The 60,948-nt window shown below is 40.9% G+C and overlaps 1 long non-coding RNA gene across 1 annotated transcript; it reads right to left on the bottom strand.

Moving 5' to 3' along the window:
• Positions 1–478: 478 nt before the first annotated feature.
• On the bottom strand, positions 479–14,550 carry LOC126282189 (uncharacterized). Its single transcript, XR_007551346.1, has 2 exons — positions 14,328–14,550; positions 479–2,628 (listed from the first exon to the last, which is right to left on the bottom strand). It is a non-coding gene; the product is annotated as an uncharacterized LOC126282189 (long non-coding RNA).
• Positions 14,551–60,948: the final 46,398 nt, after the last annotated feature.

Below are 60,948 nucleotides of genomic sequence, written 5' to 3'. Positions count from 1 at the left end.
ATGAGCAAGGGAAACAGTTTTTACAACCTCCACTTGATGCCCACATGAACTTAGGATAACCTCAGAACTCAAGTGACAGACAAAATTGGTGTCAATGTGCATCACAACTTACAGACAGTGTATGGTGCCTAATGGTTACTGCCAGTGTAGTTGCATTTCCTAAACAGCATCCTATATGAGCAAACCAGTAGCATGTCTACCTACCGTTACTCATACTTTAGGTACATGGGCTACAAATGGCTCTGTTTAAAGAGAATAGGTCGATGCTGTCAGGTTTGAGTTGCACATTTGTGCTTTCATGCCCTGCAACTAATTCACTGCAAATAATAACCCGTAGCTGTGATGCTGCAGTCAGTCTATTCTCTGGCTTGAATTGCGAATTACTAAAACACACAGAAATATAAAATGAAAGGTGGATGATTAATTTAATAACAAGGATTCTATTCTAATGGCTGTAATTGATTTAGATGACAGAGAATTATGTTGAATAACATTTATTCAAGAAAGTACATCTCAAATAAATGGAAAGTGGTCCCATGATACTCAGTTAAAATACAGACAGGAAATATCCTTATCAAATGCAGTAAAGTTACATTGATAGTGTTACAACGGTAGCAAATCCTCAAACTAAATCATAATCAATACATGCAGAAACTAAGTCCATTTCATAATCACCATACATGACATATTCATCAGCTCAAAACAGTTCAGAGTTCAATATGAGGATTCACAAACTGAAACACACAATACAAAGAATAGTAGCTTATACTCTGTTTATTCTCAGTCCTGTAATAAAATCACATAAAGTTAGAATCCTGCCATGGAGCACACTCAGATCTCTTGAGACTTAGAGTAGCCTCAAAAGTTAGAGTATTGTAGCAGCCGTTCACCACTCAGAATCAGTCACCTATATGACTGAATCATAAACATTACCACAGGTGGGTCTATGTTCTTCCAGCACAAATGTAGAAGTGTCCCAAATCGTTGTCTTGAGCTCTTCACTTGAAAAGTCTCAATCTCTACTTGACTCACACAATGTTCAACTACTGTCTGCTTTTCCATTGGCTGAAGGTCATCCCCAGCAAAAATACATCATTCTAGACATGATCTGACTCATCTTGACCACTTCCCAGACTAAGCTAATATATTATGACAGTATTTAAATAAAGAAATGTTTTAAACATTCAGTCACACTCAGACCATTCACAATAAACATAAATAAAGTTTGTCGATAAATAAATGACACAATATTCTCGCACAAGTGAGCTCATAATAAATGATAACAGATTGTAATTAAACATTATTCAAACAAATATTTATGTCTTATCAACAGAAGCATCTTTTGGTTCTCTTTTCAATTGTGCTGTCAGCTAACACATGTGATTAACCACTTTTAAATTAGCACAGTTTTTTAACAGCACTTGCGTTCAACATTTAAATAAAGTTACTGGCAAAATAGTAAACTGTTCATTAAATAACTACAAAAGTATGACAATATGTGAGGTATTCATGCTGTATTCATTAGCTGCACAAATGTGAAGAATACAATGTTCTGATAAACATTTGCTTAATAAAAAAGATACAAAAGACGTAATGGATCAGGAAATAAAGTTGATACAGATACATAGCTTTCAGTAATGATAGCTGCAGTGCATTGCTATCATCTGAGGTATTGTATTTTGAAAACAATTGAAGCACTTAAAATTGTTAATTCAGAGGTTCACTGTGAAAATATTTCACATTGTAAATTATTAATCTTTGTTGTTTTAAAGATATTGAAATTACTGTTGTGTCACTGGATGTGCCTCATTTATCTGAGATTGACTGTGTATTCAGATTTGCTTTGATATGTGATTATTATTATTGTAGTGTCTCAAATAGCTGTAACTTAGCCATCCTTAAGATACTCTGACACTCTGCCATTTCTTGGAGCATCTTCTGCACAAAGGTCATGCAAGTAACAGCTGTCCAAATTCCCAGCTTTGAGATTTTCCCCATTTCTGGCAACATAGCTAGTCTTTGTATGGGACTGCTAGTGTTCAGCAGTACAACAAATTCATCTTACCTCCTACTGATACTGGGTGGCCAATTAGCTCACCTAAATATGCATCATGTTACAAGAGTTGGACTCTGGATGCTCAATAGCTGCAGCCAGAGCGTCGTCCACATCTCACTGTCATATGAGGCCCTATCAGCAGACATATCGAGCACACATGGATTTTTTTCCAGTCCTGTATGTTGTTTTCCTAACAGGTTCCGCCATGCACCTACACTAGACCTCACAATAACTAACACATGCTTCCCCCAACGTGCCTGCTTAGACCCTGCTGAAGGAATGGACCCCTGTCCACTCACAGGGCAAATGGGTGAGGCCACCCCATTGGCCTCCGCCCTCCAGTGATATGGACAGACTGCCACTCACAATCACCCTGTGGTGATGGCACATTCCCCACATAGGGTACAATGCAAAGTGCAAGATGCCTCGGAATACACAAACTAATAAATAAGATGACAGTTATGCAATTGAAAGCATCTCTTGTTGTGTTGCCCTAAAGACAGATGTACTGTGCTATTTGGCTTGTTTCCACTCCTTGTTGTCTTATGGAAATATCTTCTACAGCACTGCAACTGAAGTAAATAAAGTGTTTATTCAGCAGAAGTGAACAGTGAGAATATTGTATTAAGTAGATAACAGCGCATCTCATGGAAACCTTTTTAAGGCCCACTTTGCAATACATTTACTCCTTAATGGTTTTTGTTTCTAATAATAAAGATCAGTTCCAGTTGAACTTTAATTTACACAAAGACACACAAATAATTTTCATGTGGACTTCGCCTTCTTGTTCAAAATGGAGTTATGTTCATTGGTTAGAAGATGTTCAGCAAGGTCCCATTTGACATAATGCAAGACATTAGCCATCCTACCAATTCAAAAGAAAATTTAACACACACACGCGCGCACACGTGCGCACTCTCTCTCTCTCTCACACACACACACACACACACACACACACACACACACACACACACACACACACACTCTTCTTTAGGCACTCTTTCTACAAATGATATGAGTACCCAAATTCAGGGATTGAAAAGTCCTGTTAACTACATGATGAACTGTGTGTTCCTCGTAGTTCGATTCCTCTCCCTCTTAATGTTGCTTGCAGCATTAATTTCAGTTCCCACCATCACCATGCACCATCTTTTGTTTACTAGTGATTCCAAGGGGGCGCTGTGTGCTCTGTGTGGGGTGGTTCTGCATGGCACGTGCAGAATGGGGAGCGGAGGACTGCCAGTGTGGCGAGTGGTCGTGAGTAGTGCGACAGTTGTCAATGCTTGATGCCCAGTGTGGAGGTGGCCTCGATAAGGTTACTGGCTTCGGGTCGTAATAGAGGTGTCTGATTCAAGACATTATGAAAATTCTATCAGTTCTGTTTCCTCTATGTTCTCGGTGTGGAAGTAAGACTGTGTCAAGGTACCAGTAGCTACTCGTTGGAGCGTGCATCCATTGAAGTAAGACCTATCAAGCAAGACTGTGTCCTGGTACCAGTAACTATACATCAGAGTGTGCATCAGTCAAAGTAAGACCTATTATACACCTTTGTTCAGAGGTGGTTGACATTCACATTCTGCTAAAACGGTGATTCAGTAACCTGGCCATATTGCCGAAGTTATTCGTCGTGACTACTGTTGACTGTTCCTATCAGATGCTTTAGTATGCTAATCCATTTCTTCCACTTTGTGCTGTTGGGTTCATTTCAGTTTTAATATTCAGCCCAATGTATTAGAAATGAATTCTTGTTGTCTTGTGGTTGAGTACTGGCTTTGTTTGAACCGATAACCAGGACGTCCCATACCACTCATGACGCACGTCAAGCAACCAAGATAAATGTGACTTAAATTTGTATTTGTGTAACTTGTTTATCCAGTTTTCTATGAGATTTTAGGTAAGTAGCTAAATAACTATTTTATACTTTAAATGATGTAAAACTTGTCCCGCCCGTGAAATGGGGTTCTGACATGTGATGTTCTCTTTTTTTGAGTCCTGGTCAAGTCCACGTTATGTCATCTTAATGCTCTGTTAAGTGCCTCAGCACTTGCAACACTCATATGGGGTATATCTAATTCATTACATCTTGGTTTATTGCCAAGTTGTTCCCTGAGTTCGGTTAACTAATAGTAATTTTATTTGTTTGATTCCAGTCCTCTGATTTCTTGAGTGTCATCTTGTATTTTCTACCCTTATTCTAGAAGTGTGAATGCCCGTAATCTGCAAAGATTTATTGACGGGTAGCTTTCTATATGTCGTTACAGTTGCCCGGATCCTGGTGGCTCTTACGATTTCTATCATGGCCTGGTTGTTATTCAGCCAGTCGCTTCAATTAATGAGTTTAGCACCTTGTGGAGGTCAATCTTACCCTTCCTTTACCTGCCTCAGCCTTAGGCAGGGGTTTAATTCCTCAAGCTAGCTTTAGGTTAATGTTGGTCTGTTAGGATTCCTTTGACCTTATATACAGTTTTATGTAGATCTAGAGAGTAACTTATTATAGTCAAGTTTATTAAGTTGGATTTACACGGCCAATGTGAACCCAAATTGATGGTTTTAGGAGTAATTTGTAACCCCTTTTATATGCTGAATTGTTCAGGGTGAAACAGAGTGGTGTTAGAGGCCTGTTTCTTGAGTGTCATCTTGTATTTTCTACCCTTATTCTAGCAGTGTGAATGCCCGTAATCTGCAAAGATTTATTGGCAGGTATCTTTCTACATGTTGTTACAGTTGCCCGGATCCTGGTGGCTGTTACGATTTCTATCATGGCTTGCTTGTTCTTCAGCCAATCGCTTCAATTAATGAGTTTAGCACCTTGTGGAGGTCAACCTTACTCTTCCTTTACCTGCCTCAGCTTTAGGCAGGGGTTTAATTCCTCAAGCTAGCTTTAGGCCAATGTTGGTCTGTTAGGATTCCTTTGATCTTATATACAGTTTTAGGTAGATCTAGAGAGTAACTTACTGTAGTCAAGTTTATTAAGTTGGATTTACACGGCCAATGTGAACCCAAATTGATGGTTTTAGGACAATTTTGTAACCCCTTTTATATGCTGAATTGTTCAGGGTGAAACAGAGTGGTGTTAGAGGCCTGTTTATATATATATTTATGATATCTTTAAATTTATTGTGCTATTTCCATGATTTAATGTATATCCCCTTTTAATGAGTGCCAGTTTTATCCTGTCTTATTTAGTGTTTAAGTAAGCCAACTGAAATATCAGTCTCAAATTAAACTAACTGGTCCAGCTTTCTGTAGCACATGAATTTGCTTAGTTCTCAGTGTTTACGATTTACGTCATTGAAAAGTGTTTTAGTGCTATAATATATATCAGTCAAATCTGAACCAAGTTGTTCTCCAGTTTAACTGTTTATTCCCTAATTTTTGTGGAATTTAAAATTTCTAAATTTGCAAGCCTTAATCTGTTTTCTGTAAATTGTTGTCAGTATAGCTGTGACCTACCTAATCAAGTGCAACATTTAATTGTTGGTGTTTTAACTGGTTGTGTTGCAATAAATGCAAACTTAAAGTGAAGCTTGTGGGTGATTCATATTGCCCGGTTCTTCATCCTCAGTAATGCTAGAATTAAATTTTTTCTATTAATGCTTGTGTTAAGATTTTTTGGTGAGTTACTGGGACGAAACAAAAGCAGGTGCTACACATGACAAGAAGCAACATTTGTATTAAAGTTGGATAACAAGCAGCAATGTTCTGTAAATAGAACATATTATTTATAGATGTAGGTAAATATATTATATGAAAAATACCTGTGGCCTAGTAACAATATAAAAAATATATAGACTGCTTCTCATCATAAAATGACTTGTAAAGTTGCAGATAAGCACAATGAAATGTCAGTTACACAGATTTTGGTTAAAGCCTTCTTTGGAAAAGGACTCTCTCTCTCTCTCTCTCTCTCTCTCTCTCTCTCTCTCTCTCACTCACTCACTCACACACACACACACATTCATTCACACAAACAAGCACACCTCATGCACACATGATCTTATCTCCTGCAGTTCGGACCAGAATGCAACAATCACATAGAATGGGAGCAACAATCTGGAGGGGGTAGCAAAGGAGAAGTGATAGGAGGGTATGGTTGGAGAGAGAGAGAAGAACACTGTCTGGCAAAATGTGCAGGGACTAGACTGAGAACAGGCACAGTGCAGGAAGGTTGTGAGGCACGGAGGTGGGGAGTGGGATGGGGAACAGGGTGTGAGAAAGGAAAGGAGCAGGGAAAGAGAAAGATGGGCAGATGCATTGGCAGAGGATGGCACACAAAGAGGATGAGAATGGAGATGAGGTGATAGAACAGAGGGAGCAAAAACAGTTGAGTGGAGGGTTCGGGGACAGTAGGTTACTATTCATTGAGGCTGGATAATTTTGGGAGTGAAGAATGTGTTGTAAGGATAATGCTCATCTGTGCCATGCAGAAAAGCTGGTGGTGGAGGGGAGGACCCATAAGGTCTTGGTTGTGAAGGAGCCACTGAAATCAAGCATGTTATGTTCATCTGCATGTTGTGCCACAGGGTGTTCTACTTTGCTCTTGACCGCAGTTTGGTGGTGACCATTCATCCTGGTGGACAGCTGGTTGGTAGTCATATCAGAATGATTTCAGCAAAGTTGATATATGGAATGGCTGCATTCACAGGTGGCCCAGCCTCTTATGGGGTAGGTCAAGCCTGTGATACAACTGGAATAGGTAGTGCTGGGTGGGTAGATTGGGCAATTCTTGCACCCACATCTTCCATATAAATATGATCCCTGTGGCAAGGGATTCGGATTGGAAGAGGCACAGTGATGGACTAGGATGCTGGGGAGGCTGGGTGGGTGACGAAACATCACTTTAGGAAGAGTAGGAGGGTTTCTGGGTAGGATGTCCCTCATTTCAGGGCATGATGCTAGATAATCAAAGTCCTGACAAAGGATGTGGTTCACTTGTTCCACTCTGGGGTAGTATTGGATGATGGCCGGCCACGGTGGCCATGCGGTTCTAGGCGCTGCAGTCTGGAACCGCGGTACTGATACGGTCGCAGGTTCGAATCCTGCCTCGGGCATGAATGTGTGTGATGTCTTTAGGTTAGTTAGGTTTAAGTAGTTCTAAGTTCTAGGGGACTGATGACCTAAGATGTTAAGTCACATAGTGCTCAGAGCCATTTGAACCATTGGATGATGAAGGGGGGTCTCCTTTGTTGGAGGGGGTAGGTGGGAGAATTGTGGGTGTGTGTGAAGGCCTTGGTGAGATCCTCAGCATACTGGGTGAGGCAGATATGCTGTCCCTGGGTGGTCAGGCTGTATTGGAAGGGATTTTTTGGTGTGAAAGGAGTGACAGCTGCTAATATGCTGGTACTGTTGGTGGATAGTGGATTTAATATGGGCAGAGTTGTGGATAGAGCCATCAGAGAGGAGGAGGTCAACGTCCAGGTAGGTGGCACATTGGATTGAGGGGAACCAGGTAAAATGGATGGGGAGAAAGTTTTGAGGTTGTGATGGAATGAGGACAGGGTATCTTGGCTCCTGATTCCAGATTAAGAAGATATCATCAATGAACCTGAACCAGACTAGGGATCTGGCATTTTGGGAGGCTAGAAAGGTCTCCTCTAGACGGCCCACAAACAGGTTGGCATAGGAGGGTACCATGCTAGTGCCCATGGCTGTGACACAGATTTGTTTGTATACCTTCCTTTCAAAAGAGAAGTAGTTATGAGTTAAGATAAAATTAATTAGGTAATCAGTTTAGAATCTGGAGGACATTGGGAAAGGTAGTATTCAATAGTAATAAGACCATGGACATGAGGAGTGTTAGTGCATAGGGAAGTGGCATCAATGGTGACAAGCAGGGATCCATGAGGTAAAGAGATGGGGGTGGTGGAGAGTCAGTGAAGGAAGTGTTTGGTATCCTTGATGTGGGAGGCTAAATTATGGGCAATTGGTTGGAGGTGTTGGTTAGTGAGGGACAAATTCTTTCAGAGGGGCACGATAATGAGTTACAATGGAGTGTCAAGGATTGTTTAGTTTGTGTATCTTGGGGAGCATGTAGAAGGAGAATGTGTGGGGTGTCATATGGGTGAGAATGGAAATGGATTCAGGGGAGATATTCTGGGAGGGGGCTAAGGATTTAAGTAGGGATTGGAGATTATGTTGGAGTTTTGGGGTGGGATCACTCTGGCAGAGTTTATAGGTGGAGGAGTTAGATAATTCACAGAAGCCAGTAAGAGCGATTCTTAATGACAGTGGGGGAGCCTTTGTCTGCAAGTAGAATGATTAGGTTACGGCTGTCCTTTCCTCTGCTGAAAGGTTGGTGTTATGAGGAAAGGACCTCAAGAATGGTGAGGTCAAGTTGGAGGTAAGGAATTCCTGGATGGTGACTAGGGGGTGGTTAGGTGGGAGTGGGGAGGGGGATTGGGGATGGAGAATCGTGGTTGGATGGTGGTATGAACTGTGAGAGGCAGGGTTCAATGTTGGGATTAGATTGGCTATGCTTGGAGAGACTGGTGGCAAAGAAGTGTTTCCATTGCAGGGATCGGGAGCAGGAGAGTAGGTCTTTGACAAGTCCAACATGGTAAAATTTGGGTGTAGGGCTAAAGGTGAGGACTTTGGATAGGTCTGAAACTTCTGTGGGGCTGGAGGTTTTGGTGGAAGGTTATTTCAGTTCTGGATTTGGTGGAGTGCTGGTAGAGAGTTTTGGGGAATGTGGAAAGTTGAAAAGGTCAACTAGGCAGAGACTGGGTGCTATGAGGGTTTGATGAGCAAGAACACTGTGGGTAGGATAGGGGTTGGACAGTAGTACCCTGAGGTGGCAGTAGGATATCAGAAAGTTGGTGGTGGTGTCTGGAATGCTCCTCCAGGTGCCGGAGAACATGAGATTCAATTTCAGAGATGTGATGTATGTGGCAGGAATTGCCCAGTAGCAGTATCTTGTAGAGGGGGTAGAGATGGTTGTGGAATACTTGTGCCACAGAGATGTTTGTGAGAATCAGGGACTGAGGGAATCTGAAAAGGTGAAGGACATTGTGGAATGAGGGGTTGGATCAAGAAAAAACAATTTTTTGTGGTCAGACCATTGGGGGTGGGGGTGGGGTGATTCCATGGTTTAGGCAGCATTTAAGAAGCAGGATGTGACATCTGGTTTTAGCCAAGATAAGAAATGCTTCTCTGAACTGATGCAGAAAGATGAAGCAGGGATCCATTGTGGCAGGGATGGTGTTGGGGAAATGGGAAAAGATGTGGAACTGGGCAAATGAAGGTGTTAGATGGTTTTGAGGCAAGCTGGATAACAGAAAAGATGTGTAAAAAATATACAAAGACATGCAAAAACACTCACAGTTAAGTAAAAATATGTACAAATATACAAAAATGCATGAAACTATGTAAAGATATGTACAAATATGTTAAACATATACAGAAACTTGGAAGAAACGGAATGGATGAGGCATGGGCCCTGCCACCCTCATCCACAGCTTCCTGACGCTGGGCCTGTAGACAGCCTAGTCCCTGCACACTCTGTCAGACAGTGCTCTTTTCTCCCCCACCCGTACTCTGCTATCCATGGGGGAAAATGTTTCTGTAACTTCGAAGTTCACAAGAATTGTTCACTGAGTCACTGAATGATTACTAAAAAATGGAAACTTCAGGTGGAAATATAGATTGCAGGCAGGCACAATGAAAAGACACTTACACATAAGCTTTTGGTCACAGCCTTCATTGGAAAAAGAGAAACACACGCCCCGTTCATTCACACACACAAGCGCACCTCATGCACACATGACTGCCAACTCTGGCAGCTCAGGCCAGATGCGCCTATCATGTGGGATAGTAGCATCAGTCTGGAGGGGGTTGGAAGGGAAGGGGAAGGGGAAGGGGGAGAGGAAGGGATAGCAGTGTGTGGGTGGAGGAAGAGAAGGGCACTGTTGATGGAGTGTGCAGGGACTAGGATGCCATCAGGGACAGCAACAAGAGGTTGTGGGGCAGGAAAATGGCAATAACAGAGTTAAAACGGAGAGGAGTGGGGAAAGATGGGTAGGTTACCATTACAGTAGTATATTCTCCCCACACCCTCCACTCAACAGTTTCCATCCCCTCTGTCCTATCATCTCCTCCCCATTCCCATTTCCATGAGGTTGTGGGGCAGGGAGATGGGAAAAATGGAGCAAAAATAGAGAGGAGTGGGGAAAGATGAGTGGGTTACCATTACGGTAGCATACTGTCGCCACATCCTCCAATCAACAGTTTCCATCCTCTCTGTCCTATCATCTCCTCCTCATTCCCATTTCCTACACTCTTTGTTTGCCACCCTCTTCTAATGCAACCTCACATGTTATCTTTACGGTACGTAGCAATATATCTTTTCCTACAGTTTCAAATGATTACCAAGATAGTTCAAAGTTTTTTTAAATAAAAGAAAGACAGGACAAGACCTTAATGCACTACTATAAAATCACTGTAACCTGACATTTTACTGATTTCCGGCAGTCTAACAATTTTTGTGATGTCTTTAATAGGAGTTTGTTATACACAGTGTCAGTAAACGTATGAGATCATTACTAACCAACCTATGCCATCAGGCCCAAGAGATCGAGTGTTGCTGACTGACAGCTAAGTCATCTTCTGCCTAACTATCATCAGATATCAGTAAAGAGGGCATGAGGTAGGCATTATGTCTACATTTTGACAGAAGCTGTAATTTCATTATTAACATTTATGTTATTGATTATTATTAATTCATACACTTGCTGTCACTTTTATGAAGTTAACTTTGTTGGCCAATGATTTCATTATAACAATTCAGAGTCTTGTGGTGGTGACATTGAATAAAAAGTCCTCAGGTTTCCAGCCACCTAAGTGATTAAAATTACACGAGTTCTTAGCCAAGCACTCCTTGGCCATTGTCAAGTGGTTTGACTGCCACTGGGCTGCTGGGACACCCTTACATGTGCTAGCTGCTGGCTGTGACATCGCTGGTACTCACAGAATTGTCATACTGACTTGCTGTTTCATGTGCCCGGCGATGTGAAGCAGTCACTCTGTTTATTGGCTAAAATATGTGTACCTGACTACCAATTCATTCTATGAAAACAGCACATCAAAAGCACTTTCCATTTCCACAATATTTATGGTGCAGGTTTTAGGTGACTCACCCTGTATAAGGGCATACCACCAGCTACTGGCAGGCATACCACTTGAGGATGGCCAAGGAGTGCTTTGCCAAAAGCTTGTGTAATTCCATTCACCTGACATGATAAGAAATGCAAGAACTTTTTATTCAATGGCACTGCTGCAAGACTCTGCATTCTTATTTTACATACCTCTACAGGGAGGAACTGTTGTGCAGTGTTAAATATCTTGGGAAGCTGCATATCAAAAACGATAATCTAGTGAGTTTGCTAGGCTTCCTACTGCTTTGCCATGATGAGAAGACTATTCCTTGATTTGCTACTGTATCCCACAACATTAACACTGCCACCTCTGGGATGGTACTTTGTTGTGCAAGCTTTGCACTACTATGAGAAAGGATACACAACACCAGGCAACAGTTGGATACAAAAGGACATGCTTTTATGTCCTTGCATGTGAAACTATCAAGGATACTTCCACCTTTGGACTGGGAATTGGTTGATGCAGCTACAGTTTCCCAATAAACATAATCACAGGAATAAATCACAGAGAAACAGAAAGAAAAGTTCAGCCATCTTTCACAACAACTACAACAACAACATGGTGCAGACCACAGAACCTCAGAATGCAACATCATCAAGTTGACGGTGAGAGACAGAGACATGGGTACAATGCCAGCACCTAAGAAAGATCTTAACTTCAAATTTCCACTGTGGGACATTCCTATCTGTGAAATAATAAATGGCATCAAACATGCTGCCCACAAGTTCCCAAGTCACAAAGTACATAAAATACAGCATGATCTGAGCCGTATCCTCATGAAAGCACAGCTACCAGTACCCAGCATGACTAGGACTGAGCAAAATGGCCTGCACGCACTACGCAATGATGAAAGCGTTGTGGTCCTCCTGCTGACATTGGCAATGCAGCAGTAATTATGGAGTACATGGACTACAATATGAAGATCTGTGTGCTGTGAGGCAAAGATACCTACTGGAAGCTACTCTGTGGTGCAACAATGGGAATTAATAAAAAAGACATCTGAGCGCTTCAAGCGGTCTTCAGTGGAAGACAGTGTGGTCAAGAATCTTCTCCCACAGGCACTTAGACCACCTGTTGCTTATCCTTCACTGAAGTTCCACAAGGATGAGATGTCATTCTACCTCAACTTATGCACCACTGGTTAACCCTGCAGCAGGCGCGCTTAAGCAGGCGCCACCTACATTTAAATACATAAAAAAGCAGCTTTTTTATGTTTTGGTGGAATTAATTATTTATTGTTTATAACGTCATTCTTAACACCAACTTTTAATATGATATGTATACATATATCCAAGGTGCATGGGAAAATTAAAATTGTTACAGAATATCTGATATACGTTTCCAGGATATCTCCTAAGTGCTACTTTAATAACAAATTCTGAATAAATTATAACCACAGATATGATTTGATTGTTTACCATCGTTAAATCAAGTTTTACAAAAACATGTAATATGTATGAAAACTTTGGAGTAATAATCAAGAATAGGGCAGTCAGTAAATACATATCAAGAATCACACACTTTCTTCCTCTGGAGAAGCTCTACAATCATTACATGTGCCAACATTGTGGCAATGTTGCTTGCAAACGAATCTTTTGCAGCTATTGCAAGTGACAGTACTTTTTTTCTTTTTTACCACCACAAAGATGGCACCTTCCACACCTTCTTACAGTCTCATCATCATGATTAGCGGGAACTGATTGATGAGGTGACAGAAATCCTTGAATATCTCGTGGTAGAGTAGAGAGCTGAGCCCTTTATTTCAAATGGCAGTCCATCAGAGCCAAGGCCAGGTTTGTTTGGTAGGTTTTTCTTCTGAATCTTTTCTTTGGATTGTTTGCAAAAAAACAAGACCTGGGAATTTATCCCACCAATATCCAGATAACGAAAAAACAATGCTAAGGGCCATCTTCTTGCAGTCCTTTGTGTAGAGTAGGATGTACACATATAATCCACCATATCGACTCCACCTTTTCTTGCATTGTAGTCCAACAGACAACAGACTTGCCTGCAGCGGTGTCGATTTCAGCAGTTTCATGCACTGACAACAGGAAAAACACAGCCTTGTTTCCTTTTGTTTGGCACGAAACAAGACAGAAATCATCTTCAAATCCGAAAAGACAATTTCCAATTTCTAGCGATCTGTTGGGCAAAAATTCCAGAGGAATTTCCTTCTTGTTCTTTTTCAATGTTCCAATGAACGTTAGCCCATTTTCTAAAAGATGCTGGGCTACAGGGTAACTATTGTAGTAGTTGTCCGTAGTTATATTCCTGTGAGTTCCCTTGATTGGCTCAACCAATCTCTTCACAATATCCATTGGCTGGTTAGATGCAACATATGGTCCAGGATTCTGTCTGCCGCAGTATACTTCAAAGTTAAAAGTATAAAATGTCTTGCTATCGCACAATGCATACAACTTCAATCCCTATTTAGCGGGCTTATTGGGCATGTACTGAACAAAACCATAACTTCCGCGAAATGGGACAAGCATTTTGTCTATGGTTGTGAACTCTCCTGGATTGTAGTTATTTCTGCAGTTGTTCAGAAATGCTGAGTGGAGATTGCGCATGGCAGCAAGTTTATCAGTTGATAGTCATTCTTTTCTTGTAGAAGTATCATCAAGCCTGAGAGAGCGGAGCAAGAAGAAAGCACTTGTAGCTAAAAGCTGCCATTAAAATAACCATTCCTGTTCCATTTGATGCCCACAGTTTTAACACATTTGTGCGTCCTCCTTTTTGTACAGCAATGAGAAACAGTGCTCCTAAAAGAGCCCTTATTCCAGAAGCAGAAGTAGTTTTGCAATCTCTAGCCCTTGAGTAACTCACAGAAGGTCTCTTGTTATTTATGTACTTGTTTGTGTTTGCAACGACATAATCAATTATCTCAGGATCAAACAATTTGAGAAAACTTTCAATTACTGACTGATGCTACTATCCCACATGATAGGCGCATCTGGCCTGAGCTGCCAGAGTTGGCAGTCATGTGTGCATGAGGTGCGCTTGTGTGTGTGAATGAACGGGGCGTGTTTTGGGCCAGGTAGGACTTTGATTATATTCTTAAGTTTTGGTTTCCCTGGTAGTGCTAACGGATAATTTATCCACAAAGTTTCTTGGTCCTTACCAATATAAAAATGGCAGTCATCATGTGGCATTCGTTTCACTTCATTCCCGTCAACACATGACTGCTCATATTAGCTGGAATGATCCGCAGTTTCAATTATTTCTGCTTCCTCATTACTGTCGGAGAAATCTGCAGAATATTCCTCATCAGATGATTGCAGAAGAAGACGCTCAATTTCTGCTGGTGTTAGTCCTTTCCTTTGTGCGGACCTGGGAGACAATAAAATAATTCTAATACAAAAGCAATGTTAAAAACTAAATCTTCATTCACCCACAGAGTTGTAAGACAAAGCTTCTAATCATCAAAACATTTCACAGTGCTACGGCTACACGTACTAACATTACCGGGCGTGTGCGGTACGCAGTGCCGTCTCGGTGCAGTAGTCCACTTCACAGGTGAGCCACGGCTGTCATGACAGCGCAGTAATGCAGTTTGGCGCGTGACTAAACAATCGAAGCATATCTAGCACCACTGTTGTGTGCTCAGCGCGTTGACGTAATTATTGAACGAAAACAAAATTGGCGGCACTGTATGCCGCCACAAGCCCGCCGCAGGGTTAACCAACAAATTAAGTGGCAAAGTACTTGGCCAGTCTCCTGGCTCTACATGAGGGGTCACTGTGAACATCATGTTAAAAACTTAGTCCTTTTTTAAAAATGTTTCTTAACAAATGATTCATCAACCTAGAAAGCATTTAACAACATAAAATGTTTAAAAAAAAAGGTTGAAGTTTTCAGACAATATAGGTGTAAGCTACATGAAAAGATAGGTAACATGGTATATGTACAAGAAACTATGGGGAACAATAAGAATGGAAGAACAACAGAGAAGCACTTTGATTAAAAAGGGCAGTCATGCAATCTCTCTCCCCTAATGCTCAAGCTGTACTTAAAAAAAGCAATGAAGGAAATAAAAGAAAAGTTCAAGACACAGATTAAAATTCAGAATGTAAGAATATCAATGACAGGGATTGTTGATGATACTTTTATCCTCAGCAAATGCAAGAAAGAATTACAGGATCTACTGAATAAAATCAACAGTCTCCCGAGTACAGACTAGGAACTGAGAGTGAATCACAGAAGGATGAAAATAAAGAGGAGTAGCAAGAATGAGAGTTGTGATAAACATGACAAAAATGTTGGAGACAATAAAGGTGACAAACTGAAGCAATTCTGATATCTTGGAACCAAAATAACACAAGACTGGCAAAGCAACCATGGTATAAGAAGCAGACGAGCACAGACAAAGAGGGTATTGCTCACTAAAATAAGTATTCTAGTTTCAAACATAAGCCTTAATTCGAGGAAGACATTCCTGATATTGTACATCTGAAACATAACATGGTATGGATGTGAATCACAGAATATAAGGAGACTGGAAAGGAAAGAACCAAAGTATGTGCGATACGGTACTACAGAAGGATGCTGAAAATCAAGTGAACTGATAAGATACGAATTGACCTGATTCTTCACAGAATTGGCATGAAAAATTATACATGGAAAATGCTGACTAGAAGAAGAGACAGGATAATAGGACTTGTGCTAATACACATGGTACTAGAGGTAGCTGTAGAGGCTAAAAATGTAAGGGGAGACAGAGATTGAAATCAAAGTGAAAAGTAATCAAGAATGTTGAGTGTAAGTGCTACTCTGAGATGAAGAGATTGGCAGAGGAGAGGAAGTTGTTGTGTGTCTCACCAAAGTAGTCAGAAGACTGATGGAGAAAAAAAAAAAAATAAGAAGAAAAAAATAGGTTCCGGATCTTTCTCACTTTATATTTAGAATTTCTGTTTTCATGTTGAAAATCCATAATCAGGCATTAAAAAAAATAAAAAAAATAAAAAAAACACCTCCAGTTACTGCTACAGTAATGTGTTAATACAGACTTTAATTATTTGCTGAAAATGAAAATATTCTCTACTAGTGATGTGTATCAGTTATACACTCCTGGAAATGGAAAAAAGAACACATTCACACCGGTGTGTCAGACCCACCATACTTGCTCCGGACACTGCGAGAGGGCTGTACAAGCAATGATCACACGCACGGCACAGCGGACACACCAGGAACCACGGGGTTGGCCGTCGAATGGCGCTAGCTGCGCAGCATTTGTGCACCGCCGCCGTCAGTGTCAGCCAGTTTGCCGTGGCGTACGGAGCTCCATCGCAGTCTTTAACACTGGCAGCATGCCGCGACAGCGTGGACGTGAACCGTATGTGCAGTTGACGGACTTTGAGCGAGGGCGTATAGTGGGCATGCGGGAGGCCGGGTGGACGTACCACCGAATTGCTCAACACGTGGGGCGTGAGGTCTCCACAGTACATCGATGTTGTCGCCAGTGGTCGGCGGAAGGTGCGCATGCCCGTCGACCTGGGACCGGACCGCAGCGACGCGCGGATGCACGCCAAGACCGTAGGATCCTACGCAGTGCCGTAGGGGACCGCACCGCCACTTCCCAGCAAATTAGGGACACTGTTGCTCCTGGGGTATCGGCGAGGACCATTCGCAACCGTCTCCATGAAGCTGGGCTACGGTCCCGCACACCATTAGGCCGTCTTCCGCTCACGCCCCAACATCATGCAGCCCGCCTCCAGTGGTGTCATGACAGGCGTGAATGGAGGGATGAATGGAGACATGTCGTCTTCAGCGATGAGAGTCGCTTCTGCCTTGGTGCCAATGATGGTCGTATGCGTGTTAGGCGCCGTGCAGGTGAGCGCCACAATCAGGACTGCATACGACCGAGGCACACAGGGCCAACACCCGGCATCATGGTGTGGGGAGCGATCTCCTACACTGGCCGTACACCTCTGGTGATCGTCGAGGGGACACTGAATAGTGCACGGTACATCCAAACCGTCATCGAACCCATCGTTCTACCATTCCTAGACCGGCAAGGGAACTTGCTGTTCCAACAGGACAATGCACGTCCGCATGTATCCCGTGCCGCCCAACGTGCTCTAGAAGGTGTAAGTCAACTACCCTGGCCAGCAAGATCTCCGGATCTGTCCCCCATTGAGCATGTTTGGGACTGGATGAAGCGTCGTCTCACGCGGTCTGCACGTCCAGCACGAACGCTGGTCCAACTGAGGCGCCAGGTGGAAATGGCATGGCAAGCCGTTCCACAGGACTACATCCAGCATCTCTACGATCGTCTCCATGGGAGAATAGTAGCCTGCATTGCTGCGAAAGGTGGATATACACTGTACTAGTGCCGACATTGTGCATGCTCTGTTGCCTGTGTCTATGTGCCTGTGGTTCTGTCAGTGTGATCACGTGATGTATCTGACCCCAGGAATGTGTCAATAAAGTTTCCCCTTCCTGGGACAATGAATTCACGGTGTTCTTATTCAATTTCCAGGAGTGTAGTTCCCACTATGGCCCAATGAACCCTACCCCCACAGCCGCACTACTGTCATCTAATAAAGGTTGTTTGGTTGGTTGTTACAGGACTAAACAATGGAGTCATCAGTCATACGGTCAAAGAGTAGATCATCTGAGGACAGTGGCATCAACCAGAACAATGGAGACATCAGTCACTCGGTCAAAGAGTAGTTCATCTGAGGACAGTGGCATCAGCCAGAAATTTGAATGAATTACGGAAACATGTAGGGTGGGTAGAATCAAGGCACTGACAGCATGATACTGGAGCTCAGAAATAATTTAAAGGGTAGAAAAAGTATAAGGGTTAGGCCATTTGATAACTCAGAGCAGACAAGGGATTTGCCAGATTTGCCACGGCTCATCTATGGCAAAAGAAACCTCAACTGCATCCAATCCCCACCAACCTTGTTAAGAATGAAGACAGTTACAGAGTAAAAAATGTGTTCTAATCAGGAAATTTGTAATAGTAAAAGAGAGAAGGCCAAAAACATAATATGCATCAGTTGAACTGACAATAATAAAATAGGGAGAGAGAAATAATCCGGCCGGTAGGTAATTGGGGCCAGGAGAGAGTATACTTGGGCTTTGCCTGTGACAGAGACCATCCTGCCCACAACTGTTCCATCCCTGATCCAATATACTCAAAATGTTAAAGATAGGAACAGCATCCACTATTCGTTAGAGCGCTACCCTTAAACTGAAAATAGATGGATATTGGATCAACCACAGCTAAAAGCAAATGAAACTGAGTAAAAGAGGAATCGCCAAGGCAGCTGGCAAAGGAGATAAGTTTGAGGGACCCTCAAACTGAGCATATGGTGGAAGAAGTCCTAATTGCAGCCACCTTGCCCCCACCCTGAAAGTAATTAAAAATGTTATATGTGAGAATAAAAACCACTTCCATGGAGAAAATAGAGAACCAGTTCAATTGTCCATGAGTCGTCCACCAATACTAGAGGTAAAGAATCCAAAAGACCACGCTTAGTGTAGAGAGCCAGAAGGACGGGGCATTCCACCAGGATGCGAGTTACTGTCTGTAAATTGCTGTGACCACAATGTGGAAGTGGCTCAAAACTATAGACTAATCTGGTAAGACCACTGCAAAGGTGACACAGGATGGTGGACTCCTCTGGGAGGGACAGAAAGAGCACAGTGCAGTGGCAGTCTCCTTGATAGTTTGGAGTTAATTAGAGGGGGCAGTAACCCATTAAATGTTCTATCTCTGAGTGAGAAGAAGTCTTACTTTGCATCCTCAAATCTGCACCCCTGCACCCTAGATTATCAAAGAGAATGCTGCGAGCTTTCCAAGACAACTATCTGAAATATACCTCCATGATACCAACAAGAGGGAAACAGTCAATATTTAATTCTAAGACTAATTACTGTCATGGATGTGATGGGGTACCTAGAAGATTACTGAAGTACTCTGGTGCATATTTTAGCCCAGCAATTAGCCACATTTGTAATTTTTTTCTCTAGCTGGACCAGTTTCCTGAATGATTAAAGAAATAAATAGTGAAACCACTCTATAAAAAAGGAGAAAGAGATAATGTAGAAATTTTAGACCTATTTCTAGCCCATTGGTATCTGCAAAAGTTATTAAAAAGGCTATATATATAAGGGTAACTGGTCATTTTAGCTGACATAAGTTGCTGTCAAATGCTCTGCTTGGTTTTCATAAGGAGTTTAACAATTGAAAATTTGGTATTCTCTTTTCTTGGTGAGTTACTGAATGGATTAAAGAAAACGTTGTGAGCACTAGGCATTTCCTTTGATTTAAATTAGCTGCTTGTGTTTGTCACAAAATATTACTGCAAAATTTGGACCATCAAAGAATAAGAGGAGTAGCTCATAAATGGTTCCTCTCATACCTTAAGAACAGACAGCAAAAGGTCATTCTCCATAGGAAAGAGAATTGCTACAAAGTGGCGTCTGACTGGGGCATAGTTAAGTGGAATGTGCCTCATGGGTCTGTGCTGGGACCATTACTGGATATGACTTTTAATATGACAGGTGATTCTAAAATACTTGCTGGCAACTCTAGTTTGGGAGTGAAAGATGTTGAGTGCCACATAGCCAATGTATCGAATAGTGCAGTTCAAGACATAAGTTCATGGACTGTAGAAAAATAAATTGACGCAAAATCACAGCAAGACTCAGTTTGCACAGTTTCTAACAAAGCACTGAACTAAAACTCACATTTTCATTATGTAGAATGGGAACGTGGTTGGTGGGTCTGAACAGTTCAAAGTCCTAGGTGTTGAGATAGGTAGCACAGAAAACCCATCTTTGGGATTTTGGGATCTCATTCAAAAACTGAATGCTGCTATATTTACCATTTGAACAGTATCTGAAGTAAGTGATAGTTCAACACAAAAATTAGTCTATGTTGTTTTCATTCACTTATGACATAAGTGACATTCTGAGGTAACTCATTCCATTCACAGAGAGTATTTTTGTCTCAGAAACAGGCAATTTAAGCAATATTTGGTGTAAGTTAGTGAACTTCTTGTTGACACCTGTTCAAGATTCTGGGAATTCTGACATTGGCCTCTCAATATTTATTTTCTTTAATGTCATTTGTCGTTAATAATCTTAGCTTATTCCTAATAATTTGCAGTTTTCACTCACTTAATACTAGGCAGAAATCCAATCTGCATTTGGATCACATCTCCTTGTGCAGAAAGGTGTGCAGTATTCTGGTGCAGACTTTTCAAAAAGCTACTTTAACAATTAAAACATCTTAGCAATAATCCTAAGCAACTTTCTCATAGCTCATACTTTCTATTCTGTCAAACAGTCCCCAGAAAAAAATTAAGCTAATTTCAGTGTTGTATTGTTGCTTATGCTAATACATGGGGTGTTCAGAAGAAAAGGTGTGTAACAACACTTTGGCTATAGCTGAAGTCTTTATTTAAAAGTAATCACCAGGGCTTGAGTGCAACTATCCCTCTGTTTCATGAACCAAAGGATTCCCTGTTCCCAGAATTCTTATGACTGTGAGTGGAGTCAGTTCTCCTCTGCGTCCTTCAGTTCATACTCTAAGTTGAAGGAGTTTCCTTTGACATTTTCTTTTTTTGTTCCTTTCTGCTTCTTTTTCCTTTGGTGCAGCCTACCACAAATTCCTATCCTGTGTCAATATTTCATCTCAGAGTAGCACTTGCAACCATCCTCAACTATATGCTGGATGTATTCCAGTCTCTGTCTTCATCTACAGTTTTTGCCCTCTACAGCTCTCTCTAATACCACAGAAGTTATTCCAAGATGCCTAAACAAATCTCATCATCCTTCCCTTCTTCTTGTCAGTGTTTTCCATATAGCGCTTTGTTTACTGATTGTGCCATGAACCTCCTCATTCCTTACCCAATCAGTCCACTTAATTCTCAATATTCTTCTGTAGAACCACATCTCAAAGGCTTCGATTTTCTTCTGTTCCAGTTTTCCCACAGGCCACATCTTCCTACTACACAATACTGTGCTCCAAACATACATTATAAGAAATTTCTTCCTCAGAAAAAGGCATATGTTTGACACTAGCAGATTTCTCTAGGCCAGGAATGCCGTTTTTGCTAGTGTTAGTCTGCTTTTTATGTCCTCCTTTATGGGTTATTTTGTTTCATAGGTAGCAGAATTGCTTAACTTCATTTGCTTTGAGATCCCCAATTCTGATGTTAAGTTTCGTACTGTTCTCATTTTTGCTACTTCTCATTACTTTTGTCTTTCTTCAGAGTACTCTCAATTCTGTACTCATTGCACTGTTTATTCCATTCAAGTCAAGCTGTAATTCTTCTTCATTTTCACTGAGGATAGGAGGGTCATCAGCAGATCTTACCATTGATCTCCTTACACCCCAAATTTTAATCCCACAATTGAACTTTTCTTTTATTTCACTTATTTATTCTTCAATGTACAGATTGAACAGTAGGGGTGAATGGTTACATCCCTGTCTCACACCTTTTTTAATTTGAGTACTTCATTCTTGGTATTCCATTCATATTGTTCACTCTTTGTTCTTGTATGTATTGTATATTACCCATCTTTCCTATAACTTACCTCTATTTTTCTCAGAATTTTGTACATCTTGCATTATTTTAGACTGTTGGACACTTTTTCCAAGTCAACAAACCCACTCAATGTTTCTCAATTTTTCTTCAGTCTTGCTTCTATTATCAATTGAGTTCAAAACTGCCTTTATGGTGACTTAACATTTCTTAAAGCCAAACTGATTGTCATCTAATGGATCCTCAGTACCTTTTCTAGTCTTCTGTGCGTTGTTCTTGTCAGCAATTTGGATGCATAAGCTGTTAAGCTGATTATACAATAAGTCTTGCACTTTTCAGCTCTTGCTATCTATGGAAATGTGTGAATGATGTTGTTTTGAAAGTCTGACAGTATATTGCCAGTCTCATACTGCCTACACACCAATGTAATAGTTGTTTTGCTGCCACTCCCCCCCCCCCCCCCCCCCCCCAGTGATTTCAGAAATTCCAATGGAATGTTATCTATCCCTTCTACCTTACTTGATCTTAAGTCTTCCAAGCTTTTTCAAATTCTGATTCTAATACTGGATCCCATATCTCTTCCCTGTTGACTCCTGTTTCTACTTCTATCATATCATCACACACATCTTCCCCCTCGTAGAGGCCTTCAATGTATCTTTTGCACCTATCTGCTCTCTCCTCTGCACTTAACAGTGGAATTCCCATTGCACTATTAATATTACTGTCCTTGATTTTAACTTCATGGAAGGCTGTTTTTACTTTTCTATATGCCGAGTCAGCTCTTCTGACAATAATTTCTTTTTCAAATTCTTCACATTTTTATGTCGTCGGTTTGCCTTAGCTTCCCTGCACTTCCCATTTATTTCATTCCTAGTGCCTTGTATTTCTGTATTCCTGAATTTCCCTGAAGATTTTTGTTCTTCCTCTTTTGTCAGTCAGCTACAGTATTTTGTCTATTATCTATGGTTTTTGTTTTTTTGCACTTGCCTTCCTTGTACTTATGGTTTTCTTTCCAACTTCCATGACCACCATTTTTACAGTTGATTTTAGAGATCTTCATGTATCTCCTGGCCTTTACCAAGTATACCACCTCCTCTTGTGAGGCTTGAATAGGGTATTTGCTATCGTTAACTGACATTTATTGTAGAGCTCCATTAGTCTTACTCCTCTCTCATTCCTACTACCATATTCTCCCTTAAACCTTTCTTCTATTCCCTCCACTACAGCTACATTCCAGTCCCCCAGGAATAATAGATTTTTATTTGCCTTTATTTACTGAATTACCATTTGGTGTCCTCATATACTTTCTCTATCTCTTCATCCTCTGCATGCCACATCAACATGTATACTTGCACTATTATTATTTGGGCTAGTTTTCTGTCAATGAGAACAACCCTGTCACTGAACTGTCCACAGTAACTCACACTCTGCCCTGCCTTTCCCATTCATAATGAATCCTATTCCCATTATACCATTGATATTACCCCATTCTCATCTGACCAGAAATCTGTGTCTTCTTTCCATTTCATTTCACTGACCTGCACTATAGATGAAGCCTTAGCAGTTCCCTTATCAGATTTTCTAGCTCCCCTAGTACGTTCAAACTTTAATACTCCAACTCATAGAATGTTACTCTTTATCAGTTAGTCAGTCTTTTTTCTCATGGTCACCTCCTCCTTGGCAACCCCGCCCAGAGATCCAAATAGGGGACTAGTTCAGAATCTTTTGTAAATGGATAGATCATCATGATACTTTTGTTAGTTACAGGCCACATGTCCTGTGGATGCACATTATCTATCTTTAATGCAATGGTTTTCGTTGCCTTTTACATTCACATGCTGTTAGTCATTGCTGATTCTTCTGCCTCTTAGGGGCAGTTTCCCACTCCAAGGGCAAGAGAATGCACTGAAGCTCTGTCTGCTACTCTGCCCTCAAAGCCTTTGGCAGAATGAGAGTGACTTCTTAAGTCAGATGTCATCAGTCACCACTTATGTTTTTATAGTGGACTAGAAACATGGAAGTTTCAGGGTGACATGTCTGGATTGTAGGGCTGAAGCTGTTCCACTTGAACTAGGCCGTTACGTTTTGTGTGACCTTGGAGGTGTGTGGATATACACATTATCTTAGAGCAGAACCACTCACTCCATGAGAAGCCCATGCCATTTGCTCTTGATTGACTTGCATAGGCTACAGAGTGTCTTACAGTACATGTCGTTATTCAGTTTTCTCACACTTGAGGAACTCAGTGAGTATCAGACCTCAGATGTCAATTAGTTTGTGAGCATCATCTTGCCTGCTGAGTGCATAGCTTTGAATTTTTTAGGGAGATTTGATGTCAGACACTATATTCATTGCTCTAGATGTCTCACTACATTATCCCAAAGCAGCATAAGCAAATAACAATTGGTTTGGTTGTTACAATGTTTTCTACCTCTTCATTTGAACACTCCTTGTGTATGGTCACAGCTTGTTGTCTGTATAGGATTCAAGTACATTTTATTCTATCTACTATTACTTTTCTAATATTAATTTCATGAACTACTCATTCCATGACTATGAAGATTTGCTCCTCAATATGGTCCCATAGGTCTAAACATGTAAAATAAATAATCGCTTCTCTGGTCAAATGGTGCCTGTTCGTTCCCTGGAACCCATTGGAAGGGAACTAAGCAGGCAGTATGACTAAGCTCAGAGCAAAGGTTATGAAGAGCAAAAATCACAGGTTGAGAAGATTAACATCCACCAGTAGCCTGTGGACTACTCATTGAGCCACCGCAAATTAAAATTCAGCTCCACCGTAAACATACTATATGTACCTGTCAACAAATCTTGTTCCTGATGGGCACGAGATGTAAATGCATATCCTGTTCTATCCATGGCTTTAGAGCTGTCTGTATAAATGGTGATAGCAGTCTGATAGTCTTGAAGAACTGAGAGGAACAATCGCTACAAGATAAAGAAGGTGACTGAAACTTCATATTCTTGAAATAGATTGGTCCTAATTCACAGTATGGATAACAGCCAAAAGGGTAGTGGAGGGATGGGGAGCTGATATAGAGGGCACATTCTAAGGGGGCTATAGGCAGTCCCAGAAGAGAGTCTCAAGGTGCATTACAACTGGTAATCCCACACAAGCGCAGCCATCAGATCAGAGCACAGAAATCGCTTGTACGAAAAAGGAAATTGTTGATTCCAGTTCCAGCTGCATGAGTGTTTGCATCAGAGATGTCCCCCACAACTTTATCAGTGCAGTCTGACAAACACGGGCAGAGGCAACAGCATAGGTATTCAAATTACAGTTGATTCTCAAAAGAGCCCAACAAACCAATAGGCCCATTGGGCAGGGCAAGGAAGTGACAGTATCACCAGAAAGTGGTCATTATTATGTCCACTGTAGTAAAGTCATGATCTGGGTAAGAGGTCATAAGGTCAGTAGCCAAAAAGGTGCCACGGGCAGCAATGTAGTGGGTAGGGGTGCCATCAATGAGGGACAATGATCAAGATCAGAAAGAAGCTGTTCACTCAAAAGACTGAGACCAAATAAAGTGGTACTTCCTCACAGGGAGCACTGCACATTGGAATTCCCAAGTAGGAGAAAAGGGGGGGTGGGGAAGCTGTAGACTGAAGGTGATCATTTCAAGATAAGTAACTGCTGTTCTGGAGGTAAATACATGCTGAAAATTGTGATTGTTAGGGTCGTTTCCACTTGCACTGCTTTTGCTTCCACCATTGTACAGAGGGGAATCCATTCACTGACAATATCTGTGTGAAACAATGTAGAAACTCCTCCAGCTGCTCTCTCATGGCCAGTATGATTCCAACAAAATGTGCAGTAAACTCAAAGAGTTCACGAATGGTTATCAGTGAAGGATGTTTCTTGGACAGCTAAAAAGATCAATGAATGAGAGGAAATTAGTTGTAGTTCTGGCATGTGACAGTACTAGCCATTTCAGTTCTACTGTTTGATCACATTGAGGATGTCCTGGTTAGGTGTGACAGTCATGCCCAAAGATCACTGTGGTGGTGGCAGTAGAACAGTATCAAAGAACATCAGTTCAGAGTCTGATGGCATAAGGGTCTGGCATCCTCAGAGTCACCAAAGTAGCCTCATCCTGAGATTTATTCTCCTTCTCTTTCACAACTTTTGGCAGTTGAGATTCTTGAGAGGCTTGTCTTCTATGAGTGTAGGAACAGAAGAAGAGTGGGCAGCCCTGGAAACCACAGTCTGTGACTCCTTCAGCCACTGGCAGGTATTGGGTCTCTGATCTGTGGGTTTCTAGGGAGAGTGCTCTCAAGACAGAGCCCTGTCACTAATAGATGCTGTAAGAGGAAGCTGCTTCACCTGGGTGTGGGGTGTTGCTCCTGAAGGTGGTGCTGCAGGAACCTTGAGAGGAGAGGTTTTACTGCCCACATGGTCAAGTTTATTTGTGTGACTACTGAATCTGAAAATCAAGGGATTAAAGACACCAGGTACTGCTTAAGACCTGGCCACAGTAGTCGCTGGATATAAAAGATCATATTTTTCCAAAGTTTCAAAATATGAGTAGGGGTCTATGACTTTCAGCTCCTGGATTTTGTATTCTTTGAGTAGGTTAGCACACTTCTGGATCAGAGAGGGTGATTGTTCCTGCAGTTGGCAAAGAAAGGTGCAAATGGTGAATTTTCATGAAGTAGTTGGCCATAGTCGCAACTAATCAGGTCATATATATATAACAGGAAGACTTAAAACCGAAGTGTTGGGTTTTAAAGAAGCACATTGAGGGTGAGAAATACTGCTTCAGATCCCAATGGTAACGTATGATTTTGACATTTTATAGAAGTGAATTTTATTCAAAAGCAAGGACAAATTGCCTGCCTTATTGTCTGGCGAGCCTCAATGTACATGATGTATGAAGAGGATTCCACATCTCTCTACACTGTTGTGTAGTTCTTCTTCTGTCTGTAGCATTAGGTCCCAGTGAAAAATTAATCCCTGTACTAAACTGAGGTTCTTATTGAATGTGATGGACTTCATTAAGTTGTTTACAAGAGAATAATGCCCAGGACTGTGTAGAATTTGCCACATGAATAAGATGGAACCACTTTGTAATTTGTAAGGGAAGAGAGTTCACCAAATACATTTTCAATATTCTCCACAAAGAACATTAGTTTAGTAGAGAAGAAACATCCTCTATCTGTTCAGGTGCAAACTAGTAGTAGTAGTAGTAGTTTTATTCATCCGTAGATCTCTTTTTACAAGGATATAGGACATGTCAAAGTATTTACAAGCTTAGATCAATTTACAATAAGCTAATTCGTATACACATATATTTACAGACTTCTAGTTAGAGACAGTCATTAGATTTTACTCCTGGTATACAATAATTTATTTACAAATAACTCATTAAATAATGTAATGCCACACTATTCACTCATATTTCACTATCAGTCTCTGCACACACTATACACACATTGTTTCATAACACTTCACTCACTACATACACACACACACACACACACACACACACACACACACACACACACACACACACACAGGTGATCCTTGGGCCATTTTCTGTACTGCAAGTTCCCATTTGCTATCCTGAAAAACAGAGTCAGCATCCCTTCATAATGAGTGAGATGTTGAGCTCAGAAAGAGGAAGAGGTGTTAGTATTGTGCTATGCATAGCTTGAGGGGAGAGTGTCTCTAGAAAGGAAAAAAGAAGAAAAATAATAAAGTGAAGGTGTTATGTGGAATATTGGATGTTTTATAATCATCATCATTATTATTATTTGTTTGTATAACATTTTTTTATCAAACCCCTACTCTGCTTTATCTAAGTAATCCTTCAATGTATAAAATGTATTGCATAACAGGTACTTTTTAGCTGCCTTCTTAAATAAGTGTATTTTTGAAATTTCTTTAATCTCTTTTGGTAATTTATTGTACAGTTTTATTCCTTGGTAGAAAATGCTGTTTTGAGTTTTATGTTTATTTTTTCTTGGTAAATGTAAGTTGAGTCTATCTCTTGTTGCATGGTCATGGACAGAGCTGTTTGTGCAGTAATTGCCAATGTTACTTTTGATGTGTACAACTGACTGGTAAATGTGTTCACATGGAGCAGTTAAAATTCCCAGTGTTTTGAACAGATCTTTACAATGAGCTCGACTACTATTTCTGGTTATTATTCTTATGGCTCTTTTCTGGAGTTTGAAAATTGTGTTCATATTTTGTGGATTTGTTCCCCAAAAAAGAATGCCATAGCTAAGAATTGAGTGTACATATGAATAATATGTAACTAAAAGACACTGCATGTTACACACAGATGATAGAATTCTAAGGGCATAACATGCTGATGACATTCTGTTTGCAAGTACCTTTGTGTGTTCACACCACTTCAGCTGAGAGTCAATATTCATTCCTAGAAATTTTGCATTTGTTACACAGTCTATAGAGGTGCCATCTACATTTAATTTAACATTGTCATTTTTCCTCTTCAAACTGAAGTTCATGGCATTAGTTTTCTTTATGTTTAATGTCAATTTGTTGCTTATTGACCAATCGTAAACTTCCTTGAGAGTTTCATTTGCTTTCTCGGTAAGGAGTTCTCTTGTTCTCTCAGTGACTATAATATTGCTGTCATCAGCGAAGAGAATTTTCTCACCATGAGTAACACTACTGGGAAAGTCATTGATGTATATCAGGAATAGTATTGGTCCTAATATGCTACCTTGTGGAACCCCTATATTAATATGTTTTGGTTCTGATAAGTATTTTACTAAATGTTTACAAAGTACCCTATCTGTTAGGTATGATCGAAACCAGTCATTAGCTACCCCTCTTATTCCTAATGCTTCTAATTTATTTAATAGAATCTTGTGGTCGACTGTATCAAAAGCCTTAGAAAGATCCAAAAATATGCCTGTGACACACTCATCTTTATGAAGAGCATTAAGTACAACTTTTGTGAATTCTACTATGGCTGACTCCGTATTTTTGCCACTTCGAAAACCAAACTGTGATTTGCTTAAAAGATTGTATTTATTCAGATAATTCATTAATCTGTCTTTCATAATTGCTTCTATTATTTTTGAGAATGCTGACAGCAGGGAAATGGGTCGGTAATTTTCTATGTCTTCTGCATTACCTTTCTTAAGCAAAGGTACAACTCTTGCCTGTTTTAGCTGCTCTGGAAATGTCCCTGATGTGAAGGATTCATTTATTATATTTGTTAATGGGCCTTGTATAATCCCTATGCATTGTTTCAGTACACACATTGGTACATCATCTAAGCCTTCTGACTTTTTATTTTTTAGCTTTTGAACAGTTTTATTGACTTCATTCTCTGTGGTTGGAAGTAACATCATTGTATCTAGTGCAACAATTTTTGCAGGTGTTATATTTGTTTTGGGGAATTTTTGCTGTAACTTCTCTGCAATACTTGAAAAATGCTCGTTTACATAGTTTGCTAAGTGTTGTGGATCATTTATTACCTTATCCCCCTCCCTTAGCAGTATGTTATTCTGCGTTTGTTTGCCTCTCCCCGTTTCCTTTTTTATAACATCCCAGACTGCTTTGCTTTTATTCTCTGCATTATATATTATTTTGTCATTAAATGACTTTTTTGCAGCAATCAGCACCTTCCTATAAATCTTTTTGTATCTATTATAGAAATTTAAGAATTCTGGATCATTGTGAATCTTTTTCATGGAACTGAGGTGTTTAAGTGTTTGGGAGGACTTCTTAATACCTGCTGTTATCCATCTGTTTTTGTGAGATGTTGATACAGTCATGCATACTTTTGGAAATGCTGTTTCAAAGTTCAATTTAAACAATGTGGAGAATTTGGAGAATTTCATATTCACATTGGTTTCCTTATACACTTCATCCCAGCTTTGTTTTTCTAGTTCTTTTGAAAAATCTTTTATTTTGATTTCTGATAGATGTCGTTTATAGGCTTGTAGTTTAGGGAATGATTCGATGCCTGATTTTACTGTTGTTATTTGACAGAGATGGTCTGATAGTCCGAGATCTTTTACAGCTACATCACATTTTTCCCTGTCTATATTTGTGGCCAGATGGTCAATTACTGATGCAGTCATTGTAGTAACCCTTGTTGCACTATTGACCAATAGGGACATGCCAAAACTTTGAAGGATATTTATGAAGGTGCTGCTGGATTCATTTATGATATTAGTGTTGATGTTTATGTCCCCACACAGAATTATGTTGACCTTTGTACTTGAGACTTTATCTAGAACTTCTGTTAATTTATTGAAAAAAGTGTCCACACTACCACTGGGAGATCTATACACACACAAAATGATTACTGAGGGGAGCAACTGCCTGCAAGTCACTTGGTTTTGTTTTCCTCCCATGGAATGTCCAAGGAGTAAAATTCCCTAGAGTCAAAATGACTGACACTGAATTGCAATGTCTCTAAAGGGACTGCCACTGTCTCATGGCCACAGACTGCTAACTGTTGTCGCTTCATAACACATATATCTGCCACGATGCTGCCTACTCTGAATAAGGGCTCTCCCCAAGGGCATTACCCAACCAGATGAAAAGTCACTTGGCACGATGGCCAGTGCTCGGAGTGCTGGTGCCCCAAAATGGACAGGCACCTATTCCATCCCAGAGAGGTGACAACTCAGACATCAATAGTGCAATCCTTGCGTGATCAGGGGGCTACCATCATACGAACACCCCATGACTCACCATAAGGACTGACTACTGTGCTGGGTATTGGGCAACCTTATCCGCAGAACCTGCACAATCTGTAAAAAAATCTTGAAAACATGGAGGTAAAACCCATATATGGGGACTGAACATCAGTTAACAGAAATAGGTGGTGTAAAATACTGGAAACAAAGAGGTAGAAACCATAGTTGATGGCCTATGAGAGAGCTAAGTTTTCAGCCGGGAATCTGTCCTACAGAATAGGTTGACAAAAGATATAACGAGATATAATCAGAGAGTAAAATTAAAGTACAGGAAAGGAAGAAGTACTGGGCACCATGCTTGCCATGCACGTACCCACAAAAGAGTAGTGAGCCTCCAGAGAAATCTGATAAATTTTTTCTTTATGTAAAAATTATGAAGCTTAACTCTCTCATTTTCCAGCATCTTTGAGAGACAGATACTTAGTAATTTATATCAACTGTGTATCAGTTTCTCACCTGTCTGAGAGTAGCAGCCAGTTCTTACATGCACAGTTTGACTTGATGCATCCCATGTGAAAAGTCCCATTGAGTACCCCCTAAATCTGTGTTCCAGCTACTGAGTTTGGTGGAAGAGCCAAATAAGGGAATGGGACAGGAGTTTTCTCCTATTCTGTGCATTGAAACAACGTTTTGGTTTGTACTACTCTCCACTTCCTTCCTCCTGCTTAACCTGTTCAGAGCATTATTTGTCTTACTTTTGCAGTCATTCTACCAAACTAAGATATACTATCAAATATCTGAGCTAATTCATATTTACACCATTCTATAAATTAAGACATTTGTAACATTAATAATCTTGAGGTTAAAGTGTACTTTTAGTGCTCGGATAACAAGAAGAGTCGGGTCAGTAATTAATAGATTCTTACTTGTTGCAGTTACATTGTTAACACTGCAATCAGCTTTACTTTCTGTATATGTATGTCATGTGGGAGAATCCAGTTCTTACTTCTGATTTTGAACAGGTGAGTTCTGACACATGATGAAGAGATGTGTGAAAATTCATTACAATAACAAGGGAAATTGTACAATGAAGGTTCTTATGGGTGGTATTCATCTGTTTGGTTATGTTTGTTTTATGGGATCACCAAACACTTAGCCACTTTCCTACAGCCATTTATAGGGGAAACTGACAGTTATATGGAAGGTTCTGGTCATTTTTAAGAAAAACTGAAACCTTTCAGATTGAGTGAAAATGAACTGACTTGTAGTGGGACATAAAATTCTATGAGAAAACTGATGGCATGACTACAGTGAACCAACTCAGCACAATTGTAGAGAATTTTTATAAGGAAAATTTGAAGAGCCAGCCCTTTATACAGCAAAGACAACACCTTTGTGTTGATCTCAGTACACTGCTCTTACTTTTGTTATATGGCATCATAGGGAAAAAGATCTCTCAGTATTTCTGAAGTTTTTGAATGATATTAATTCTAACAAAAAGTTCACTAAGGAAAAAGAAAGACAAGGCCAAATTTAATTTTTGGATGTCCACAGTCTTAGAAAACCTGATGAAACTTTAGAGCATAAAGTCTAGAGGAAGTACACTCTTACAGAAAATATCTTCATAGAAATTCCAATCACCAATCCAGGCAGATAAAATGAGTGATCAAAATACTGGCAGGCTAGCCTAAGAGTATCTTTAATGGTACGGGTTGCAGCCAGCTGATGCAGCATTTTGCCATACCAATAGCCTCCTCAATATTGACCCTGTTGTCTGCAGAATGAGCAGTCTTCAGAAAGTCTTGAGGGCACTGAAGAATGCAGCCGTACTTGTATTCCACATGAACACGTCCCCTTTGGCTGTGTATATACCCCTGAGCAAGCTGAGCAGGTCACTGGCAAGTCTGGGCTACACATTGACATCCTCTGTGTACTGGTCTCTGTCCTGGGGCCACCAACACTCTTCTGATATGGCTATCACCAGAGCAGCCAGACTACAAACCAATGACTGGCCCCCAACAGCCTAGCCAACAGGTCACCTTCATTGTGGTATCATCTGTAGGATTGCCTGCAACCACCTCATTGTCCGACATATAAATGAAGTTCCTCCAAGTTCTTCAGTGCTGGGTTCCAATGCTGTCAAATGCAGCATTCCAGCATCTGGACATCACAGCTGTCTTCTGTTAGGATGGCCACTTGTCTGCTTTACTCTCGGTTGCCCATATCAGTGCAATTGGAAGCAGGGCTCAACACCGATCATCTGTCGTCTGCTTATTGCAAGCATGCTGCACTATATACCTTTTTGATTAACAATAAAGAACTTTGACAATATATGGCTGCATTAACTGTCTACCTCTCCATCCACCTCCAACAAAGAACCACTTGTCCACTCCATTTTCCCTGACACAATCACAAATCTGTAAACTGCAGTACTTAGAGAACAAGCTCGATCATTTAGCAAGTGCCTTCAGAAAAAAATGGCTACTCTGATAGAGGCAAAAAATGGCACTATGCCATAAAAGATCTGGAGCTTCTAACGAATAAGAGCCAATGACAGGGAAAGTATTCCTCCCATTTGTAAAAAAAACTGTCCCAGACTGCATCACCAGAGTACTCAGAAGACATGGCATTGACACTATCTTTAAACCAACAAAAATTTGTGAGAATATTTCAACCTTGCAAAGGATGTACAACTGCCACTTTCCACAGCAAAAGAACATAAAATCCTTTGCACATGCAGTCAGGTGTTCATAGAAACTACAAAAAGAAGTATTAACACCAATCTTGCAGAACACAAGAGAAAATGTCTTCTGGGCAACAAGGCTTAATCAGTAATGTCAGTTCATACATTGAGACCAACGAATTATCAAATACATTTCTCTGATATTATAGTTTTCAGTGTCTAATCATTACTGTGCTAGGATGTACAGAGAGGCCATAGAAATTCAGAAGCTCAAAAACAACTTTAACAGAAAAGAAGAAGGACTGAAATTAGACAAATAGTGGGACTTAGTGAAAAATAAAACTAAAAGCACCAACTCTTTCCCACTATAAGCTTCATAAGACGTCAGCATGACTTGCAATCTTAGGCAGAGGTCTGATGATGTCACAAATCAACTGTTGTGTGGATCCATATATACAGTATAGTTTGTTGAACTTGCTTGAGGCTGTACCTGCCTCTGAGTTATTATAGGCTCTAATGATGTCTCCAGCACTGGAAGATGAAACCTTAGGAAGAGAAATATGCATTGGACCATCAACTGATGCACATAAAACAAATATTACCTAAATAATTTGGAAAGACTAATTTCTTTTCCATAGAGGTACGTTTTGTATGTAGGGTTTTGGAAGAAAAACTTTGGGTATAAAATTAGTAATAAACTAAAAATAAAAGTACATAAATTGTAAGAAATTTCAGAATGAGCACTTATAGTAAATCAGTTTAGATCTCTTCCACAATATCTGTAATAAACTGTACAGTTAATTGTGTAGTTTCCATAGTAGTGTGTTGTGTGAAGTACTGGTGGTGGTGGTGGTGGTGGTGGTGGTGGTAGTAGTAGTAGTAGTAGTAGTAGTAGTAGTAGTGCAGGGTTTTTCGTCCATTGACCACTTTTACAAGGATATTGGGCATGTCTTGCTGTTACTGATTAAGAACAAACAACATAGTCCATATACAGGCACTAGCAAACCCAGCAATGCTTTTCAATTGCAGAATGTGCATGGAATTGCATACACTTACCAGCCAGAACATTATGACCACCTACCTAATAGTTGGTATGTCCACCTTTGACACTAATAACAGTGGTGACACATCTTTGCATAGAAGCAATGAGGCCTTGGAAGCATATGTGCACACACAAGTCACCTAATTGCTGTAAATTCCTCTGATGCCACGTTCAGTAACATCCCACATATGTTCGATTGGGTTCAGATCTGGTGAGTTGGGGAGGGGGGCAGCACATCAATTGAAACTTGTCACAGTGTTCCTCCAACCACTCCATCACACTCCTGGACTTGTGACATCGCGCATTATCTTGCTGAAAAATGTGACTGACATCAGGAAATATAATTGCCATGAAGGGATGTATGTGGTCTGCAACCAATGTACTATACCACTTGGCCATCATGATACCTTGCATGAGCTCCACTGGTCCCAGAGATACCCACATGAATGTTCTCCAGGGCACAATGCAGCTGCTGCTAGCTTGTTTCCATCCCATCACAAAGGTGTCAAGGAGCTGTTCACCTGAAAGAGGACAGATTCGTGCTCTCCTGTTGGTATGATGAAGAATGTATTGGGATTCATCAGAACGTTCAATTCTCTGTGATTGCACCAATGTCAAGTGCAGATGGTCACGTACCCATTTCAACTGTAGTTGCTGATGTTGTGGTGTTAACATTGGCATATGCACAGTGTTACAACTTCAAGTTGAACAAATATATTTTATGGACGACGCAATACATGAAAGTCACAGATCAAGTAAACGGAGTAAGACGTGTGACACTTTAACAGTCAAATCATAACTGAGTCTGAGTCTAGCGGCCGCTGGCTGGTTGGCCGCTTTGGTGGCGCTGCTGCTGCATGGCTGGCAGACAGCACCGCATGTAGAGGACGTGTGTAACTGCGTGGCGGCACTTTGAAAGATCGGCGAGTCACAACGCATGGGTCCTCAGCTGCGGAGGCCCATCATTTGGAGTGTTAGGTGCACAGTGTGTTCAGACATACTTTCACTCTGCCCAGCATTAGAGTCTGATATTAGTTTCACCACAGTTTGCCACCTGTCATGTTTTACCTGTATGGCTAGCCTACATTTGACATCTGCAAGCAATGAGGGGTGGCTGCCCAAACCCACAACATCTGGATACGCTTTCAGCTTGGGTTGTCCATTTGTTGATGATACTCACCAGAGCATTCCTCAAACGCCTGACCAGGGCCTCACACACTGCCCTCTGCCAAATTCAGATAGATTGTGTACCTTCTTCAATCTACACATGGACAGCACATTCTCTGATACTACATGTGTGGTGCATGTGTCAGACTAGCAGTCACTCCTTGCCAGGTTATGCTGCTATCATGTGGACAAGTTTATATCAATAATTGGTCGGTGGTCATAATGTTCTGGCTGATCAATGTATGTGGCCTAATCTCCTTCTCCCACCTCTCTCTGTACACCTCCTCCTTCTCCCCCATCTCTCTGTCCAACACGTCTCCCCCCCCCCCCCCCCCACACACACACACTCTATCTACCACCTCCTTCCCCTCTCCCACTCCATTTCCTCCTCCACCACCATCTAACCATATATACCTCTGCCTCTCTAAGTCCATTTCCCCACTCCCCTATCCCTTTCCTCTTGCCCCCTCACTCTCTCATCCTGAACCTTGGATATTATTGTTGACTGGGAATCGAAGTTACTTAAAATGAATAAGTAAATCAGTTGCAATCATTGTTGTATGAGGTAAGAAAAGCCCTCTCCAGCTGCTGGATCTGTGAAGATAGTGGCTTCAATGACAGTATTTCACGTTGTTCTACTCTGAAAATGTGAAGAATTATGAAGTTTCATGCTATTCAGATTCTGAATTAGGTATTCTTACCATAAGCTGATAAACCATAAATACAACTTTCCGGTCTCGTTAAAAACAGCTGCGAGGCAGCAAGCATAACAGCACACAGTTGTGTATAGAATTTTTGTTTAAAATTACATATATGCATAAATAATATATACATAGGAGAAAAAAATGTGTACCGGTCTAAATTCCCTGCTATCATATGTAAAACTGATTTGCGAGCAAGAAAACAAAAGTGCAAAAGTTCACAACACAGCATTTTCTTTCTCACTGTATTAACAGAAAACCTGTATACGGTATTGATGCAAAAAAAAAAAGGAGCCAAAGTCTTGCTGCAGCAGCAACCTCCCCATCATCCACGTATACTTCCCATGCCTGCATCCATCTATGGGCCAAACAGGTTAAATTCAGAAGGTTCAAGATCCGGGCTGTGGATGGATGAGGAATAACAGTTCAATAGACTTGTGTGAGGCCTTGCATTGTCATGGAGAAGGAGAATTTTGTACGCATTTTTGTGGCAACGAACACACTTAAGTCGTTTCTTCACAACCAGCACACAGGAGATCGGACAGGCTTGAACAATCTCGTTGCGATGCTGATCGACGCTTCGCCAAATGATTCACTGTGCTTCTGTTCACTACCAGGTCTCCGTAGACATCTTGCAAGAGCTAATAAATAAGTGCCATGCTTTGGTTTTCCGCTAAAAGAAAATCAGTGGCAGTTCTCTGCTTGGAACGCATCTGCATTACAGAAACCATGTTAACTTGAAAGACACGTGTAGCGTTGCCACCTATTGGGACTTCATGAAACTGTAGGGACTGAAGCGGGAATATTCCACGATGTCTCACAACAAATTCCACATTTTTTCAACCAAATTTGGCTGAGAAAAAATGTGGTGCATGACTTCTTTGATGCTCATTGTATATTATATATATAATTCTGTGTCCGCTAAATATTTATTAGAGCATTGTGTAAATATTAGAAGAAAATTGGTCAACAAAAAAATGTTATTAGCAAAATCTAATAACATTTCCTCCTGTGTCTCCATTCATTTTTAGAGTATCATTTAAAATTGAGAAGATAATCGGTCATAAATTTTTCGAGATTTTTGATAAGAATGTGTCCCCTTTATTCATTATGTATGTGCATTCATATACCCCATACGGATGGTCAGAAATAGTCCAGAAAACTTATCAGTGAATTGGAGGGTATGTTGTGTTGAGAAATAAGTGTTAAGAAAAAAAATTCGATACGTTGTGCCTTTTCTGAGTTAATTAGCATTGAAGATAGTTCCTTGTTCCTAAGGACATTGGGAGGTACGAAATGGTAAATTATAGAACAGTTTATTTACGATACTCTTATACTGTACAGATATTTACTGAATAAAGTCGTTTACATTTCATAACAAAAAAATTCCTAGCAAATACCATAAGACCTTTCGCAGAAAGACCTCGTACATCTAGCTGACAAAGGAGAATTTTCTTTGCTAGACTTTCAGCCAAATCCGTGAATGTGGAACGTAGACAACCTATGTCGAATATAATACCTGCATTATTTAATGCACCAAAGAAGCCACCACACCTGTAGCTTAGGCGAAAACGTTACACACGTGGTAACAAATTATTAAAAGCAACAAAACTGTTCCCCAACAGAAACCAGTTCTACAATTGTTGCTAACTCTGAGCCTGAAACGGCAAGAATCTTCAACACATTCGCTTTTAAATCAAAAGCAATTACGTTTACAAAAACACTTGTGTATTAGAAGGTCCTGTGAAGCATAAAAATGGGTGAATCATTACTAGACCCTATAACAAAATTTTAAGTGTCAAGGAAATTGCCTATGATAACAACAGGCAACAACGGAAATATATGCTTCATTGGCATGAGATATGTATTTGTATTCTCTTGATTTCAGAGGAGTAAGCTGCAAATAGAGACATATTCGGAACTATGTTTTCACGAATAAGTTGTAGCTTATGCAACTGATTCAGTGTGATTCGGATGTTTCATGTGTGTTTCACGGTAACTCACGTCTGCTGGTAATTTGCTGACGCAGAGAACGCAAAAATGTAACAACTATTTCGTTTATTACGTAGAAATTAATTAAAAACAAATATTATCCTTACGGCGGATGTGACTATCTGCTTTCTCACCGCCTGGAACGCTTCTGTCGCTCCGGCTGTCGAACAGTAAAAACTTTTGGACCCGAGAATGCCATGACTGTATGTATTAGACTTAGATACCGCCTCGAGTTCAGATTTTGTATCGCTCTCTTGTTTGGTTTTAGGAAATCAATCAAAGAACACATTTGGCGATACCATCTCTAGTGGATCATTTGAATTTGTGAACGTAACAGCCTGATTAGTCAACTTCAATGCCCATAAACTCGGAAATGGCCCAACGTATTGAAGTTTTTTTTCTTAAGAATTATTTCTTAGGACAACCTACCATGCAACACACTTATAAGCTATTCAGGCTGTTTCTCAACACCCCGTATACTGAATAAATATACAGCCTATGTCCTTTCAAACGTTTGTTAGAGTATTGCATAAAATTTTGAAGTAATTGGGCCAAGAACTTTTCTAGCGTTGTGTAAAAATTTGAAGTAAATGAATCAAGAATTTTTCGAGATTTTTGTTAACAACATTTGCCCTTTTTATGTAACAGTATAGCTTAACATGCTTACAGGTGTACTTTGACAAGGATGGGACAAGATAAGGGTTGTGCCTTTATACTAGAAACCATCCACACATTCGTCGAAAGTAATATGGAGGAACGCAGAAAACCAAAATCACCACTGGCGGCTCGTGATTATACATTCTGGATGTTCTCAATCTTTAAGATTCAGGTAAATTTGAGTGTGTGAAATTAATACCACCTGCTGTATAACAGTTATGCTTATCGATAAGTTTATACAATTACAGCCACTGCCAATAATAAAAGCAACAGTAATAATAACATTAATAATAGTAATAAGATGCATAAGTTGTCTGACAAAAAAGAATTGTTTTTGTGGAATTTCATTGTTTTGTAAGTAATTACGTACAATTTAGGGCAATATTGAGATAATGTGTAAACTTTCGCAACTCTCCATTTCGCATTTCTGTGTAAGTGGGAGTTTTCGTGCTTTTCCATTTTTTTCGGACAAATGTACAAGATCTGTAGCAGATTTATTAGTTCACAACTTTACTTCTGGGCTGAAAATCAAATATTCTTACGCTGCGCCCACACAACAATCTGTCCTGCGTTGCTATGGACTCAAACACTTGGGACTCTCAGTAATTGAATCATACCTCAGCAACAGAAAACAAATTGTAAAGCATAATGGCCAAAAGTCACAGACTCATAGTATAAAACGAGGTGTTCCTCAGGGCTCGGTGCTTGGCCCTATACTATTTGTATTATTTGTGAATGACTTTCTGAGTAACTTACCCTGTAAATCTATCCTCTATGCTGAAGACACGATATTAGCTAATTCCAGAAAGGATATAAACAAATTGAAGGAGGAAAGTGAAGAATGTCTCAAAATATCTAATATCTGGTTTAAAGTTAATGAGGTAAGTATGAACCATGAAAAGACTGTCAAGATAATCTTCAGTCTGTCAAACAGTAACACTGAGTTATCATCTGTTAAACTACTAGGAATACACGGTGACTCGAAATTAATGTGGGACATACATACAGATTATGTATGTCAAAAGTTATCACGAGTTATCTAGCTACTAGCCAAACTACACACATGTGCTACACAAAATTTATTACTTCATTCATACTATCCCTTCTTTCACTGTCATCTACAATATGGAGTTCTTTTATGGGGTAACTCCCCAGGAGCCAAAACAATTTTCATTTGGCAGAAAAAAGCAATTAGACATCTTCATGGAATCACTGACAACAAGACCTCATCTAGACGTTATTTTAAAGAGTTAAAAATTCTTACAGTCCCATCTCTTTACATATATTGTTGCCTATTAAACATAAAAGAAAATGTAAACCACTGCACTATAAGGAAATCTGTTCATCAACACAATACTCAAGAAACAAATATGATTGATATACCCACAACCAGGCTTGAGAAAACCCAATATAGATATGAATACATAGGCATAAAATTATTCAACACTTTACCCATACAAGCTCAATTGGTTTCACTGTATATATTCAAAACTAAAACCAAAGGTTGTATGAAGAAAAACACCTTTTATAGTATAGAAGAATTTCGAAATACTTGTAAAAATGACTTAATTTATTGGTAAATTAAGGTGTACTATAATGTATAGATAAGGGTGTAGAGGCATCTATAAGCTAATAGGGTACAACACTGGTATATTTTTTACCATGTAATATTTTGTTATATGAAACATAATGTACAAACAGCTATAATTCTTCTGACGACATCGATTGCATGTTAGTGCTGATAAATTAAGGTTTACTGTTATGTATAGAATTGGGTCTAGAGGCAGTTATAAGCTAATAGGGTACAACACTGCTATATTTTTACCATGTAATATTTTATTATGCAAAACATAATGTACAAACAGCTGTAATTCTTATGCTGACATTGATTGCATGTTAATGCTGAAAGATGGATAAAAATAAATAAATAAATACTAACTGCACACTTCCTCGTTAAATGTTCGATTGTGTCATGCTTTTTTTGATTTCGTTCCTTTGCAGCTAGTTTTTCCTGGTAATTTACTTTTCTGTTCCCAGAATGAGAGTTTCACTCTGCAGCGTAATTTGCGCTGATTTGAAACTTTGTGGCAGATTAAAGCTGCGTGCCGTATCGAGACTATATCGACTGAGCTAGGTACCCAAGCATGACTCACGACACATCCTCATAGCTTAACTTTTCTGTTAGTATTTAAAATAGATTCAACATAGTTCATGTTTACACTGCACACGAAAGCCTATTGCTGCACAGTAAACAACCAACTCCAAACACAAAGTGCTGTTTGTGGAAATGATTAAACTCAATTATTAATGTCTACCAACATGGTCACTTGACTAGAATAGAAATGAAACACTGAGATCCATAAGGGGCTATAGCACACCGCCGTCAATAGCACATTTAAGTGAAAATCAGAGAAACTGTTGATACAGCTTTCGTGAATTTTCATATATACAATGTAGGGCCTACAGCACAGATAAACCTGACTCACCATAGGATCAACAGATTTCAGAAGCATGAATAAATGCTATAACCTCACAATGGACTGCGATGTGCTTTAGGCCCTTATGATTCTCAGCGTCTTATGTGGATTACTGTATGATAAAATTCATAAAATAACATAGTTTAACTCATTCAAAAATCCATGAAACAGGTTTACTGTCAGTACAACTATAACATATACTGACGCCCAGTCTAATTATACTACAGCATACAGTGAGGTAATTATGATATCTGACAATGAGGAGTGTGTTATCATGTAGTAGGATTTAGGCCGAGCCAACGGGGACAAAAGTCTGCCGCAGTGTGCTACCACCTGGTGGCACTGACGTAAACTTCTAGTTGAGTGAAAAGGGATAGCGGTGCATATCTTTAATAGTGCATGTTGTTTATCAGATCCGTACGTATTTGGCTCGTAAAGTAATTACGTCAGGCGAGTTGCACATGCCCAAATGCACCTTAAAACGTGCACAACTGAAGGTATGCTCATGACCCTGATGCTAAGTTACACGGAGTAGAAAGGAGCAGTAGCATGGTAGATTTACGTGTCATGTCTTTCAGATTGCAGCATCTATGTTACGTTTTAACAGCATTCAAAGAAAAATAATAAATGGGCAAGGTGTCGAAAGTTAAGGTGTTCACGTGATCTTGTGCTCATACACAGCAGCTGTAACATGGGTGTAACATGGGATTCTCACAAATAATATGTTCCAACTTTTGTAGTCCTGTCTTCCTCAGTTGCGTGTAATACTACGGTATATTGATGATTTTTACTTATGGACCGTCTGACAATAACATTCGATCTTTGGCAAAAACATTTGACAGTCATTTGACATTTGACATTGCATTAAAACAAGCGTTCAGTGCACAGTGATATGGAATGTGGAAAAAACCGCAAATTGGCGTTCATAAGAAGAAGAACAACACCAAAAATGCAACAGGAGCGTAATAGGTAAGAAATTGTCCACTGATGATGCCTTGCAGAAAATAAAGGCGAAACGCGTATGGAACTAAAATTGTCCATAAGTAAAAAATATCAATATACCGTAATATGTTACAATTTTATCCTCATACACCGATGAAAAATTTTCGTGAGAAGTAAAAATGTACTTTATGTGGTTATTAAGTGTGAGACATTCCATTGAGCGTGCTCTCGTTTTATGTACGAGGTCTGTTAAAAAAATTCAGTAACATTCGTAATTTCGCGCCAATGGTGTGTTGGAGTGTCTTTAATGTGTAAGTGCGAGAAGTTTCATTGTTGTATATCTGTTAGTTATTGTTCAGTGCTGTTTTGAGTAAAATGTTGAGTCGCACAGTTTACGAATTTCGAGACAGAATTAGAGGCGCAATGCGTCTGCATTAAATTTTCCATGAAGCTCAAGAAAACCTTTACAGAGACACACAAAATGATGCAGAAAGCCTACAGTGATGAGTGCTTAAGCCGTACTCGATGTTGCAAATAGTTCACACAGTTTAAAAAAAGGCTGGACGGAAGTTAAAAGCTGAACCTCGTTCAGGACTGACAACGCTCACGTCAGGTACACCAACGAAATGGTGTTCAAGAGATTGCAGAAGAGTGTTATATTTCAGTTGGATCATGTCATGAAACCCTGACACAGCATCTTGGAATGCATCATACTGCCACCAAGTTCGTACCACAGCTCATGCGTCGAGACCAGAAAGACCTTCACCTCACAATCTGTGAAGAGCTTTTGGATCGTCCGGAAGACAACGAGATGTTCCTTAAGAGAATCATAACTGGTTATGAGAAGTAGATCTACAGTTATTTTATTGAGACCAAGGTTCAATCTTCAAAATGGGTTGGGAAAGGTTCTCCAAGACCAAAAGAAACTTGTCAGGTCAGGTCAAGCGTCAAAGCCATACTGATAGTTTTCTTTGAAGGATTGGTTCATCATGAATTCATGCCACAGGGACTAACTGTTAATTTATGGTACTCTCGGGATGTGTTGCGACACCTGCGTGAAAATGTGAGAAGCAGACAGTCTGGAATGTAGCGAGACAATGCATGGTCTTTGCATCATGGTAAAGCACCTGCACATTCATCCCGGATGGTGTGTGACTACTGCACAACAAAAGGAAATCACTGTGCTGCATTATCCTCTGTAGCCTCCAGACATAGCCCAAACGAACATTTTTCTATTTCTTAAGTTGAAAACCCCATTGAAAGGAAGAAGATTGGCAGCAGTAAACGAGAAAAAGAAAATTCACAGATGGCACTTCGCGTGATCCAGCCCAAGAAGCTTACCAGGACTGCTTCCAAAAGTTGAAACGGCTTTGGGTGAGGTGTATCAATTTTGGAGAAAAGTATTTAGCGGGAGACCATGCACAATAAGTAAACATTAAGCGTGGAAAAACTTCGTGGAAGAAATTCTGGAATTTTTTGGCCCGACCTCGTATGGGCAGGTGAAGTGTAGCCCAAGACATGTCAGCTGTGGATATCAGCAAGGCGTGATGGCAGATAAACGTCTCCACCTGCTGTAGCGGAATGCTTGTCCTTTGGACGTCACGTCTTGATGGTGCCTCAGAGGTCAAGTAGCAAAAAGACACGTGGAAAAATGTAAACAATCACAAACAATTGAAAAATCGTTATAAGAACTGTCATTATTTTGACTGTTAATGTTAAAGCAATACACGTACATGTAGTAATGAAAAGTATTCCTATCAAACCACAAAAAAGGCGAATATGTCCTGAGCAGAGTAAGGGCTGTACAAGAAGGAAACTAAACACATCAAAAAAGTTTTGTTTCACCCCGGTTCCTAGAACTCCTGAAGATAGTCGTTGACTGTGGATGTCACAGACACAGTCCCTTTGATGGTTCAGAGATGTCACTAAACTCGCATGGGTAGAAGGGGTCAAATAGCCAATCAGCTCCAATCATTCCACCACGAAGGAGGTACTTGGCTCATGTTGTCTGTAGTTCAACCATGCCTAGACGGTCAATACCGCGATTCGATTGCGTCCACATTGTTACTTTGTGCCAGAAGGGCTCTCAAGAAGGGAAGTGTCCGGGCATCTAGGAGCGAACCAAAGCGATGTTGTTCGGACATGGAGGAGATACAGAGAGACAGGAACTGCCGATGACATGCCTCACTCAGGCCGCCCAAGTGGATGACTGCTACCTATGGATTATGGCTTGGAGGAACCCTGACAGCAATGCAACCGTGTTGAATAATGCGTTTCGTGCAGCCACAGGACGTTGTGTTACAACTCAAACTGTGCACAATAGGCTGCATGATGCACAACTTCACTCCCATCGTCCATGGTGAGGTCCATTTTTGCAACCACGACACCATGCAGCGCAGTACAGATGGGCCCAATGACATGCAAAATGGATCGCTCAGGATTGGCATCATGTTTTCTTCACCGATGTGTGTCACATGTGCCTTCAACCAGACAATCGTCGGAGACGTATTTGTAGGCAACACGGTCAAGCTGAACACCTTAGATACACTGTCCAGCCAGTGCAGCAAGGTGGAAGTTCTCTGCTGTCTTGGGGAAGCATTATGTGGGGCCAATATACTGGTGGTCATGGAAGGCGTCGTAATAGCTGTACAATATGTGAATTCCTTCCTCCAATCAATAGTGCAACCGTATCAGCAGCAAATTGCTGAGACATTCGTCTTCATGGACGACAATTCGTGCCCCCATTGTGCACATCATGTGAATGACTTCCTTCAAGATAATGATATCGCTCGACTAGAGTGGCCAGCATGATCTCCAGACTTGAACCCTATCGAATATGCCTGGGATAGATTGAAAAGAGCTGTTTATGGATGACATGACGAACCAACCACTCTGAGAGATCTACGCTGAATCGCGAATGAGGAGTGGACCAATATAGACCAACAGTGCCTTAATGAACTTGTAGATAATACGCCATGACAGATACAGGCATGCATCAATGCAAGAGGATGTGCTACTGGGTATTAGAGGTACCAGTGTGTACAGCAATCAGTAGTAGGGCTACAGGGGTGCGGCTCCACTATCCATTGTTGCCAGATGTATCCAATATGGCGGCGATGACGTCAGCTGATGACGCAGTACCATTATCCAAGATGGCGGGAAAGTGCCACGTCCCCCGCCATGCACCCCCCTGGTGGGAAGTTCAAATTCCATCAGGATAGTGCAACCTCTATTAACATAAGAAAAATGGCAGGAAAGAAAGGGCAGTTGGGCTACCTAAGTCATCCGACTGCCACCTCTTCCTAGGAACTGGCGTGAAGTTTGAATTTTGGTGGAAAAGAAAGGTCAATTGGGCTATCTCTACTACCCTAAGAAAATGGTGGGAAAGAAAGGTCACCTCCAATAACCTAAGTCACCTGGCCGCCACCTCCTCCTATGGATTGTCAGGCATAGGACTATACCTGTGCTGGATATATATCTTTATTATTTTGCATGCAGTATTTTATTCAAACAATTAGAAGCACTACCACCATCCAGTGAGGTCACCAAGTGGTCCAGACTCCAAGTGACCTAGTATGCAGTACCACCACCAGAGGGCGCTCTCATCCGTGACATAGTCCATGATGGCTGCCATGACATCAGCTGATGAAGCAAGTACCATTATCCAAGATGGCGGGAAACAGTGTGTTCACCATGAGGTCTCGGTGTAGTACACATTACCACCACCAATGAGCGCTGTTGTCCATTCTGTGACGTAATCCAAGGGGGAAATGGCGGGAAAAGGACACTTGTCTGTGCTGGACATTAGTCTTTATTTTGCAGACAGTGTCTCCACCATGAGATCTAGAGTCCAACTGACCTAGTACACAGTACCGCCGCCAGAGGGTGCTGTCATCCCTTCTGTGATTTAATCCAAGATGGTGGTCTGAAGAGGAAAATGGCGCGAAAATGACTCAGCCTGCGCTGGGTTCCTGGAGAGAGTAAGGAAGGAGTGTGCTTAATTTTTTGGAACAATTTATTTAGGTATGGAGTAAATTTATCACATTATACAAAACACATGCTTGGGGTCACACCACACAATCCATAGACCTGTAAACTACTCCTAAATAACACTCTGCAGACACGCAAACAACTCCTAATTTACCGAAATATTTTCAGTACAGACAAGCAGACTCCTCCTAAATAATGCAGTACGGTGATGTGTAGACACACGCAGTACTCGTAAACTGTCCAAATAATGCATAGTGCAGCCTACAGGCCTGCTCTCAAAATAATGCAACAGACACACAAACAATGATGCAGACACTAGTCGACACCCCCTGTCCATTGGACCACACAGGAGGCTAATGCACAGGCTCCCAGAAGTCGGGATGCACCGACACCCTGCACGAAGTGACACACAGATGCCCGCACACATGAGGTGGTGACATCCCTTTCATACGTGGTACCTGAGAAATTCCTCTCGAAATACGTGTTCACCTAGGCACCATTGCTGATTGCGACTAGACAGGAGCAAAGACCTACGTAGAGAGCACAGACGCTCCAATGTGGGCTGCACACTATTTGCTGCTGCTGGCGTGATCCCTCCCTCTACCTACGCTCCAGTAAAGAGCCAATTGCCGAGTGATGCTGCAGAAATCCCTTCCAGAGTATCACAAGTTGCTTTCCGTTAGTGATTTTAATGGACCATGAGGCATCACTGTGCATACCTACAAACCATCGCAAGCACATCTAGTAACATTCTCAATGTTATAGTGAAGCCACATGGCTATCTAAAATAATAATCAAGTTGAACTCTAGTAAATGGCATAGTGTCCCAGAAATACTTAACGTGCACGTTTGTTGGAGTTTTTCCGATATCTGAGTTTATAGGTACAGAAATTCTTGCGCTAACAGAACCTGTTTACGAAAATAGCTCAGAATGACATCGAATGCGGTCTTCTTAGTGGTCCTAACATGGCACCCCGTCCATCACGTATTACCCCTCTTGCTTTCAAGATACACAAACATTCTCGCTGCTATGTAGAGACTCCTATATCCCTGCACAAATGATGTCTTGTAAATGATTGGGGGATTATGATGAGCCTTATCGAATTTACCCGCCGAATTACTGATGTCGTCGGTATGGAATCACCATCCACATTTTCTTTTACTTGTGGGAGACAAGACTTTCAGCAGCAAAAAACTATTTTACACTGATCGCCATGTAGCACAGACAACTAAACCTCGCAATGTGCCCTACATATCGTCTAATACGGAAACACTCTTACTCAATTACATTGCCCTTCCATTGAGGACAGGAGCTTGAATATTGGAGCGTGAAACCGATCTCCAACCCAGCAATATATCACCAGATACTGTGTCGATGTAATAAACATAGAACTCATATACTACGCTATACAAAAATTGTCCCTTTTACATCATTCATACATATACTGTGAAGACAGACAGCATCATAGATATACTCGCGGCACTAGATAGTTCCCTACTAGGTCAGTGCTCATAGACTCCTGACGTGTGACCAGCACGCCCTCAGTGGGCCAAGGCCACTCCCAGAACTGTTCTACAAATTCAGGCTCGTTCCCCCTTGACACAAACACGTTACTGTTTCTGGTCCAGACCTGCTTCCCTGCTTGCGTTTTTTTACACACATCTCCAGACTCTGGGATTCCAAGAACAAATACATTTTCATATGGTTCACACAAAGCAGTATCCTATCGATCGCTCACACAACATAATTCCGAAGATGCAGACTGGGAATTATTTCTCGACAAACCCGAAACTTTAGCTAGGAGGAGTGTGCTCTAGACCACTGAGTAACTAGAAACTTATTCCATCTATGTAGACCTCTATGTGAGAACTCGAAACAAATAGAGGAAATAGATATATCCACTCACAAATACCAATGTCAGTGATGTAACCAACTCCAAATCATCCCTATAATTTGCAAGGTCAACTAAGGTGGTTCTCATATGTAGAGAACCGGCAAACATGTATTCCACATGCTAGACACACACACCCCAATCAATTTTCTCTCAATTAAATAAAGACAGGAAATATGAAGAAACAATCAACCGAACAATTTACATGGGAGGGAATAATGGTCCAGTGCAACTGCACCTTCATATTCAGTCTTCTCAAATTTCCACTTGACCCCGAAAGCCGTCCAACACATACTACGTATTAGTTCGCTATTCGGTCATCTAGAGGACAACACGGTTAATTCATCGACATTCTTACACTCCAACAGTCCTCTCCATTCTGACAGCTCCTACCGTTAACAGGATATGTGAATCATTCCCACCATAGGCCACACATACACATAATCATCCTAGAAAACCAGTCACACACACACACACACACACACACACACACACACACACACATATATATATATATATATATATCATGATTGAGGTCTCAGTAGAATAACATTTGCCCGTGAGTGAAGTATTGGAAATACACCCTGCTGACGGCTGTGGCTCTGGAAATAGAAATATCTGTACCATCATTATCACTCTAGATACTCTTCCCTCTGCTATCACAGTTTCACACGTCAAATCCATGCCTTCCTTTTTGCACATGTAGGAATACAAATACATACTTTATAAACCTGATGCTCTAGGTGAACCTATCACGCATCCCCTACTACTATTAAGTATAATACTTCACCAATAAATGATTGCCTACGATATGAAATAATACTGAGAGAAAATCAGCGATAGGTGGACGTGTCTCATTAGTTTTTCTTGTGAGTGCTACCACTGTCTCTTAGAAAGAGAGACGTAATCGGCCAGATGTTAAAAAACTCGATGGCAACAACTACTGTATGTTACTGTCACAAGTGGCCTCGGTTCTGTAGGTGCACATTCGTATCCGTGTTAAAAGCTATACTTGCTTTATAAATCTAGGTATGACATGACTTCTGAATGAGGTGGTTTTTACAGATAAATACCGAGACAGTGATCACTGGAGTGTATACTATCAGATCAGCAGTCCAATTACATGTAGCCCACAATGCAACCTCATGACACAACCGTTAAATTTTGAAAGTGATTCAGCTAAGGAACGTGGTACGTGACAGGTATTTGCGAATCCCTAACGCCACTGCAGTTAGATATTTTTCCAGTATGTGTAACGTATTGTGTCTTGATACCACGTCAGAGGTTCTGCGCTATATCTCATGAGTTATAGGCGATGCCTGATTGAGAAGATCACAAACAGCAGTAGATGGTGTGCTGCTCGAGGTCTTAAGAAATGTACATCAGCTTTTCAGATATCTAGTGTTATGCTATCCGCTAGAAATGATGCCTATGATTTGGAATCATGTCCTCCCACTCAACTACATGCCTGCATTGGATCACACCCACAAGTGAATCACATTTCTGGCACTCTAATATCTCAGATCGAGACATCTTTCTTGAACCTGTCTGCTACAGTAAAATTCCAACATGGTTTTAGTCAGCCCATTCGCCCGTTGCAACTGATCCCATTTCTACAGCTTAGTGCATGTTATCATTCCAATTTAAGTCGGAACTGAGCAGAAGTTGGAGAAATCCATATCCACCACCTTCTGCGACTCATGCAGAAACAGAACGACCTGAGTTAGTGCAACAGGACCATGTTTTGACCATTTGGTGGAAATGCGAGCATTGTGGTCCATCTCCAAACTAGATACAGATACAACACTCTGAAGCAGATCTATGTCCATTCAAATCTATCAGCCCAACATGCTATCATCGTTATTCTCTACCCTCCAACAGAGAAAAATTAAGAATTATAGAAGCTCCACTAACTTCATCCGATATAGAACTCACCTAGGCACCGCTGCTTGCATGATGACACATAGCTGCAGTGCGGTCCACCATGGTGAGAGAGATTTCGCAATGCTTCCCAAAATAGCACAGCATGCATCCCTCCTAGCATTCCTAATGGAACACGCCATCCCTTACTGAATTTACACCTCAACCACTGCTACTGCTAGTGTGGGAGAGGTATTGATCCACTCCAGAGGCCAATTTAAGTTGCATCACCCGTACTGTAAGGAGGATGATCGTATCCTGCGGACTATACTGTAAATCGCAAGAGATGCTCCATGTGGCCCTGTCTCATTGTTTGAAACATTATTTTTTCGGCTGTAGTACGCTTTGTACACTGCCATACATTTTGTTTTCCTGCCACGACGAGGTCTGTGTCAGGTTCTAAACCAGCATTAGGATCTTCTGATCCACAGCCTCTCGCAGAAAACTAGATGTCACATAGTGTACATCATATTGTTACTGCTGATACCACAACATGCCACAAACACTGGATGATTTTAAATAAAAGAGAATTACAACATAAACAAATTGTTGGAGTTTTTACAGAAATTGTGGAGAGTTTCCAAACTACTGTCTGAAAGTGATTCATGAGCTTTACATTTAAACTCACCTATCATAGTCACGGAATAGTTCATGACTGTACATTCTATTACAACTGATTCATTGTAGTCATGTACGTGATCACTGTTTTGGTGCTATTCACTCCAGAAGGTGCTGTCCATCCACTGTTTTTCCAACTCAAACAAGTGATATCAGTCAGTCTTTATGTAGTAACCAACAGCATGCCAGTGCACGGATGGGATGGAAAAGACACCATCGATTTACTCTAATAATAAGCATCACAGTTGATACTGCAAACAATTTTAGCAATTTTACAGTAATTTAACTGCTGACCAATGATGTGACAGCATGTTTCCCCAGTTTCAGTATCATAGCTAAACCACCCCTTCTCCACTTTGTGAGTATCACTGCGAACACATACACAATCGAAGTATATCAGACAGCCCTATACACATTTGTAACACCTCGAGCATAGTGCTTAGTTTACAATATATCTCTCTGCATATAAGAAGCACAGAGCATTCTCGCAGTCTCAGGGTAGAATTAGGGAGTGAAAGACCCTCATCAGACTGTCACTGACCAACCTGCCCTGCAGCACCGTTACTGGATAAATCTGCAACCAACCAGAAGTGGACCGCTACACTCCATGTCTCGTGAAAGATTGGAGCTTTCCGAGTGATATGTGATGGACGGGATGCCATGTTAGGACCACTAGGAAGCCTGCATTCGATGTTATTCTGCGCTATTTTCGTAAACAGGGCCCGTTAGGGCAAGAATTTCTGTGCATACAAGCTGAGACGTCACAAAAGCTCCTATAAACACGCACATTAAGCATTTCTGGGACACTATGCAATTTACTAGTTTGACTTGGTTATTACACTCCTGGAAATGGAAAAAAGAACACATTGACATCAGTGTGTCAGACCCACCATACTTGCTCCGGACACTGCGAGAGGGCTGTACAAGCAATGATCACACGCACGGCACAGCGGACACACCAGGAACCACGGTGTTGGCCGTCGAATGGCGCTAGCTGCGCAGCATTTGTGCACCGCCGCCGTCAGTGTCAGCCAGTTTTCCGTGGCATACAGAGCTCCATCGCAGTCTTTAACACTGGCAGCATGCCGCGACAGTGTGGACGTGAACCGTATGTGCAGTTGACAGACTTTGAGCGAGGGCGTATAGTGGGCATGCGGGAGGCCGGGTGGACATACCGCCGAATTGCTCAACACGTGGGGCGTGAGGTCTCCACAGTACATCGATGTTGTCGCCAGTGGTCGGCGGAAGGTGCACGTGCCCATCGACCTGGGACCGGACCGCAGCGACGCACGGATGCACGCCAAGATCGTAGGATCCTACGCAGTGCCGTAGGGGACCGCACCGCCACTTCCCAGCAAATTAGGGAAACTGTTGCTCCTGGGGTATCGGCGAGGACCATTCGCAACCATCTCCATGAAGCTGGGCTACGGTCCCACAAACCGTTAGGCCGTCTTCCGCTCACGCCCCAACATCGTGCAGCCCGCCTCCAGTGGTGTCGCGACAGGTGTGAATGGAGGGACAAATGGAGACGTGTCTTCTTCAGCGATGAGAGTCGCTTCTGCCTTGGTGCCAATGATGGTCGTATGCGTGTTTGGCGCCGTGCAGGTGAGCGCCACAATCAGGACTGCATACGACCGAGGCACACAGGGCCAACACCCGGCATCATGGTGTGGGGAGCGATCTCCTACACTGGCTGTACACCTCTGGTGATCGCCGAGGGGACACTGAATAGTGCACGGTACATCCAAACCGTCATAGAACCCATCATTCTACCATTCCTAGACCGGCAAGGGAACTTGCTGTTCCAACAGGACAATGCACGTCCGCATGTATACCGTGCCACCCAACGTGCTCTAGAAGGTGTCAGTCAACTACCCTGGCCAGCAAGATCTCCGGATCTGTCCCCCATTGAGCATGTTTGGGACTGGATGAAGTGTCGTCTCATGCGGCCTGCACGTCCAGCACGAACGCTGAGGCGCCAGGTGGAAATGGCATGGCAAGTCGTTCCACAGGACTACATCCAGCATCTCTACGATCGTCTCCATGGGTGAATAGCAGCCTGCATTGCTGCAAAAGGTGGATATACACTGTACTAGTGCCGACATTGTGCATGCTCTGTTGCCTGTGTCTATGTGCCTGTGGTTCTTTCAGTGTGATCATGTGATGTATCTGACCCCAGGAATGTGTCAATAAAGTTTCCCCTTCCTGGGACAATGAATTCACGGTGTTCTTATTTCAATTTCCAGGAGTGTATTTTAGATTGCCATGTGGCTTCAGTATAACATTGAGAACATTGCTAGATGTGCTTGTGATGGTATGTAGCTATGCATGGCGATGCGTCAGCTACACATCACATATGGTCTGTTAGAATCGCTAGGGAGAAAGCAGTTTGTGCTATTCTGGAATGGATTTCTGCAGTGCCGCTCGGCAGTTAGCTCTTCACCGGTGTCGTGTCCTGGCGCAGTCTCACTATATCAGAATGAAGTAAGTGTGAACTGAATAGCAGAATCGGGACGTTAATGACAATGGGTTAGTTATAAAATTCTGTCAACCTTTATATCGGAGATGAGAGGGAGAGAATCTCCTTGGTTTGAAACAAATAAGTTTACTGAAAATAGGTTACAGAATTGAAATAGGCAGAAAAGATTGGTTAGTTTCTATCAAGTTTATTCTCACATATACTTATGTGAGGTGTTGGACCATAAACCCCTTAGTAAGATTCAGTCTATTTATTTGGACTTGCTACTTCAAAGCTATTTGCCAGTACACATAAGAAACAAGTACAAAACGATCACATGTTCTTGGTTAGCACTGAAATCTCCCTAAGTAATTGAGACAAAGACTGACAGGTCTCTGTTCAACACTATTCCAATGAAACTCTAAAAATCCTACTTGACTTGCACTTCCTGAGAGTCCACCAGAGTCTATCACTGTCTTCTTGTAGTTGAAGTCTTTATCAGCTGTATCGGCTGCTATGGGCCTACTCGGCCCCGCTGGCATCTCGCTGCGGAATCTCCGAACTGCCGGCACAGGCTCTGAATCTGCATCTGAATCTCTCCTAGCTATTCTGCTGCCTGGCCTTTTATTTCGTTTCTCACATACTTGGGAGCACACGAGTTAATTTGTTTCTCACAACCCTTTCATTTCCAATTGGTCAGCTTGCACAAGAATGCCTTCGGTTCCACATGACATTTTTCTTACGTTAGTAGAGGTTGCATTATCCTAATGGAATTTGAACATCCCACCAGGGGAGCGTGACAGGGGACGTGGCACTTACCCACCATTTTGGATAGTGGTACTTGCGTCATCAGCTGACATCATGGGCGCCATATTGGATGACGTCATGCACTGTTGCCAAGTCTACAGACCGCCATATTGGATGACGTCATCGAATTTATCTTGGATACATCAGGCAATAATGGAGAGTGAGGCCGCATCCCCGTAGCCCTTCTAATGCAATCTGGACCACCACCTCTGAAGGTCTCGCTGTATGGTGGTACAAAATGCAATGTGTGGTTTTCATGATCAATAAAAAGGGCGGAAATGATGTTTATATTGATCTTTATTTCAATTTTCTGTACAGGCTCCAGAACTCACGGAACTAAGGTGATGCAAACGTTTTTTGATGTGTGTAGCTTTTCGACTTACATGGCAGCTTCAAGGACATATAAATCTAAACATCTCGACGTATTTGCGCTTTTTTCTAGTAGTTTTAGTACCCATATCATGCAATATAATGCATCATATCAAGTAAAATAACATGATACATAATATCACCCCCCCGCCCCAAGTAACAATTTCACCCTCAGAAATTTTAACCGCTGGAAATATTTCTTCAGCTGTTATTTGTATGCTCTTCAGCCATTTGATATTATACACTGTTGACTATGGGCTGGCGAATTTTATGGGTTTTGGGCTTAAGATCAGCGGCTTTAGCCTACACACCACAAGATGCAGGCAATCACCACCTCGCAGCTGAGAGAGTTCACTGCACTGGGAGAGTAGGGTTAACTAATAAAAAAAAATTTTGTTTTACGCGGGGGATTTCAATAAGTAATGCAATATATTTATATATCTTTTGGCTATAAAAGACAATTTTTCAACATAACCTCCGTTCAATGTGATGGCGTTACATCAGCTGACTGGGAGGGCCTGTATGCCCTCATGGTACCACTCTATTGGTCGATGTCGGAGCCAAAATCTTGCTGCATCAATAATTTCCCTTTCATGGTGTGATCCATCAATCTCATCAAATGAGAGTGTCTGCATGTTCCAATACTGCAGGAGTCACAGCTGTGTGTGGCTGGATTGTACACAGAGAACGGACTGGTTTGCATGGCCTTGTTACAATGATGACAGACACTTTGCCCAAAGAGTCATCGTGCTTTTGTTCAGTACCAGGTCTCTGCAGACATTCTGCAAATGCCTATGAATATCTACAGATACAGTTTTACGCCAAAATTCAATGACAGGTCTCTGTTTGAAATATACATCCATTACAGACACCATTTTGAAGGCTATGTATAGTGCTGCCATCTACCAAAACTTCATAAAACTAAAGGGGTTGAAGTGGGATTATTCAACGATGTCCCACAACAAACTAGACTTTTTTCAATCGGTAATGGCAGAGAAAAACTGTGTTTCATTACTTATAGAACAGCCCTTGTAAATGTCTCTGAAGTGGTTACATAAGTCAAAAAGCTAGCTCGCTTCTTCTACACCCCCAAATCTGCCCAGGATATATTCCCCTTTTTGTGATATGATAGGAGCATATTTAATTCTGGATCCCAAATTATACTCTAACATGATTTTTGCATTAAACCACCACATCTGATGTAGAGTTTTGTTGACTCGGGCAATGACAGATCCAGCATAGCTTTTTTTATTGTCTTTCTTACGATGTTGCTTATATCGTGGCAACAGATAAAGCTTTCACAAAACAACAGGATGACCATTACATACTTGTATTCGTCTACCTTCTTACAAAATTTGAACTGATTCACGTACGGTACATTTGAAACCTAAGTGGCATGCGTGAAAACACTAACAAAAAACATATTTTTTGCATGTAAAATCGAAATGAAGCTAGATTTTTGAAAGCTAGTTTTCAATTTTATCATAAGAATGCATTTTGTATTTATCTGAAACACTCTAAATCATTTCCGTGCATTCAGTTCAAGTAAGAACATTTTTTCTTGTTGCATTTACCTCGACTTTAAACAATCGTATCTCGGCCATTTATGTCACATATTTTCATGTTCCAAAACTTGAAAAATAATGAAATTTGGCAATAACCATGGTTTCACAGTACAAGGAAAGAAAGAAATTCAAAAATTGTTAATTTTTAATTATATAAAGCCAAAACATTTTTTGTTATTTTTTACCTTTCTGTTTATCTATTGCATACAAATGCTTTCTCTCAGGCTTCCAGCAGCATCAAGTGCTTTAAAAACCATGAGCTTTAGGCCGAGTTCTCCTAGGCCATTGTCAAGGGGTGACTGTTGAATGATAGCTGCTGAAATTTTTAACTCTACTGTTTCTTTTATAACGCTATCCCAAAAACCAGTAGGGGAAAAAAAAAACATTCAAAAAACGTCCGAGAGATGGTGCTTCATCTGATCAGAATACCAATAATTAGTATAACAAAGTAAGACAAAGCAAATATGATGTTCTTTACAGGAAGTGCTCAATATGTCCACCATCATTCCTCAACAATAGCTGTATCGAGGAATAATGTTGTGAACAGCACTGTAAAGCATGTCCAGGGTTATGGTGAGGCATTGGGGTCAGATGTTGTCTTTCAGCATCCCTAGAGATGCTGCGACTTCAGGTAACCTCAAAGCCAATAATCGCACGGACTGAGGTCTGGGGACCTGGGAGACCAAGCATGACGAAAGTTGCGGCTGAGCACACGATCATCACCAAACGACGTGCGCAAGAGATCCTTCACGAGTCTAGCAATATGGGATGGAGCGCCATCCTGCATAAACATCGTATGTCCAGCAGGTGTTTATCAGCCAGACCGGGGATGATGCGATTCTATAACATATCGGCGTACCTCTCACACGTCACGGCAGCAGTTTTGCTGTCCTGCGCCAACTGTTGGGCATTTTATGAACTTCGGTGTTTTTTTTTTTTTTTTTTTTTTTTGTTCTAATAAAACCCCCATGTCATTCCAAGCATGTGTGTCAATTTTTACCTCTGTATTTACATTATTCCGTGGTTTATTAAGTTATCAAATTTATACTGACTTTTTGATCACCCTGTATATCACAAGCAATGTGCCATCATTGAATTTCTCACTGCAGAGAAAGAAGCTGTGGGAAGTATTCACAAACACTTGTGTGAAGTCTATGGAGCATCTGCCGTTGACAGGAGTACAGCTAGTCACTGGGCATGCAGAGTGAGGTCATCAGAAGGCAGTTCAGTGGAGTTCCCTGATTTGCAGCGGTTAGGGAGACCATACACGGCTGTTACACCGGGCATGTTGCAGCGAGCTGATGTGGTCATTCATGAGGACAGATGCATTATGACTCGGCCATTGGCGCTGCATCTGTCAATCAGCAAAGGCAGTGAGGATGCAATTATCTGCACTCTTGGACATTCAAAAGTATGTGTACCGACATGGCATACACGCACTTGTTTCGCGTTGGAGGAAGGCCATAGAACAGGATGGAAATTACATGGAAAAATAGAGCGTTATCATGAGAAAGAAAACTGGTGTTCTATGGGTCAGAGCGTGGAATGTCAGATAACTTAATCTGGCAGGTACGTTAGAAAATTTAAAAAGGGAAATGGATAGGTTAAAGTTAGATATAGTGGGAATTAGTGAAGTTCAGTGGCAGGAGGAACAAGACTTCCGGTCAGGTGAATACAGGGTTATAAATACAAAATCAAATAAGGGTAATGCAGGAGTAGGTTTAATAATGAATAAAAAAATAGGAGCATGGGTAAGCTACTATGAACAGCATAGTGAACGCATTATCATAGCCAAGATAGACTTGAAGCTCACACCTACCATTGTAGTACAAGGTTATATAGCAGCTAGCTCCACAGAAGAGGAAGAGATTGAAGAAATGTATAATGAAACAAAAGAAATTATTCAGATAGTGAAGGCAGACGAAAATTTAATAGTGATGGGGGACTGAAATTCGATAGTAGGAAAAGGAAGACAAGGATAAGTAGTAGGTGAATAGGGAATGGGGGTAAGGAATGAAAGAGGAAGCCATCTGGTATAATTTTGCACAGAGCATAACCTAATCATAGCTAACACTAGGTTTAAAAATCATGAAAGAAGGTTGTATACATTGAAGAGGCCTGGAGACACTGGAAGGTTTCCGCTAGGTTATATAATGGTAAGAGAGAGATTTAGGAACCAGGTTTTAAATCGTAAGACATTTCCGGGGGCAGATGTGGACCCTGACCACAATTTATTGGTTATGACCTGTAGATTAAAACTGAAGAAACTGCAAAAATGTGGGAATTTAAGGATATGGGACCTGGATAAACTGAAAGAGTCATAGGTTGTGGAGAGTTTCTGAGAGAGCATTAGGGAATGATTGACAAGAACGGGGGGGAAGAAATACAGTAGAAGAAGAATGAGTAGCTTTGAGGGATGAAATAGTGAAGGCAGCTGAGGATCTAGTAGGTAAAAAAATGAGGGCAAAAAGAAATCCTTGGGTAACAGAAGAGATATTGAATTTAACTGACAAAAGGAGGAAATATAAAAATGGGATAAATGCAGCATGCAAGAGGGAATACAAACGCCTCAAAACTGAGATCAACAAAAAGCGCAAAATGGCTAAGCAAAGAGAATCACTTGAATGAATATCAAGAGCTCAGATGGAAAACGAGATCTAAGTAAAGAAGGAAAGGCAGAAAGGTGGGAGGAGTATATAGAGGGTCTATACGAGGGTGATATACTTGAGGGCAATATTACGGAAATGGAAGAGGACGTAGGTGAAAAGTGGAAAGACAGCAGAAAATGTAATTAAATTTTTGAAGAAAATCCTACCAGGTCATAGCAACTTTCACGTAGAATAATTGGAATCTAAGGGTGTAAATAGTAGTTTTCAGTTTGGTGAAGACTTTCATCTAAAAGACAAGCTAATGGACACTGCTGTATGGCCCAAAAATGTTGTAATTAAGCATTTTTTGTTCCGGAGACCAACCATTATGTCAATAAAATAGATTATGAAGTTAAAAACAAGGATCAAGGATCACTGCACAAGAAGTTTTCTAGTACTGAAAACAATATGCCTATAACCATTGCAAGTGTAAATGTGCAGTGCATAAGAACCAAAATGGATCTCCTATCATTTTTTATATAAGAAATTAAACCAGAAGTTATATGTATTTGTGAACACTGGCTAGCTGAAGCAGAAGGTGATTTCTATAAATCTGTTGAATACTTAGACGTGGCCAGTACTTGGTTTCGAAGAACTGCAACCCACGGTGAGGTCTCTGTGTATGCCAACTGAGATCATAGCATCAAGGAAATTGATTTAAGCAGTTTTTGTGTGGATTTTGATCTTGAATTAGCTGCACTGTTATTAACAAATATTGATTTAGTTGTTGTTTCTGTGTACCATTCACCAGATGATGACTTTGAGAATTTTATTAGACGTATGGAGAACTGCTTATGTTACCTAACACGCCTAAAGTCAAAAATTACAATGTGTGGAGATTTTAACATACACATAGGTGATGGAGATGCCAGAGAGAGGGTCTTTATAAGATTAATTACCAGTTATGGGTTGTTCATTGCAAATAAGCTCCCAACAAGGGGTGGTGCATGCCTGGACACCATAATCACCAACCTCAACATCTGGGCTTATGAACTCAGTGTAGTTGAACCTATGATAGCAGATCACTGTGCAGTAGTAATGGAAACCAGTATGAAGAGCAAACCGCAGATAAGCACATGACATTCAAACTACACATTCAAAAGAAGATTTGTTAAAAAAGAGAGACTAAATGATCTCAAAGCAGCTCTGTCTTGTGTAAACTGGCAGCAGAAAATTGCAGAGTTAGTAGGCAGTGATTCTTTCTTATGCCTGTTCCAAACCTTAAAAGCAATATTTGATGACATGTTTCCGGTAAGACCAGTGAAGAATCCTGTGGACAAATCACAAGGCAGGCAGAAAGTTATCAATGTGAAACAATGGTACACCCCCGAGCTCAATAAATTGAAGTGTATTGGAACAATATGCAAGGACTGCATGAAATCAGCTTTAGACATTCCAGCTAAAGAATTACATCACCGCAACTACCTAAAAGCCAAAAAAGCTTACAGGAAGGCAGTAGAGGAAGCAATAAAGAAATATAATGATACATACATTAAAGAGGCCAAAAATCCTTGTAAAGCTGCCTGGAATCTTGTAAATGAGAACAGAAAGAAGACTACATCCTGCTTAAATTCATGTAGCCCTGATGACTTCAATGAATATTTTGTCAGAATAGTGGAAAAGACAGCGAGTGAAATTCCACACTCTGATCTAGATCCGACTGCAAACATAAGAAATGCAGACAGTTGCACTATTCAAAACTGGAAGGAAGTACACCCTGAAGACACGATAAAAATTGTGAACTCCTACAAACACGCAGAAAGTGTAGACATCTATGGCATATCCTGCACACTGCTAAAGAAAATTATTGCAGAATTAGCTCAGCCACTAGCCATAGCAATAAACAAATGTCTATCTTCTGGTGTCTTCCCAGACTTCCTTAAACTGGCACGCACAGTACCAATATATATAAAGTGGGATCCATGTGAGGCGTCCAGCTTCAGACCAATCTCAGTGGTACCAATACTAGCCAAAGTTACTGAGTCTGTGATGCACTGCCAGGTACTGAATTTCTTTGAGGAAAACAACTTATTCCAAAACACACAGCACGGATTCCGCAAAGGGAGATCAACAGTGACAGCCACACTGGACTTATTAAAAACAATTTGACAGAGTTTTGAAGAGAAATAGAATGTGGCACTGACACTCTGTGACCTCAGCAAAGCCTTTGACTGCATCTCACACACAACACTAATAGCCAAGTTAAGATGCTATGGTGTAGGAGGTCTTGTTCTAACAACACTCCAATCTTATTTGGAAAACCGAAAGCAGGTAGTATCAGTGCACGGAGCAACTTCTCTTGAACACAAACTGGAACATGGAGTGCCCCATGGATCAGTCTTAGGACCTCTCCTGTTCCTCATATATGTCAATGATATGAGCTGTAATAGTCAAATGTTGCAGTTTGCAGATGACACTACCCTTATTGCCAAAGGACATACAGCCGCAGAAGCTCTTGGTGCATCAAATTTGATGTTTGAAGAAATAAAAGAATGGTTTGTAATAAACAAAATGAAGATCAATGAAGAAAAAATTCAACATTTGATATGCAGTCTAACCAACATTGAAGACCAAGAAAACATGGAGACTGTCAGACTACTGGGTTTCAAGATTGACAGCAAACACTCCATGAATGACCACACTGTATATGTATGCACCAAACTTTC

The sequence above is a fragment of the Schistocerca gregaria genome, chromosome 7 (genome assembly GCF_023897955.1).
Source record: "Schistocerca gregaria isolate iqSchGreg1 chromosome 7, iqSchGreg1.2, whole genome shotgun sequence".
In the NCBI taxonomy this organism is placed as follows: domain Eukaryota; kingdom Metazoa; phylum Arthropoda; class Insecta; order Orthoptera; family Acrididae; genus Schistocerca; species Schistocerca gregaria.
This window is presented reverse-complemented; position numbering and strand designations above follow the sequence as displayed.